This window comes from Lithobates pipiens, unplaced genomic scaffold (genome assembly GCF_037356315.1).
Source record: "Lithobates pipiens isolate NorthernLeopardFrog02 unplaced genomic scaffold, aLitPip1_a1.2 Scaffold_1, whole genome shotgun sequence".
NCBI classification, from domain to species: Eukaryota; Metazoa; Chordata; class Amphibia; order Anura; family Ranidae; genus Lithobates; species Lithobates pipiens.
In genome coordinates, this window is record NW_027507685.1 from 210232835 (window position 1) to 210296084 (window position 63250).

General features: G+C 43.4%; 1 protein-coding gene across 2 annotated transcripts; it reads left to right on the forward strand.

Annotated features, from left to right (window-relative positions):
- Positions 1 to 7632: 7632 nt before the first annotated feature.
- On the forward strand, positions 7633 to 46862 carry LOC143982570 (cytochrome P450 2B1-like). Of its 2 annotated transcripts, XM_077481421.1 has the most exons (9): positions 7633 to 7929; positions 8044 to 8206; positions 25889 to 26038; positions 31367 to 31527; positions 33745 to 33921; positions 37589 to 37730; positions 41913 to 42100; positions 44553 to 44694; positions 45938 to 46862. In XM_077481421.1, exons 1-9 carry the CDS (start codon positions 7750 to 7752, stop codon positions 46117 to 46119), a joined length of 1485 nt encoding a protein of 494 aa, XP_077337547.1. In that variant the 5' UTR covers positions 7633 to 7749; the 3' UTR covers positions 46120 to 46862. The 2 variants fall into 2 exon arrangements, with proteins under 2 accessions (XP_077337547.1, XP_077337556.1); XM_077481430.1 differs by lacking the exon at positions 8044 to 8206 and having other exon boundaries at positions 7784 to 7929.
- The last annotated feature ends 16388 nt before the right edge of the window (positions 46863 to 63250 follow it).

Below are 63250 nucleotides of genomic sequence, written 5' to 3' on the forward strand. Positions count from 1 at the left end.
ATCACGCTGAAGGGCAGTCAAATAGGGTGGGACAGAGATGAATACTACTGGCTTATCCCCTATAATGGTCGCATAACATTGGTTTCCAAGAAGTTGATTTACTATGGTAAACAAATTCGATTAAGACACAGCCAAGGGGCGGCCACTGTAGATGATTGAACAGTGACGCATAGACAGAAAGTGTAGTGATGAAAAGACCCAATTACTTTGCGTCATCTTGTGGATATAAACCAATACGATTATAAACTGCATCTCACATGGAATCATTCCAAAGGCACGCGCACCCATCTCAAAGCAAGCACCCAGAAGACAAAACACATTTTGGCATTGGTAGCCACGTTGCTTGATGTATAAACATGCAATATATAATGTATATTCAAAATATGCTCATCTAGGTGCATGGTGGTATAGAGGATCCGACTATAAACATCGCCGACACAGATAGAACTCATGAATATCACACAAACCACTAGATAATTATAAAAAGGGAAGAAAAGAAACAGAAAAATACTCCTAACAAATACCAGATGAATAAAAAAAAGAGAATAGGTTATATGTATACCGAGGTTCGCAAACGATCTGTATAGATCATAGAAAGGAGAGGCACCCTCTGAAGCTTTTGTTTTAATGATTTTGACTGGGTAAAACCCATTCCCGCGTTTCATTTAACCCAAACCTTCCCATGTGCCAGATGTATAGCCTTCTAGGAATGGCTGGTAGCTGATGCAGTCATTGAAGCCAGGTGGAAAAGTGGTTTGTAATCCATCTGGTCTCTCTTTGCAACAAAATTTTGTCCAGTACCAAAAATCTAATTTTTGGGAAATTACCCCTATGTATATCCCGGGCATGCCTACCCAATGGTAAGTCTGGGTTGCAGGTACGCATGCTGTTTACATGTCTACTCATCCTTTTATGCAGTTCCAGTTTTGTTTTACTCACATAAAAACAACACAGGGTCAGAAGATAGACTACCCCATGTGTGCGGCAGTTTGCAAAGTAACTAGGTTTGAATCGCAGTCCATTTGGTAGTATGCCATTCTTGTCTGTGTTCATAAATTGACACTGGGGGCACCCCCCACATTTTAAAGTGCCCAGCACCTACAGGGGTCCCCTCTAAATTCACCAGTAAACTCACTGTTGACTAGTTTATCCTTTAAAGACCTTATCCATTTATATGTAATAAGAGGATCCTTCAATATGAATTGATTCAATATCGGATTGATCTGAAATATATGCCAATGTCTTTGTAGGATATTTCTAAAGGCTTTATGTTACTTACTAAAAGTAGGATTATCAAAAAGTTAGCTGTGTCTCTAGTTTTTTCTTTTGCCCGTTTTAACGCCTTCTTAAGACCCATAGGGGAATATCCCTGTTGGATCAATCTTGTTTGTAATTTTTTAGATTCAATGAGAAACATATTCTCATTCAAGCAATTCCTCTGAATGTGGAGGTATTGTGTATACGGGATGGACCTGATGAGTGGTACTGGGTGGAAACTGTTGCACGCAAGATGGTACTTCCAGCCGTGTACAGGACAGATGACAATCTGGGTTTTTGAAAATGGTAACATCAAGGAATGTCATTCTTTGAGGGTCACATACCATAGTAAATTTGAGATTGAAGTCGTTTTGACCCATAGATGTAATACAGTGGTTCAGGTTGTCAAATGACCCCTTCCACACAAGGAAGATATCGTCTATGAATCAATACCAGACTAGTATCTGGTCTGTGAAGGGGTTGTCTGTTGAAAAGAACATGTTCTCCCATTTCCCCAGATACAAGTTGGAGTAGAACGGAGCACAGCAAGTCCCCATAGCTACCCCCTGTATCTGGAGGAGATGGAAATGGGAGCCATGGAATGAAATGCGTTGTGTAATAGACTAAAGTCCAAGGCACACAAGATGAATTGTTGTAGCGGCTTATCATATTTGTGTGACTGGGAAATGAAACGTTCTACAACTTCAATTCCCTTCTTGTGTGGAATGGAGCAATAGAGCGCCTCCACATCCACTGTGACCAGGAATGACTCCTGTGGGACACAGAGATCTTCAAGATTTTGTAACAGCTGGGTCGTATCCCTAATATAGGAAGGTAGATTGGTAACGATGGAATGTAGTTGTTCATCAATGTATTTACTGAGGTGTTAAGTGATGCTACCCCTCCCGGAGACAATCGGTCTACCCGGAGGGTTGTTCAGATCTTTATGAACTTTTGAAAGACTATAGAATGTTGGGATTTTTGAATACGAAGAACTCCTCATCAAATTTCTCTATTGTAGCCTTCGATATCGGTAGATACCATTCTTTGTTAGAGAGTATTTTGTTGCCCATGGACTGATATTGGGAGTTGTCCCCCCCCCCCCCTTATTTTTAAAATGACCTGTTTTCATGTGCCATTGTACAAATACTATGTACTATATTTATGTTGCAGATAAAGATAATGTCACCCAAAAAAATCGTCCCTGATTTGTACCAATACAAATTTCCAAAACATGTCGGGATACATGACTCTGGCTTTGGGTTTGATATATATATATATATATATATATATATATATATATATATATATATATATATATATATATATGATTGAAGCCCTATGGTTGGAGTCCTATGGCCAATATGGATATGGATAACATTCAGAGTTAACATAAAACTTACCATACAAAATGGACCTGAAAGTGTACCTTGGTCTAATGTACGGTATACCAAAATAAGGGGGCATACCCTAGATAAGAAATGAGGAATGAAATTAAATAAAATATGAAATAAGATAAAATGAGTAATCCCTGAGTAGTATGAATACTTTGAGAAATGCCCTAAAAAGGGGATGGGAGGGTGGGTATCGCGCACAGGAAACCGACAAAGACCACAGGTGAATGGGCTGGTTAAATACCCCCCCGGGCTCTTCCCATAAATTCAGGCCACCATACTGGCCTTCTTATTTATAGTTGGATCCCTATGGTCTATACGGATATGATAACATTCATAGTTAACATAAAACTTACCACATGAAATTAACCTGAAAGTGTGCCTTGGTCTAATGTACTGTATACCAAAATAAGGGAGCAAAAACATTCAGGTAGGGGATAGTTCTTTATTCATTTTAGTTTGATTATTGAGTGAGTTTAGTAAATGCCTGAGCCATTTCCACTTGCGGATTGGGGATGTAGACTTCCACCAGCCTAGTCTTTTATTAACATGGTCTGGGACCCCGTGATGGGATGCTGCTGAGGCTGCCCCAATGCGGAAGGAGTGACCGAAGTACTGGCTAGGGTTCAGGTGAAAGTTGCAGAGAAGTACCCTCATGTGTTTCATGAACTGACAGGTACTCAAGGGCTTGACGGGAAAGGAAGAAGGGGACTGGAGTCCGGCTGTTTGGGCAGTAGTGACAAAAGTTGGTTGAGTGTGGCAACTGGACACCCGCTATTATTGGTTCTGTAAAGGTGGATGTCTATCCCAGAGCCTACTTGCTGGGTTTTTCGAAACCGCTAGGTGAACGACGAAGTGATCTTTGTAGCGGACTAAGTGGTGTCTACGTAGCACTTGGCCTGCTGAATTGCTGCAGGTGAACTTTCCAGGTTGCAAGAACCTGTAGTAGGCCAAATACCTGTCTTCTTGTAGGACCATACTGGGGGGGAGACCAAATGGAGAGGTAGTCAGGATGGTCGACATACCCCTAAGGATATCACCCGTTTGGGTAAGCGTTTGGTGCTGACCACCAGTTGGAGTTTGTGGACGTCACGTAGCATTGCTCGAATTGCATGGTACGTGAATAAGGAAGGTTTGCAGGGCCCCGTAAGGACAAGAAATGTTGGATGGCAGCTAGGTATAGCCGAATAGTGTTGTGGGATAGGGCCAGCTGGGTATGACAGTATGAGATAAAGGCCAGTATCTGCTTGATGTTTGAAGTTTCCTAGGAGTGGTGTGTCAGTAATTTGTTGAAGGCCCTCCAGGTCGCCTGGTAGGCTTTGAGGGTGTTGCGAGAGACTGAGACGTTGATGAGCTGGGTCGCTGTTTGCAGATGTTGTGTCAATCAAGGGTCAACTGAGAACAAGCAAGGATAGTGGCTGATACTGGATCGGCTCCGGGCACCTTTATCAAAAGGAGGTGTAGTTAAAACGTGACAGCGCATCTGCTGCAAGGTTGAGCTTGCCCGGGAACAAATGTACAGTAAACGTTGAACTGAAATTGTAATGACAGTTGTACCAGCCTATGCAGGAAGGACACGACTGCAAGGGATTTGGACCTGCCTTTATTAATGATCTCTTTTGTGGCTTGGTTGTCAGTGGTGAAAGCCACAGTTTGCTCTGTCCAGCAATGACCCCAGAGCTGTGTGGCTGCCAGTATTGGATAGAGCTGCCATGACGGGGTATAGCTCAAAGAGGGAGGTATAGTCCTGTAAACCAATGGTGGCCAAAAATTGCAGCAAAGCCTGTGATGGCTGCGGCATCTGTCACTACCTGGGGTAATAGAGGTGACATAAACGGTGTAAACATTCATATACCGATCCACGTAGTACAGAACCTTCTGACATGTGCTTGCGAAGACTGAAGAAGTTATGCTAGGATGCGTGCTTGCAACGATTGCAAGAAGTTATGCTAGGATGCATAGTTAGCTAGGTCGAAAAAGTCCATCCAGTCCAGCCACAACAAATCAAGAAATAAACAAACAAAATATTGCACAATCCAACACACTCAATTCCACACCCATAGCTGATCCAGTGGAAGGCAAAAAACCCAGCAGAGCATGCTCCAATTTGCTACAGCAAGGGAAAAGGTTCCTTCCTGATCCCCCAAGAGGCAATCAGATTTTTCCCTGGATCAACTTACCTATAATATTAGTACCCCGTTATATTATGTACAATTAGGAAAGTATCCAGGCCTTACCTAAAGCAATGTACTGAGCTAGCCAGAACTGCGTGTCAGCAATGAGTGCAATAAGTTTGTGCCTGGGGTTTTGCTTTTTCGATAATGGCAGGAAGCTTATGCTTGGATGTGTGCTTGCAACAATTGCAACAAGTTATGCTTGGATGCAAGCTTGCAACCATTACAGGGGGTTATGCTTGGGTGCGTCCGTGCAGTGATTGCAAGAAGTTTGTGATTGGATGCCTGCTTGCAACGATTGCAAGAAGTTGTACTTGGATGTGTCTGAAATGAATCCGATATGAATCGGACGTAAGTGTGAAATGAATCCTATATAAATTGGTTGTATGAAATAAATCAACAACGAGTTAGACTGTGGAGCACAGAATGAAATGAGGCCAAGACAACTGGGCCATGCAGGGACGAATCGGTGCATCACGGACGCTACTAGATATGAATCTGGATGCTGTACGCGATAGTGAAATGAGTGAAATTAATGAAATGAATAAAATGATTGCCATGACAGAGGCACGAATCGATGAGCCGCAAACTGCGACTGACAATGAACCGGACTCTGGGGCATGTACTGAAATGAGGCCAAATAACCTGGGGCACAACGAGACAAATTAGTGCGTAGATGTGACTAGATTCGTGTCGGAGCGTGACACGTGACAAAGAAATGATACGCCATGACAGAGACAAGAATCAATGACCAAATCCACAACTGACAAGTGAATCCGTCTCTGGAGCATGTACTGATATGAGGCCGAGAACAACTGGGCACACCAGAGCAAATCGGTGCATCTTAGATGGGAGAGAGCTCGATACGTGATAAGAAATGATACGCCATGACAGAAACAAGAATCAGTGACTGAACCTACAACTGACAAGTGAATCTGTCTCTGGAGCATGTACTGAAATGATGCCGAAAACATCTGGGCACACCGGAGCGAATCGGTGCATCTTAGATGCGACTAGATTCGTATCAGAGCGTGATACGTGACAAGAAATGATATGCCATGACAGAGACAAGAATCAGTGACCGAACCCACAACTGACAAATTAATCCGTCTCTGGAGCATGTACTGAAATGAGGCCGAGATCAACTGGGGCACACCGGAACCAATTGGTGCATCGAAGACGTGACTGGATTCGAATCGGAGCCCGGTATGTGACAGAAATGAATGAAATGATTCGAAATGCTCTGAAATGATTCGAAATTATTCAAAATGCTTTGAAATTATTAGAAATGATTCAAAATGTTTAGAAATGATTAGAAATGCTTTGAAATGGTTAGAAACGATTTGAAACAACTTAAATTATTGAAATGATTGAAATGTTTACGAACGAATGCCTGATGTGGCATCAACTGGTGTGTCACAAGTGAGCGATAGCGAATCGTCTTGTGACGCATGGCAAGAATGCTGTTTGGATATGCAAACACAACGGTGCAAAATGAAAGTATAAATACGGATTGCGTGAAATGTTGTGAGTAAGTCGTGAGTTGAGATATCACAGTTTAGTGACATGGTAATTTGCAAGCGTGAAATGAAAAAACACGAGCCGAAGCCCTACCTGCGATAGCCGAACCAGATATGTTGTACGACAACTGTGACTCGACAACAACTGCTACGAAGACCTCGTAAGATGGCAACTTACGAACGCGGAAGCTCACGGACGCAAAGCTCATGGAGACATCGGACTCGGAAACAAAACTACGAAGATGGGACTGACACATGCGGAATCTCACGAACACTTGTTTCGAACAGTCGGCCTAGTGACGTAATAGGTATCGTGCACAGGAAAGCGACAAAGACCACAGGTGAACGGGCTGGTTAAATACCCCCCCCCCCCCCCCGGGCTCCTTCCATAAATTCAGGCCACCATACTGGCCTTCTTACATATACTTCATATATATACATATACTTCATATATATATATATATATATATATATATATATATATATATATGTATAACTAATTCATTGGTGTACTTTGTATATTTTAAAGTGACTGTTTTTTGACGATACAATTCATCTATTGTACTTAATAAAGGTGACACTTGGTTGCATTTTACATACTTTATTACTCCCATTTCTGCATTAAAAGTCCAAGGGGGTGGCTCCTATTGCACCAGTTGCATGTTCTCTCTTTCTAGATTCAGAACCTGGGCTTCCAGGGACACAACATGCTTACATTTTGTACAGCATTATTCGCCCTCCATTGGATGATCAAGGAACGCATACAAACCGCAAGATGTATACAGAGTCTCATCTCCACACCCACTGGGCATCATACCTACTAATTTGATGGGGATTGGGGGTTATATCCTATCCAAATTAACTAACAACTACTGTAGCTTCCTGACACTAATACTCAACAATACACAGGTACTCAACAATAAAATACACAGGTACTCAACAATACAATACATGAGTTCTCAACAAGACACTACACAGGTACTCAACAATACAATACAAAGGTACTCACAGAACTCGTGTATACACAGTCCACGTGCACTCACAGCACTTGTGTACAGACAGTCCATGAGCACTCACGGCACTTGTGTTACCACAGTCTATTAGTTACAGTGACAGTCCATGTTGTCATTAGTTATATGATTAATGACAGCAGGATCCCAAATACATGTTCCGTGTATCTGGCAGTCAGTGTTCTAGAATCAAGACAATCTTGCACACAACCTCCCTAGTGAGGCCCCTTTGGCTCCAGGCCATAAATAAATAGTAAACAGCACCAATCCCTTACATACTTCCTTGTTTTATATCATACGCATTTTTATCAGAAAGGGTGCTGGAGTTCAAAGCTCATAATACAAACAGGCAGGCGAGGACAGGACGCAGACATTTGAATTTGTCACCATCAGCATGGCGCTGGGAGTAGGGACAACACTTCTGCTGGCTACTGGAGTCACTCTACTAATTTACCTTGTGTCGTGGTGGAGAAGGATAAAACACAGTAATCTCCCCCCAGGGCCCACACCTCTGCCTCTGCTGGGAAATGTAATGCAGCTAAGCATCTCAGAAGTGCCCAAAGCTTTTGTAAAGGTAATATTTTTTTGTATGCTCATTATCTCTGGTGATGGGAGGAATATTTAACAGCAGTCTTTTCACTTGCTATTCTTTTGTTCTGGGTGCAACATATCCTCTCCTGGCATACAGATAAGTGAGACCTATGGACCTGTGTACACCTGCTACATAGCCAACATTCCTGTGGTTGTGCTGGTTGGATATGACGCAGTGAAGGAGGCATTGGTAGATAACAGTGATGTGTTCAGCAACAGGGGAGAATTTGAGGTGCTCACTATGCTATTTAAAAATTATGGTGAGTAAAGAATTATGATAAACTGTTTTCTTAAATATCTCACAGTGTATGCTTCATGGAGGGTACCTCAGCGCTCATGCATTTTATGTAGTCTTTGATTGACGTAAGCTTGCATAGGGTCAATGTGGTGCCTATATTTTAAAAGGGAACAACGTTTTTTACCAACTATCTATAGACCTGTAATGCTGCGTACACACGACCAGACTTTCCGGCAGATTAGGTCCGACGGTCTTCCTGATGGACTTTCGGCGGATTTCTGAAGAACCTTCCGAACGAACACACTTGCCCACCATGAAGTACGTTCAAAAGTCTGATTTTTTTTTAATGTGATGACGTAAGACGGGACTAAAAAATGAAATTCAATAGCCAGTAGCTAATAGCTTCCCTTGCGTTGTATTTGGTCCGTTGGACCAGCATACAGACGAACGGTTTTCCCGATAGAAGTTCCCCACACATGAAGTCCATTCAAAAGTCCGATTTTTTTTTAACGTGATGACGTAAGACGGGACTAAAATATGAAGATCAATAGCCAGTAGACAATAGCTTCCCTTGTGTCGTATTTGGTCCGTCAGACCAGCATACAGACGAACGTTTTTCCCAATAGGAGTTGCCCACACATGAATTCTGTTCAAAAGTCCGTTTTTTTTTTTAATGTGATGACGTAAGACGGGACTAAAAAGGGATGTTCAATAGCCAGTAGCCAATAGCTTCCCTTGCGTCGTATCTGGTCCAACAGACCAGCATACAGACAAGCTGTTTTCCCGATAGGAATTGAGTCCATCGGACAGATTTGAAACAGGTTCTATTTCTAGATCCATCTGATTTTTTTTATGAAAAACAATCAGATTAGCCCACACACAGTCAGATTGTTCGACGTACTGATTCCTTCGGACATAGTCTGCTGGAAAGTCCAGTCGTGTGTACGCGGTATTAGTTTAACTTCTATAGTTAGGAAGATACTGGAGAGTTTAATAAAAGTACACACAGATGAGTTCTTGCTGGAAAAAAATATATTTTAAGCAACAGACAGCATGGATTCCTGAAAGACAGAGGTTGTCAAACAAATCTGATTTCTTTTTATAAAGGGGTAAGTGAAGCCTTGTGGTGGCTGTGGATGTGGATTTTGCAAAAGCGTTCAATACAGTTCCCCATACACAGCTCATGTGTAAGGTAAAGTCTATAGGCTTGGAAATATCAGTTTGTAAATGGATAGAAAACTGGCTAATAGACAGAATTCAGAGAGTAATGTTTAATGATTCATACTCTGAATGTTCTAAAGCCCCGCACACACGAGAGGACTTATGTCCGACAGACTTCCGAAGGAGTTCTGCCGGAGTTCTGCCGGAGTTCCGACAGAGTTCTGATGGACTTTTCGACTGAGCGGACTTGGCCACACACAATCACACTAAACTCCGACGGATTCGAACGTGATGACGTACGACTCGACTCGAATATGGAAGTTCATAGCCAGTAGCCAATAGCTGCCCTAGCGTCGGTTTTAGTCCGTCGGAATAGCATACACACGAGCGAATTTTTCGAAGGGACCGGGTCCGGCGGAGTTCCTTCGGAAAAATTTGAAGCATGTTCCATATTCTAAAGTCCGTCAGACTTTGGCGAGTGAAAAGTCCGTTGCAGCCCACACACGATCGAATAGTCTGACGGAATCAGTCCGTCGGACTTTGGATGTTGAAAAGTCCGCTCGTGTGTACGCGGCATAAGGTTATTAGTGGTGAATGGAGAAAAGGTTGGGACTTTGAGTAAGGCTCACATAACCATGCGCCTCCATCTCTATGGCATCGCCATGATAAGGAAAAACTTTGTATGAGGTGTGTTCCCAACAGTTGATGCAATGATCATGTCCTAGGTGTGAATACATTGATCCATAAACCAAGGGTAAATGCACATTTTAAAAGAACACTTTATTAAGGCATCAAATCACGGTTATAACCATGTTAAAAATAGATCAAAGCATTACATTGAAACAATTGGTTCAGCAAAATTACAACAATAAAGTATACAGCAATCAAAACAAAAACAGTGGAGTACATGGTATTAAAATATAAAAAAATCAGTCATTGGGGTTGCCGCACAGCATGCTCGCCGTGTTTTGTGAACTATCACTCATCAGGAGAAAGCGCCAACTATCCATCTATAAATAACACATGAGTATGCATAAGTACCACTGTATTCACTGCAATCCTGAAGTAAAAGATTAAGCCCAAAAGAAGGCAAGAGTCAAGAAATGGTTAGAGTTACTCACATAACTGGCTACCACCGTGAGCACTAAGCGCCGACAGCCCACAGGCCATCCAAAAAGTGTCCACCACGGGAGCTGAGGGGGCCACACTAATGCACACCGGATTGCAGGTTCTAGACTAAACAGGGGAAACGAGGTATCCATAACGAGATCACCAGTGGTCAATTGACCATCCGGGAAATTCTGTAAGGCAAATATGATATATTATATTTTATGTGTATGTATTATATTCCATTATGTTATTGGGTATAGATTTTTAATGTATTAAATCCAATGTGAATTTAAACCCAGTTTCTTGATCATACATCACGGGACACAGGAGCTTCATTACATAGTGGGTTATATAGGCACCTCTGGTGATTGGACACTGGTTGACCCTAATTAAGGAGAATTCCTCCCCTATATAACCCCTCCCATCCGGGAGGCACCTCAGTTTTTTCGCCAGTGTCTGGTCGATGGTCACGTAAAACTTAGCTATATGCGGGTCCCGGCGAGGGCCGAAGGGCTACAACAAACCGGATCCATACCTCGGGCCGATATTTGACTCCCAAGATGGTATGGTACCCGGGCCTCGTCTGCCGAAGACACGAGGTTTTGCCTGTAAGTCATCTCCATTGGAAGACTGGACTCTGGGACAACCAGACTTGGGGTACTGTTTACTCAGGGCGCCCGTAAGTTTCTGGCAGAGTTTTTTACAAGGCCCAGGTAGGAGGATCTTTTCGTAAGAACCCCAGATACGCCTGAAGGTTGGCTAACAATACCCGCCGTGATGGGTGAAGGCTGGAATTGGTCTGAACACAGCAATTCCTGCGGCGGGGATCAGGTATGGGAAGTCATCCTATATATTTAATATATGAATGGATTTCTTCATTGTGAGTAGTTGTATGTCTTACCTGGTTTCCACCACTTGAGGGAGTAAGAGCAGCCTGATGCATACTTACATGCCTTTCAATACAAACACGCTCAGTGAATGCCTGGTTCTCCCAGCTACTCACGTCTCCTTGCAGTCCCTGCCACAATAAAGGTAAAAGAGGGGTGTGGTTGCCAGCTGTGCACAATCAGGTGCTCAATGCTGCAGTGCAGGCGCCAAAACGGCCGTTTTAAAAGCCCAGAGCGTCAGGGGACTGTAAGGTGAGACACAGGAGCTGTGGGCTGTAAGCATCCGTGGGATTGGATCCAGGCGAACCTTAAGACACCTACTCGGCATCATATTGTGCAGTTAAGCTTATATTGATTTATTGTGAGACTTTAAGCACAACAAAGTGATTGCATTTTACACTAGTAACTCTGCTTTGTAGCTCAGTACTATGTCAGTACTATGTCTCCTCGTAAGAGGGTTTCAGGGGCAGGTAACAAAAGCACTGGCAAATCACCGCCTAGGTCCAGGGGTTCCAAAAGTGCATGCAGATTACCATCCCCCTCTGCAAGAGTGGAGCCTGCATCTCAAGACGAGTCAGTGCCCCTTTCAGGCTTTGCAGCCTCTCCTAATGTCGCAGCCCCGGTCTATGTCACTGAGGACTCTCTTAGGGCTTCATTGGAGAGTTTTGAAGGGAGGATAATGAATTTTATTTCTGCTTCCCTAAAAGATAGCAGAAAAAGGGGTAGATCCCCTCCCTCTGCTGAAATCCCTCTCTCAGACAGTTGCTCTGAAAATGAGGAGAGATCCCTATCTTTAGAAAGGGATCATGAGCAGTCGGATCAGTCAGATGATGAGGATTAGTCCCCTCCTCCCAGGCACTCAGAAAGCAGGTGCAGTATTATACTGAATTGGTGCGTACCACGTTCAGAATGCCGGCTGCTGAAGTCGCTACATCCTCTGTCTCTTCCCTGGGAGTCAGGAAAGCCCCACAGACTGCTTGTTCCTTCCCAATTCATCCTTTAATGGCTGACTTGATGTATGAGGACTGGGGACATCCCGATAAACTGTTTACTCCTCCCAAGAGGTTTTCTGTGAATTATCCCGTGGAGGAAAGTTTCACCAAGAAATGGGGGGCCCCATCTGTTGATGCGGCTATCTCTTGTGTGAATAAAAACCTAACTTGTCCTTTGGATAATGCGCAGGTATTTAAGGATCCAGCTGACAAAAGGCTGGAAACCTTGTTAAAAGCCTCCTTTTCCATGGCCGGCGCTGTGGTGCAACCTACAGTCGCAGCCGTGGGGTTGTGCCAGTTCCTTAAGGAACAGGTCAAACAAATGTTTGAACTCCTCCCCAGCGAGGAAGTAGAGAAATATGCAGAGATGCCTCACATCCTATGTTTCATAATTGATGCGATTTTGGATTCTGTCCAACAAGCATCACGTTTGTCCCTCATGTTGGTACACATGCGTAGGGCTCTATGGCTAAAAAATTGGGCCGCTGAGATGTCATGCAAGAAGCATTTGGCTGGGTTCCCATTTAAAGGGGAGCGTTTGTTTGGAGAAGAATTAGATAAATTCGTCCAAAATATTTCAGGAGGTAAATCTACACTCCTTCCAGTCAAGAAGAGTAAACGTCCTTCATTCAGGCGTACTCCTTCTCCCGAAGCGTCAAGCTCTAAACAGTGGCGACGGCCTTCCCAGCCCTCCGCTGCTAGAAAGCCTCAGGGCCGAGCCCAGGGACAGAAGAGGACTTGGGGGCGGAAGCCTGCCAAGCAAACCTCCAAGACCTCCCTGTGAAGGGGCGCCCCCGCTCGGCCGAGTGGGGGGAAGGCTCCTGCGGTTTGCAGGCACCTGGCGGGAGGAGATTCAGGACAAATGGGTGATCTCTTCGGTATCTCTGGGCTACAGGCTAGAATTTCAGAAGATTCCACCCTCTCGTTTTCTAAGGTCAAGGATCCCCAAGGATCCGATAGAGCGGAAACCGCTACTCCTGGCCTTAGATCAGTTACTATCCCAAGGTGTGATAGTAGAGGTGAGCCCGAAGAATCAGGGTTCAGGTTTTTATTCGAATCTCTTCACCGTTCCAAAACCAAACGGAAGTGTCAGACCTATCTTGGATCTGAGAGACTTAAACCGGTTTCTACACATCCAGACCTTCCGGATGCAGTCTATACGCACTGTGGTTTCCTCCCTGCAGGGAGGAGAATTCATGGCATCAATAGATATCAGAGATGCATATCTCCATGTGCCAATATTTCCCGCACACCAGAAGTTTCTAAGGTTTGCGGTAGAGCAGCGCCATTTTCAATTTGTGGCCCTGCCGTTCGGCCTAGCTACGGCCCCCCGAGTCTTCACGAAGATTCTAGACCCTCTCTTAGCAACTTTAAGAGTTCAGGGCATAGCCGTCATGGCTTACCTAGACGACTTGCTTCTCGTAGAGAGAACTACAACGAGCCTAAGTCGCAGCGTCACCAAAACGCTAGAACATCTGGGCCGCCTAGGTTGGATTATAAACCTAGAAAAGTCGTCTCTGCAACCGACCACCAGGTTGGATTACCTGGGTCTCATTATCGACACCGCTCAGGGCAGGGTGTTCTTTCCAAGGCCAAAGGCCTTGGCCATTGGAGATCTGGTGCGCCTAGTTCTGGGCAGAAGATCTCCCTCTATTCGCCTATGTATGAGGCTGTTGGGAAAGATGGTCGCCTCATTCGAGGCTGTCCCATTTGCCCAGTTCCACTCAAGGCCCCTGCAAAGATGCATCCTTGCGATTTGGAACAGGAAGCCCCAATCTCTGGATCTTCCTATGCGTTTATCCCCCCGGGCACGCAAGAGTCTTGTTTGGTGGTTACAAACCAGAAATTTGCTAAAAGGCAAAACTTTTCTTCCCCTCTCATGGAGGATTGTCACAACGGATGCCAGCCTGACAGGCTGGGGAGCCGTATTAGAGGGAACATGCTTGCAGGGAAAATGGTCTGCGACCGAAAGTCTGCTGCCCATAAATATCCTAGAGGTTCGGGCAGTTTACATGGCACTCAGAGAGTGGTCTCACAGACTGCGAGGCTTCCCGGTTCGGATTCAGTCCGACAATGCCACCGCGGTGGCTTATATCAATCACCAGGGCGGTACCAGAAGTCTGGTGGCCCAAAAGGAGGTGAATCGCATACTTGTCTGGGCAGAAGAGCATGTTCCGTGCCTCTCTGCAGTCTTCATCCCAGAAGTGGAGAATTGGCAGGCGGATTATCTCAGCCGCCAGCAGTTGTGCCCAGGAGAATGGGCTCTGCACCCCGATGTGTTTCGAGACATATGTTACAAGTGGGGCACTCCAGACGTGGATCTTTTTGCGTCCAGATTCAACAGGAAACTGGACAACTTTGTGTCAAGGACAAGAGATGCACTTGCTCAGGGGTCAGATGCTCTGACGGTTCCCTGGAATCAGTACAATCTGATCTATGCCTTCCCCCCGAACCCGCTACTGTCACGGTTCCTGGGAAGGGTCAAGAGGGAGGCAAAGTCGGTCCTTCTAGTGGCCTCGGCTTGGCCCAGGCGACCATGGTTCGCAGAAATCATGAAGCTAGCAGTGGGCAGGCCATGGACCCTCCCTCTCCGGCCAGATCTGCTCTCGCAGGGCCCAATTTACCATCCTGCTTTACGCAGTCTGAATTTGACGGTCTGGCTGCTGAGACCCACATTTTAAAAGGCCGTGGTCTTTCGGGGCCAGTCCTTTCCACTCTGGTCAATGCCAGAAAGCCGGCCTCCAGGCGTATCTATTACAAAATCTGGAGGGCATATGTTTCCTGGTGTGAACCCAGGAGATGGCATCCCAGAAGGTATGTCATTAGCAGAATCTTGGCCTTTCTCCAATCAGGCCTTGAATTGAATTTGGCCATAAGCACCATCAAGGTGCAGATTTCGGCCCTGTCGGTCTTTTTTCAAAGACCGCTTGCATCACATTCCCTGGTACGGGCCTTTATCCAGGGGGCTATGCGGATAAGACCGCCAGTCAGACCTCCGGTATGCCCATGGGATCTGAATTTGGTTCTCTCGGCCTTAGAAGCCCAACCATTTGAACCTTTGCATCTTGCTTCGTTAGTCCTCTTGACAAAGAAGCTAGTCTTCCTAGTAGCCATATCCACGGCTAGAAGGGTATCAGAATTGGCAGCTCTTTCTTGTAAAGAGCCCTATTTAATTATCCATAAGGATCGGGTGGTTATGCGTCCCAATAGGTCCTTTCTACCTAAGGTGGTTTCAGGTTTTCATCTGAATCAAGATATAATCCTACCATCCTTTTTTCCGAACCCTCAGTCCATAGAGGAAGACTCTTTACACACTTTAGATGTGGTTAGAGCAATCAGTCTTTATCTTCAAGCAACTGCTCAGATAAGAAAAACTGACTGCTTATTTATTCTGCCGGAAGGCCCTAGAAAGGGTCAGGCAGCGTCAAAGTCCACTCTCTCGAGGTGGATCAGACAGGTTATTTCTCAGGTCTATAGCTTAAAGGGGAAGATTCCTCCTTTTCAGGTGAAAGCGCACTCTACTAGGGCTGTCAGTGCTTCTTGGGCAGTGCATCACCAGGCCTCCCTGGCTCAGATCTGTAAGGCTGCGACTTGGTCATCAATCCACACATTCACCAGATTCTATCAGGTGGATGTCAGAGGGCAAGAGGATATCGCCTTCGGGCGCAGTGTACTGCAGGCTGCAGTTTAGGTCCTCAGGTCCCTGGCGGTCTATGTTTATGATCTGTGTCTCCCTCCCCTCAACCTGAGCATTGCTATGGGACATCCCACTATGTAATGAAGCTCCTGTGTCCCGTGATGTATGATCAAGAAAATGGGATTTTTATATACAGCTTACCTGTAAAATCCTTTTCTTGAGAGTACATCACGGGACACAGGGCTCCCGCCCCTCTTGGGTTTTACGTGGTTCTTATTGCTTTGCTACAAAACTGAGGTGCCTCCCGGATGGGAGGGGTTATATAGGGGAGGAATTCTCCTTAATTAGGGTCAACCAGTGTCCAATCACCAGAGGTGCCTATATAACCCACTATGTAATGAAGCTCCTGTGTCCCGTGATGTACTCTCAAGAAAAGGATTTTACAGGTAAGCTGTATATAAAAATCCCATTATATCAAATTCTATAAGTCTGGGACCTATACATCATATAATGCATGGTAATTCCTCTATGGATAGTGTATATAATTATATTATAACAATGTAAATTTAGATGACTTATATCAATGAATGGTTACACCTATACATAATTAAACTAATGATGGCAAATCCACCCAAAGGGGAGATGGTAAGTGAGTTTGTGAGAAAGAAAATAGATGAAGTGTTAGTGTGCAAAGTGTAGGAATTATTAAATCAAGTGAGATGAGAGTGTGAAGTGAGTGTTAAAATAACCATAAAACAAATTATATGAAATCAATATGATACAATAAAATGAGGGTAAAATAACAAAAGGGGAACAAGGTTATTAGTGAAATACCCCAAGGTTCAGTGTTGAGACCCTTACTTTTTAATACCTTTATAAATTATATTGGATATGGGATTAAAAGTACCATTTCAGTTTTTGCAGATGACACCAAGCTATGCAATGGAATAACGTCCTTACAGGATGCCTCCAATTTACAAGCCAACCTCAATGCACTAATTGGGCGACTATGTGGCAGATGAGGTTTAATGTTGATAAATGTTATGCACCTGGGGTCTAAGAATATGCATCATACATACTAGGGGGAGTACAACTAGGGTTATCCAGAGTGGAGGAGGATCTGGGGGTTTTGGTAGATCATAAGCTCAATAATAGCATGCAATGCCAAGCTTCTTCAAGAAAGGTCTGGATTCTTTCCTAAATGTACATAATATAATTGTGTACTAACATTTATATGTAAAGTTGTTCCAGAGAAAATCTGATTGCCTCTCGGGCGGTCAGGAAGGAATTTTTTCTCCTGCTGTAGCAAATTAGATCATGCTTTGCTTTGGTTTTACGCCTTACTCTGGATCAACTGTGGGTATAGGATTGGGTATATGGGATTGTATGATATTATTTTTTATTTACCCATTTGGTTGAACTAGATGGACTTGTGTCTTTTTTCAATCTGACTAACTATGTAACTATGTAACTAACAAGCAACTTGTTGGAAATGCAAGTTAATGTAGCCAGGAGCTGGCTAATATTGCCTGCATTATTAGGAGATACTCTGCAGCATTGAGTGAGACTGTTCACTCCTAGTGCTCAGCCTGAACTCTATGTCATCACATCCTGAAGGCAGAGTGACTGAGACCTTGGAGTGGAGCAAAGCATCTTGGGGCATGTAGTCCAGGGAGCCAAGTTTTACATTCAGTCTGACTGTTATGGACTACAAATCTCAGCTGGCTTGTGAGTAGAACAGGATGCTGGGAGAGCAAATAAAAAGCCTGTGTAGGACAGAATCACTGTCTTGGGACCACAACCTGAATCTGCAAGCAGTGACTCGGTACTAGACTATGCTGCAGCAGAGTCACAGCCTGTACTACAGGAAAAGTCATCAGGAGTGGGTGCAGGAGCATCCACTGCCAGCCACTTCTGATCATTCGGTGGCAGGCTGGAGGCTGCTTTCATCACATCCACGCCTGATCCAGCTGGATGATAGTGCAGTGCAACACGGGGTCAAGCGCTGTCCCTTGAGACAGACTGTGCAGAGGCCTGCTATGGAGACCTCATGCCATTCTTCAACACAGAAGTTTGCTGGGATTGGTGAGCGGGAACTTGCCCATTCTTTGTACACCAAAGGACACTGCATGCAGACATCATTGCTTTTGTCATTCCACTAAGTTTGCAAGGAAACCTTTGTTGCACTTCAATCCACACAGAGAAAGAACTTCATGTACATCTTGTTTGCCAAGACACACTGCACATATTAAAGAGATAGTTGGAGACTTAAGCCTTCAAAGGTATCCCCCTCCCCAAGAGATAAGAACATAGTTACATCCTTACATAGTAGGTGAGATTGAAAAAAGACACAAGTCCATCATATCCAACCTATGTGTATGATTATATGTCAGTATTACATTGTATATCCCTGTATGTTGTGGTTGTTCAAGTGCTTATCTAATAGTTTCTTAAACTACCAATGCTCCCTGCCGAGACCACCGCCTGTGAGGTCACCAGTATGGTATTTGTAAATTTAAATCATATCCCCTCTCAAGCGTCTCTTCTCCAGTGAGAATAAGCACAATGATATGTGTGCTTGAGTTGGTCTACCTAGGGGACAGGAACCACACTGGGGCAGAGATTCTGTCAGCTCTGCAGGGGCCGCCAGGAATGGTTGCGACAATGGCACCAACATTCTCTCCGCCCTCCAACAGGGAAACTTGACCCATGTTCCATGTTTGCCACACATCCTGCATTTAGTGGTGCAGTGTTTCTTGACCAGGTACCCAGGCTTACAAGATCTCCTGAGGCAGGCCAGAAAAATCTGTTGTCATTTCTGCCGGTCATAGAATGCAAGTGCTCAGCTGGCTGACATTCAATGGGAATGCAACCTGTCCACCAACTTCCTCATTTGTGACATGCCCACCAGGTGGAAAGTAACATTGGCAATGCTGCAGCAGCTTCACACACAGCAGAAGGACATCAATGAGTATCTGTGCAAGTATGGCACCAGGACAGGGTCAGGGGAGCTTGGCTTCTTTTCGCCATGCCAATGGCTACTGATCAAGAATGCATCTAATGTCCTGTCACCATTTGAGGAGGCCACGTGGATGGTAAGCATGGACAATGCATGCATCAGTGTCTCTCTCGTCTTCCTACTGGGGCACACGCTTCATGGAATCATGGACAGGATACTTGAGGCAGAACAGTGAGATGAAGAGGAGAACCCCCGTTCCACTCAAGGCCCCCTTTATGCAGAGCATTCCTACGGGGCCGCTAAACACACAGGAAGAAGAATAGGAGGAGAAGGATTGTGTCAGCTTGGATGTAGAGTATAACACGAAGCAATCTTCAAGGGATGGTATTCAGTTGCCAGAAACCCAAGGACTTGTATGTGGCTGGGAGGAAGTAGTTTCGGATAATGTGATCCTTAGTGACCCAGAGGACTCAGATTCTAATGCCTCTGCAAACTAATGCTGCATGGGTCCCTGATTGTCCAAAGTCTGCAAAAGGACCCTAGGATTCATGGTATCAAGGAGGGGGATCATTACTGGCTAGCAAAGCTTCTTGATCCACGTTACAAGGGTAAAGTTGCAGAACTAATCCTGACTTTGCAGAGGGAGTAGAGGATAAAGCATCTTCAGTGTTTGTGTAACACATTTCCAAAGCCTAGGAGGCTACTATTTCCTGGTGCTGGACAACATGTTTCTGAGGCTTCGCTCAGTCAGAGGAACAGCGTTGGAGGTGACCGGCTGATCCACGCCTTTAAACAATTTTTCAGTCCTCAGCGCCAAGGTCTGATAGGTTCAAGCAACCATCGGCAGCATCTACATTATATGGTTCAGGAATATCTAGGGGCAAGAGCAGACTTGGAGACCTTTCCAATGGAGCATCCACTGGGTTACTGGGTCTTGAGGATGGACCACTGGCCATAATTAGCTCAAAATGCAATCGAGCTACTGGCCTGTCCTGCATCCAGCGTACTTTCTGGATGCACATTCAGTGCTTCTGGAGGGTCTGTAATGGATCAAAGAGTGTGCCTGTCCACAGACTCCGTTGATAGGCTCACATTTATAAAAAATTAATCGGTCACAAGTCAGCAGCTATTAAGCCCCTGATGCTGATGTAACTGATTGAATTTGCTATGGATCTAGGATCCCTTAAAGACTGCCTATGCTGCCTATCCTATTCCTTATGACATTTGATGATGCTACCTTCCAACAATATTTTTGGTTTAAGGCTTTACCAACACTTTTAGATGTTAATTGGTTTAGGCGCTAATGGCTGTGTGTTGAATTATTTTGAGGGGATGGCAACATGTACCTGTTATACAAGCTGTGCACTCACTACTTTACATTGTAGCAAAGTGTAGGCTTGTGCAATTCGTTTCGTAATGAATCGAAATTCGGGCCGAATTTTGCATTTGAATAACAACAAATACGAAAGAAATATAACGAATAGATTCGAATGAATTTGACATGATTCTGTACTTATTTAAAGATCTAATGAAACAAAAGGTCAGCTCAAAGTAAATCTTATAGTCCAATCAGCTAATTCATTTTGTGCCGGAGGATGGATTACTGGCAAAGTGCATTCCTGAGAACTGAGTTAGAAGGCTGTTGTATTGTATTTGAGCCGAGGAGAAGTTGTCATTGTGTGTGTTAAAAGATTCAATAAACAAACGACTTTCCAAACTACGAATCATTATCACGAATGTATATACATACATAAATAACGAATACAAACTAATGAATTCGACACTCTACGAATAATAACGAATTATCCAAAACGTATTAACGTAACATAACGAATATAAAAGAACAAAATTATGTATTTTACGAATGACAACGAACCAAAACTAAACAAAATTTTCCGTTGTGCACAAGTCTAGCAAAGTGTCATCCTTAAAAAGTTATAGCTCCTCCTTAACGAGTTAAATTTTTTGCCCCTGAGTCACTGCAGCCCTAAATAGGCACTGAGAGTTCTTATCCCTTGTAATGGGGAATATTCAGTAGTCCTTGAAGATGAAGCCTTGAGTCTTCAGCTAGCTCTTTAAAAAAGGTCCAGTATTGGCAAGTGTACTAAATGCAATGTTGCAACAGGATGAAACAGCTGGCACAAAGTGTCTCCTCACAAGGCTGGACAAAGTGAGTAAAGCAACAGTGTCTGCATGCAGTTTCCTCTCAATACTGCCACACCAAGGCCCAAATGGAAAGGAAATCCTGGGACAGGCTCTTTGGGTATGCATTATTGGCAACAGGAAGGTCCAGCGATGTCTGTACAAGTGCTTCTCAAGACAGATAGGGTGCCTGAGGCGGTGGGTCTGTGTCCAACCGTGGAGCTGCTAGTGGGAAAAAGATCACACCACCCTGGAAGAAGAGTTCCTTTTTCCTTCATCTAGTCCCTCTCCCTCATGGTTTTCCTCAACATCCTTTGAGCTTAACCCTCCAGCTCCCCCCTGGGTATGTGGGAATCTGCAATCTGCCTCTAGGGGATTTGCATGGGGCTACCTGACTTCGGGCCTACATATCCCAAGATCCTTTGTTCCTGCTGCCCTTCCACTGTATTGGCTCTCTCCCCCTGCCAACGAGGAAGCAGGGGAGGGATCAGAGAGGGCTGCTGTCCATGCGAGCGGCGTTCGCCTTTTGCTAGTAGCTCTGGGAGGAGACAAAGGGAGGAGAAATCCATCTTTATGTACCAACAGTGCAAATGCTTTACATATGTGTGTAATCTGTCTTAAAGATCCTTAAGACCTGCATCACTTGAATACCCTATTCTCCTTTGCAGTCTAATGGTGATTCAGGTGAATGGCCTCATGACAAACAAAACCAAAGAAAATTTCCAGCACAACTTAAAAACCAGCCTGCAAACAACTTTGGAAGTATTAGAGGCTTTCAAAAATGTGTAGAATTAGGACTGCAGATTAGACATGTGCATTAGTTTTCATCCGAATGGATTTTCATCCGAATTTCGGGTATTTTCGTTATCGTTTTAACAAACGATAACGAACGTGCAGAATCCGAAAACAGAAATATCCAACATAAACAAATGCTTTATTTTCATTTTCCTTGAGACAACAGTTCAATATAGATAGGAGATTCAACATGATGCTGACAATAGCAACCTGTATCCATCAAACCTGTGGTTGAATGTGCCTAACCTTAGCTCTATTAGTTCAAGATTATTCTACATAGAGAGAAAAGATTTGACATAGAGGTAAAAGATTCCACATTATAGAGACAATAGCAAAAAGGTTGAATGTGCCTAACCTAACTCTATTAGTCCAAGATTAATCGACAGAGAGAAAAGATTTGACATGAAGATTCGACAAAGCAGTCGCCGCGAGCGGACATTCATGGTCAAATGCTCCGCCCATAGGCTATAGAAGAATTCTAATGTTGCTTGACTTGTAATAATAATTAATAAATATAATTATTACTAGTGTCATACAACATTAGAATTCTACTATAGCTTGTAGGTGGAATATTTGACCGGAAATGTACGATTGCGGCGTCGTACAGTTTAGCTGCTCCGTCGAATCTTCTTAGAACATTTGACAGACACCATAAGCCTTCAATGACAGATTCAACCTAAATTATTTCAGATTTTCGAACAAATGCATTTTTTAATGAAACAAAATAAATAAAAACGAATTTCGGAAGTAACTAAATAAATGTATTTTTCGTACGAAAACAAAATTCCGAAACAAAATATTTCAGTGTGCACATGTCTACTGCAGATAATACTAGGGTTCCGTGAAGTGGCTTTGCAGCTTACACATGTATTTGCAAATGTGTGCAAACTAAACCCATGGTTTTAATGATGTCATTGGCTGCATGCACTCTGAAGGTTCAGCATATCATGCTGGACCTTCAGAGCTCATGCCATAAATAAGTAGCATCATCATGACCCTGGCCATTGATGTAGCTGGAGGCAGCAAACCGGAAGGAAGACCAGGTTAAGATGGAAGCCTTGTCAGCAGTAACAGCACGCTGCTGGGGGGCTTCGTTTTAAGGTAAGTCTTGCGTAATGTGCTAGTATGCATTGCATACTAGCACATTATGACATTGCCTTGCAGGGGATTTTTTTTTTTTTAAGATTTGGTTTACTACCACTTGAATATCCAGAAAAGCCTCTTCTCTGCTCCAGCCGGATCCTAGTTTCACTTTAGTACTAAAAGCCCCCAATCTCCAACTTTAAAGCCAACTTTTCTGTGCCCACAGCTAGGATCCACACCATCTACCTGGGAGCATCTGTATTGGCCACTAAAAGCAATGCTGTTGAGCAAATGGGGTGGTGGTGCTTTCTTTAAGTGAGGGGTTGGGGCTAGAACTGAACCCTGGAAACTTGAGCCCTCAGTAAACGTCAAATGGAGATTAGAGGCATTAAAAAGAGGTTTGAGAATGCCAACTCCTTTAAAACACTATTAGATCCCAATTGAGAGGTCAGGGCTCCCTACCTATGCCCTTCTCCCTCCCAAGAGTCCCACAGTTTGTCTTTTTTGTTTCTTCTTCAATGGTGGGAGACCCTTAATAATGCTGACATGATGATGTTAGCATCTATCTTTGCATCAGCATATTGTGATTATAGAGAACACCTTTAAGGAGCAGGTCCATGTTCCTTAAACACTCACAGCACTTGTCCTTCTGAAGGACATTATTCAACCTGGAGGATGACACATTGTGGTGAAATAGATTTACTGCAGGGGACAATGCCAGAGGAGAAATAAATTAGTATTGCAGTCATTACTAATTTTTTTTTTTTTTATTTACAGATAGAATGGGGCACGCACTGATGACATCCTGGAACTCCAGTCAAGTGAGCAAACAAAGTTGACAAACAGCACACATTGCACTGCACTTCTCCCACTGCAAGCCATTCCACTAACTCTAGTGTCATAGGTGAAACATGTTCAATGTGTGGCTTAGGCTAAGAGGTATGCAGTGCAGTGTGTGCTGTTTGTCATTTTTTTTCCAAATAAGATTAATTGAAAAATACAGTTTTTGAACATACAGTACAGAGATATGTCAAGCATAATTTTATACATTCAATATGTTTCAAAAATCAGTTTATTAAATGTAACAGGTACAACAGTTTGCCTGCTATGGGCTACCAGTGCCCGAAGTCAGGGAAGGCTGTATGTATCAAGAGACTGATAATGTACATCAAATAACTGGGTTAAAGTGGTTGTAAACCCTTACAGACCACTTTGACCTACAGGTAAGCCTAGATCAAGGCTTACCTGTAGGTCCAATAAATTTCTCCTTAACCTACACGGTTAAGGAGATATTTTCCAAAAACTGGGCACGATGTCTAAGGCACATGCATGCCGTAGACAACGGCACAGGTGCACTGGGCGCGCCGCAAGTGAAGCCGAACATGCCGTCAATGATGGCTCCCTCGAACATGCGCCGGAGTGACGTCATCACGGCTCCAGCCAGTCACAGCGCCAGAGCCACGATACCCGGAAGTCACTCCGGGTATCATGGCGGCGACAGAGGAGGTGGCCAAGGACTGCTGTGGGGGGTTCGATCTCAGGTATGTAATTCATAATGAGCTAGTATGCTATGCTATGCCTTGCAAAGGGTGTAATTTTTAATTTTTTTATTTGACTTTACTTCCTCTTTAAGCCCAAACCAATAGGTAATAAAGAGGGTATTTGAAGGATTAAAAAAAAAGAGGGGGGGGGGGGTGTGAAGGAGGTTATAAAATAAGCACAAAACATGCTTGGTTGGGTTAAGGGGCTTTATCACGGGAACAAAAAGTGTAAATAGGTTCGATACAATGGCCAATGAAACCCTCCCAACTAGGGCTAACTCTAAAAAGGGGGGGGGGGGGGTAGGTGGTAAGAGATATGGTGGTAAGAGATATGTTGACGGTAGGGAGAAATGATGGATAGTTTATCATGAGATCTCCTCAGTGGAGGGGGGCTGTTCTGATCTTCCCTCCTCATTAAAGGGGTGTTGCGTATGGAACAATCATATAGTCATGTATGGTGATTTCTCGCCTATTTGAAGTTTAAATCCAGGGGTTAACAAGGCTTTTTTATTATCAGTAGTGCGACGATTAAACCAATTAGCCCAAGTCGCTGTGACTTTGGATGGGGAATTTTCTGCCAAACTAACAAGTTCTTCCATATCTGCAAATTTTTTGGAGATGTGTGAACCATTCTGAAAGTGATGGAATGAGTCGTATTCCAATGAATTGGTATACACAATTTTGTTTGTCATTTTTATCAATAAACTTGACTGGAATTCTAGGATGTCATTGGTGTGAGCTTCGTTCTTCCTGTTTGCAAGCAGTGTGTGGAGCAAAAGTCGGCTCCTGTGGCTTTCTGCTGCAGAACTGAGGTGAAAAGCAGCGGGACATGTAGGGTCATGTAGGGGTTGATTTACTAAAGGCAAATAGACCCTTTGCACTTGCAAAGGGCAGTTGCCCTTTGCAAGTGCAGTCGCTCCGGAGCTTAGTAAATGAGGTAAAGCTTCACTTTGCAAAAATTATCCAATCACATGTAAGGAAAAATAAAAAGCATTTTTGCTTGCACATGATGGAAGTCAGCAGAGCTTTTGCTCATTTACTAAGCTCAGGAGCAACTGCACTTGAAGTGTGCAACTGCACTTTGCAAAATGCACAGTCTATTTTTCTTTAGTAAATCAACCCTGTCCACTTTGGTTAGCTGCATTTTTGGGACAGATCTGCTTTAATGGTGATTGGGTTGTAATAAATAACCACAAATATTCAATCTAGCCTTTTCTATTAAAATGGAAGAATGGAAATCCAGAATCTGGAGACCATAAATATGTTCTAATTCATATATTTTAAAAAGGGCACACTTGTCTAATCTCAGGAGCTGCATTTATAATATTCACTCAAACAGATTTCATAAGTTTCTGTCCAGTGCAATCTGTAGACAACACTCTCCTGCAATGTTCTAGGGATTGTCATGGTTAATGGAGAAAGATGGAAGATGATGAGACGCTTTGCTTTGATGACCTTGAGAAATTTTGGAATGGGGAAAAGAAGTATTGAGGAGAGGATTCAGGAAGAGGCTCAGAACCTGAGAGAGCAATTCATGAAAGAAAAAGGTAGGTGGCAGAAATTATGTCAATTTGAAATTATTCTCAGCTGTCATTCTTCAGATGTATGGTAGAAAATAAAAGTAAATTGATTGGTTTCCTTTCCTTTCTTTGTACCTTAAGGCCCCTTTCACATTGGGGCGTTTTTCAGGCGCTACAAAGCTAAAAATAGCGCCTGAAAAAATCTGGCCCCTTTCACTCCAGTGTGAAAGCCGGAGGGCTTTCCCACTGGAGCGGTGCGCTAGCAGGACAGTGAAAAAAGTCCTGCTAGCCGCATCTTTGGAGCGGTGAAGGAACGGTGTATTCACCGCTCCTAAACCACTCCTACCTATTGAAATCAATGGGGCAGCGCGGCTATACTGCCGGCAAAGAGCCGGCAAAGTGCTGCTGCAGCGGCGCTTTGTGGACGGTTTTAACCCTTTTTCTGCCGCTAGCGGGGGTTAAAACCACCCTGCTAGTGGCCGCATACCGCCACTAAAACAACGGTAAAGCGGCGTTAAAAATAGCGCCGCTTTACCACCGACGCCGCTCCCGCCCCAGTGTGAAAGGGGCCTAAGACATACATGTAGCAGAGTGCCCATTTCCCACAACTCTCTGGCTTCCTGGACATGCCAAGGGAGTGTCAATTCCTTCCATCCCTCTGCAGCTCAGAGAGGCCACATCTGATGAGACAGAGGTTGCTGGGTAAATGATCTGCAGCTAGATGAGAGGTATTCCACAGTCAAAACTGGTGTGTGAATAGCTAGGCCAGAACCTAATAACACCCAGCTTCTCCAGGAGACCCCTTCCTTATTTTTACCAGAGTACTCCAGTTACAGTGTGGCCATCGCTCTTTGGCATTGGATCCCTCCAACTGTTCACCTGTGCTTCCAGAGCTCCCTGGACTTCACTGTGAGGGATGCTGTTTATGAGGATAATCACAAGTAGCCATGTTCTCCTCTATTTTACTGAAGTGGTAATTCTCAGCTTGGCTTTCTGTTGTAAAAGATTCTTATAGAGACTATGCCATGCAGTGATTAACAGAGGCATGGCTGTTGAAGAGTCCATGTTTGTGTTTGTGCAGCTGTCATTATTCTGCAGTGTATGCATGTTCCTGAACCTGATTTTCATTATTGCTTCTGACTAGGGATGGGTGAACAGTTCGGCCCAAGCATGAGTTTGGGCCGAACATTGGCTGTTCGCCTGTTCACTGAAAAACCGAATTATCAGGGAGTTCGACTGCTTGTTCAGCCGGCTGAACGACCACAATGAATAGGGCTGCCGCACAATGCATTGAAAGCCCCGATTGGCTGAAGCAATGAAAGCTTTACCTTAACAGGGCACAGAGCACTGTCAGAGCCATGATTGGATACTGCCATGATGACTCTATCCAATCATGGCTCATTGCCGTTAATCCCATCCCACACTATAAAAGTATTCTTTCAATAGCGGCTATTTTCAGTGTGATATAGGCATGGAGAGAGCTAGAACAGGGCTAGAACAGAAATCACAGTATGTAAAAAAAAAAAATAATAATAATAAAAAAAAGATATATATATATATATTTTTTTTTTTCCAAGCTGTCAACAGTCAGTTTCCCTTATCACCCCCAACCTGGTTATATGATAACTCTGGACTGCATTTTTGACAGCATGCAACAAAATTGTCAAAAATAAATAACATTTCCTAATTGTCCATACAAGTGTGACAAAAAATTACAACTTTTAAAAAACTTACCATGCTTCTTACTAAATACATTGGGCTGTCTAATTCCTAAAAAGGGGTCATTTAGGGAATATTTGTACTGTCCTGCCATTTTGGGCCTCAAGAAATGCGATAGGCCATCAGTACATCAGGACTGATTGATTTTCAGATGCAGTATATACCATATTCTATTTTTCTACAGGCTAAATAATAAACACTGATTTGGGTTATTTTCACCAAAGATATGTAGCAGTATGCATTTTGCATTTTAGCCTAAATTTATGAAGAATTATTATTTATTTGCAAAATGTTATAACAGAAACAAAATAAATGCGTTTTTATTTTTCAGAAGTTTATCTGGCAAAATATAAAAAGCCAGTGGTTATTAAATACCACCAAAAGAAAGTTCTATTTGTGTGAAAAAAATGATAAAAAATTCATACAAGTACAGTGTTGCATGATCGCGCAATGGTATGACAGCGCTGAAAATTGGCCTGGGCAGGGAAGAGGTGAAAGTGGCCAGTACTGAAGTAGTTAAATACATTTTGTGAATGTTGTATGAGTTGACTTCTTTCTGTATATGATCCAGATTTGCCTTGTTACTAGATTTAAACTAAAAACAAAGATGGGTCCTCTTGCCGACTAGTAGAGCTGAGTGCTCATGACCCGTGTAGGCCAAATGACCCATTCTAATATACTGTTATGTCCTTATACTCCCATTCCCTTTAAAAAATCCCCTTCTAAAATAACCGAGACCACACATTGCTTATGGAGTAAAACTGGCCATAACAGCCTTTATTAAAACAATTCAACCAAATAACTCCATTATAAAATATATAACATGAATCAACATAACATTTTAACCCAGTTTGTTGGTCTCTGACGGCAACCAACCTTTGACCATATAATTATACCACCACACACTGCGGGACCATTTTACAACCTGTTAGGCTTCCAGGTGTCACCGCTTGGAGACACCCACCTTCCCGCAGTGCCACCATTACCGAATTCCAGCCCCCTTGCTGGAATACACCGGAGGGGCTCATACCGAGATGAGCCCCCCACCCCTTTTCCATCACGTACGTTTTACCGCCACTGTCAGAGACCAAAAAGCAACACCGCCACAGCCCGAAAGGGTGACTAACTTACACTGGAGGACGCCTCCCCAACCTCAGAGCCCTGTGAAGCCCTTCCTGTATACCCATTGTCCAGAGGTCAATCCCCACGTCCGAAAGATGAACCCCATCCTTCCTTAAATAAAGCCCAACATTTTTTTCCAGCTCTTGATGCCTGATCACCAAGCCTCCATTTTTTATCACAAACCGCCCCACCACCTTGTTCACTCGAATCCGTGTCTTCTGGATACTTGCCACTGACCTGGCCCATCTCCAAACTGTCCGTGCCACTATGTCTGACCACAGCAACACTGTATCAGGGAAAGTCACTCGCAACTGCAAGAAGTCAGACTTGATGCCAGCAATCAGATCCCTGACCGGGCGTGGCCCCAAGTCATTGCCCCCCACGTGTTATACCAAGACTTCCGAAGGTTTATCCAGACTGGCATAGTGCAACACATCCCTGACCACTCTCTCCCACAACATCCCCGGCGAACCAAACCAACTCACATACGCCTCTCTTCTAGAGATACCTAGCTGCCGTCCATCCGGCCTAGCATCTCCTATCCTGGCCCCCCAGCACACATAAGAATGCTTAAGAATCCAGACGAGTTGCGTGGAACCTCCATCTGATCCAGCCATCAGCGCAGTGACAACTCCGTCATAACACACACCCACCTCACCTCTGCTACTAACACCCCCATTTTTTCCTTTTTTTTATTCAGTCACCATATGGGGCCTAATATAGGAATGAAATCTCCTTGATTCCCATGTACCAATCCAACGCACAGCCACTTCATCCAACCAACACCTGGCAGCTTTGGTAGCTGCCCATATGCGGAAGGAGTGCGATGCATACTCTGACCCATCCAAACCTGCCCTCGTCAGGCATTTTCTGAACACTGCAATAAACAGGAACCTAGATAAGTAGGACCCATCCTCGTGCTTCAGAAATGACCCTCCCCCAACCGTCCTGACCTTCGCAGATTTCCTTACCGCCCCTACCCGGCAGACTTCAGAACCTGGCAGTGTAAACAGCCAAGTATCCACACCCTTGCCCTGTTGATCCGTCTTTGACTTATGCAACACACCCTAGCCTCTTCCAACATATTTCCCTCTCCAAAATCCCTCCAACTGCAACCCGTGACGGGCTCACTAATTCCCCTATCCGGAACACCCCGTAAAATACTAACAAAAAAGCAGCCTTAAACAGCAGCACCTCATATTGAGAGGTACACACCGCATCCAGCAACCCACAGATCGACCTGCCTTACCCAGAAATCCTTTGTTGCATCCTCACCCCCCATCAACTTAAACAGGAAGGACAGCCCTACCATCTTCCTCTCTAAGACAGCAACAGATAACCCCCTGTTCTATGTGCCGGGATACAAAGTACAACACGAGCAACCTTACCTCCGACCTGTCCTTCCCAATCCCGGTCTTGCACCAGTAATGACTATTCCTTCCACACCTTAAGGTAGTACGCCCACGTAGCTCCGCTTACAGACTGGTGAATCCATCCTGCGATAACTCCAATGCCAGCTCCCCAATCCACACCAGGCAAGGAATGCTGTCTCTCTCCGTGCCAGGGGCCAGCTCCCTGAACCTGTCCCACCGAAAGCGAGACAGAGCGTCAGCCAAATTATTGTCCACTCCCGGTATGTGAACAGCATCAATTAAAATGTTTAAACTCAAACACCTCAAAACCAACCCGCGCAACAGCCAAATCACAGGTGGCGATGACGCCGACATGAGGTTGATCACTTGGACCACCCCCATGTTGTCGCAATTCAGCCTCAACTTCAGGTTCCGGCAAGCCTCCCCCCATAGTTCCATGGCCAACACTACTGGAAACAGCTCCAATAGCACCATTCTGAGCAAAACCGGCATCCACCCAGGACTGAGGCCGTGGCTCCATGCTCCACTGCCCCCAAAAGAAAGTCCTGCTTGAGCACCGGATACTGACCGTTTTGCCGGCAGTAATGAACGTTCCTCCCTTGGGCTCCTTGTGTGCCTTACAGGCCACGCAGGTGGCCCAGGCGAAAAACGCACCAAAAGGCCGCAATCTCTGCATGCGAGGGGTCTCCGATGCTGTGCTGGATCCACCGTCCTCATCCTCCACCAAGATCCCCACTTGCCTGGCTAGCCAGTCCGCCCCACGAGTCGCTGCCCCTGCCCACAATTTCGCCAGTAGAGAATCCATGTCAGCCATGCTGCTAAGCGGAGGAGCAGTGAGAAAAACTGCCTCCTCCTGTGTCTTCCTTCTCCAGCTGCTCCCGTGGCTGTTCCCATCTCCAACAAAGTTCCTTAACCCATCCCCTTCTCACACACAGACTACCACCCATATTAACCCCTGGAATGACTCATTGTCCACACTGTCATGCCTGGCCCTCCATTATAATCCCTTTCAGTCCATTTTCACTCCGTGCCTCACTGGAATTTGTACAATTTTGCGCACTTGCTTTCATCTTCTTCAACTCAAGCTTATATGGTGGTATATACCTTCAAAGAATGACTAGCTGTTTCTCTTTTACAACAGACACTCCATTTGACCCAACATATCTGCTGGGATTAGCCGTTTCCAATGTGATCTGCTCTGTTGTGTTCGGAAAGAGATTTGACTATGAGGACAAGAAGTTTATGACCCTTCTGGAATATATTAGAGAGATCTTCAGTGGTATAAACTCCAGATCTGGTCAGGTGAATATATAAAGGCAAAGCAGGAATACGATCATGGACATCTCCAATGTGTTTGCCATTGAAGTTCATTTTATAAACCCATGATACCGTTTTTAATGTCTAAAGTCTACTGAGAAAAGTGAAATAATTGTCACTTGATCCATGTTATTTTGGTTAGAATCCATCTTCGTATCTATGGATAGCAGCAGAAACTGCTGGGTGACCATTGTTGCAAGAACTAGCAACTGGCTGTGCTTGATTTTTTTTAGATGAAACCAGTCCCCAGAGCCTCCCACCGCTAAGCGTCTCCCCATGTTGAGGGCATGTGGCCTGGTATGGTGCAGGGGAGGTGCAGGTGTTTGCTCACCCCCCCCTTTCCTGGTCTGCCAGGCTGCATGCTCGGATAAGAGCCTGGTATGGATTTTGGGGGGACCCAACACCATTATTTTTTAAATATGGATTTTAAGGGAAGGCACCCCCAAAATTCATACCAGACACTCATCCAAGCATGCAGCCTGGCAGGCCAGGTAAGGGGGGGACAACGAGCAAGCGCTACCCCTCTTGCACCATACCAGGCCACATGCCCTAAACATGAGGAGAACCTTGTGGTTAGGGGGCTCTGCTTATGTTGATGGGAACAAGGGCCTCTTCCCCACACAACTGGGCGGGGTTGTGGGGGTATGCAGGCAGGGGGCTTATTGGAATCTGGAAGCCCCCCTTTAACAAAGGGTTCCCAGATCCTGGTCCCCTATGTAAATGAGTATGGGATACAAAATACTCCTATCCATTCACCAAACAAGTGTAAAAAGTAGGTAAAGACACAACACGAGTTTTTGACAAGTTCTTTATTTTAAAAAAAAAAGTCCCCCCCTGTGTAGATCTATCATCATGGAGGAAGTGGGATCTGGGGGACCCCTTCTAAAGGGGGCTTCCAGATTTCGATAAACCCCCTGTCTGAAGACCCCCGCAACCACTGGTCAGGGTTGTGGGGAAGAGGCCCTTGTCCCCATCAACATGGGGACAAGGTGCTTTGGGGTGGAGGGGGCCCAAAGCATCTCCCATGTTGAGGGGTGGGGGGGCCCCAAAGCATCTCCCATGTTGAGGGTATGTTGCCTGATATGGTTTTGGGGGGGTTGTTCGCTCGCCCCCCCCCCTTTTCTTGGCCTGCCAGGAAGCATGCTCGGATAAGAGCCTGGTGAATTGATTTTTGGGGACCCAATGCTATTATTTTTTAAAATGTTGGTGTGGGGGTTCCCCTCAAAATGCATACCAGACCCAAAAGGGTTTTTTTTCACTATTTTTTTTTTGCCAGCAACGTTTTTTTTTACATAGAAAAATGAATGGTGTGCTGTTCAAACAATTACAAACATGAATACACAAATAGATACTGTTTCATATAACACAGTGCTCAGTGATACCATACATATTATACAGTGAAATGTGATAATAAACATCCAAAGGAAAATAAATTATTTTTTATAAATGATTTATTTTCAACATCTCACTGTATAGTATATATGGTATCACTGAGCACATTGTTATATGGAACAGTATAAGGTATCTATTTGTGTATTCATGATTTTATTTGTTTGAACAGCACACCATTCATTTTTCTATATAATCACTTGGAGTGGTAGGTGATTTACCATTGACAGTAGTGCAGCGGTCCCTCTCATTGCACAATTTTATTTACTATCTTACATGGCACATAAGTAATCATGCAATACATTCAGCTGTCAGTGGGGAACTCCGCTGACAGCTGATGAATCATCAGTTGTTAAGGACGTGGAGGCCAGCTTCCCAGTCCACTCCTTAACAACCAGCTTATGGTACACTGGTGGCCACCAGCTCCAAAAATGTCCATCTAAGCCACATTTAAATCGCAGTCGAACCACCGAATAGCTGCTCTGAAAATATCACAGTGAAAACAGAGGGGAAATTTGCAAAGAACATGTTTGAATCTAGCCTAAAAAATAGTTGGTGACATTAAAATGTCCTGTCTGTTTACCTAAACATGGAGTGCCGGTTATATCTTGGATTAATTTCTACCAAACACTTGGCCTAAAACTAGCCAAAAATCTATCAACTTTCCTAAATAGTATCTAATAATTCATCCAATCCAATGCCATGACACCCTACAGAGAGAGTGCCAACACTGGGACTTATTTAATGTTGTGAAATTAATTCAGAGCAGGTGGATTTATTTACATTCTAAATTAAAACCACATTTTGTTTTAGATCCTAGGCATGTTCCCAAAATTGATCAGAAGACTTCCTGGACCCCATCAGAAAATGTTTATAAATTTTGAAAAGCTGAGGGCATTTGTAAGGGAGACAGTGAAGTCCCACCGAGAGGTTCTGGATGAGAACGATCCACAGGACTTCATAGACTGTTTCCTCATAAAGATGGAAGAGGTGAGTCCAGGAATTGACTGAAACTGGTGATGGAATGATCAAGAAACATTTGTCTTTTATGTTGGGTCTAGAGAAAAATTGAAACTAGTAATATTTTTTTTTTTATTATTTTTTTTTTTTAGTAAATTTATTACATTTATTAAACAGACAAACAAAACAAAACAAAACAAGACATCATACACACTGAACCAAAAATATAATAATACAATTTCAAAATCCAATATAACAATTATTAATCCAATGGAGGAAAAAAAAACGAGCAAAAGATTTTTAAAGTAAACATTAGTTTTTTCTTTGCACAATGACCCCAAACATTTCTCATATGGGAACGCACATATTATAAACAATGGCCCCCATGGGCATTCAATCCTGTATACGGTTTGTCCAGCCACTTTGCCAACACTTTATCATACTTACTTGGACAACCCCCTGTTCATGTAAGTATCTCTATACAATGGAAGATTATTATTTATCAATTGTTTCCAATATGAGAGCGTAGGGGACTGAAATTTCTTCCAATGCAGCGCAATAGCTTTTCTTGTGTAAAATAATGCTATATTAGCAAACACTCACTCAGACACCATGGGAACAATAGTCTCTACCAGGCCCAGTAGACAGACAGACAGTGCAACTGGTAACAGAACAGAAGTGATAGAGTTCAATAGATCCACCACTTCCACCTAAAAGATAGCTATATATGGATAAGTCCAGAAAATATGTGTAAAATCCCCCTGATTTGCACCACATCGCCAACATTCCAAAGAGCACACAGGACTTATCTTTTTAAGTCCATGAGACGTAATATATGCTGTACCAATTTATATTGGATCATACGATCTCTCAAGGATATCAAAGATCGCAGAGGGAAATGCCACACACCCTTCCAATCCTTCATATCTAAATCTGGTGTATCTCGTACCCACCTAGCTCTAAGATCCTCTAATGGCAGGATAGAAATTAATCTAAGATGAAAATACAATCTCAAGGTGGGGCTTATCCAGACACTCAGACCTAAGCACTAGTTCTAAACTGGATTGTCTAATCGTTAAGCTATCCTGTGGAGACTGTGCATGAAAACTATGAAAAAGTTGGAAATATATAGATAAATGGGAGCTTGGGACATTAAAAGTCAAAGTAAATGTAGAAAAGGTACAGTAGATAGTTTCCGATCAGTAATCACTTGAGAAAGTAATTTAATATTATACTTGGTCCATGCAATAGGCTCTGGTGCTTTAAAAAATTGAGGAAGAGTAGGATTAAACCATAAAGGAGCATTTGGAGAAAAGGCACCCTTTGGGTAATGTGTGTTTTTTATGTGTTTTTAATGTGTTTTGTATTTTTTGTTTAGGCCAATGGCAAGCTATGTAATGCTGTTGTTAGGAGGACGTGTCTGTTGTCATGCAGGAAAACACATGATTAAGGCATACCAAATGTTGTAAATAACCTGCCTCCTTAGACCACTATGACCCAGTGAAACTCACCTGTCCCTTATAACTAAATAATAAGACCGGCACACTTTTGGAGTGAAAATTAGCCGTAGAAGCCATTTATTAAGAATTAACAACATATAAACATTCATTTGAACAGAAATATAATAATGATAATGACCAAGGTTGTCGATCCTCGGAAGCACTAATGAACCAACCACAAATTTGTGTCTGCAGAATCACTTAAAGGTCCTCAGCCAAAGTACACCGTGTCGAGGACAATCCCAAACTTCTGCAGACACCTTCATTTCCACAATTTCCCGGTTAATCCGCGGTTAATTGAAATTACACAGAGGATAGCATACCATACATGGGTCCTTACTCTGATGTTACACAAAAAATGTGGACGCCTCCAAAGACCCCAATCGCCATGCCATTGCAACCACCTACAAGTCTATCATCCACAGGGTGTGAGGGTGGGAGGTTCTCATAGTCATTACCTCTAAGAGATCGCTGCCCTTTACATCCCCACCTCAACACTGTTGCTATCCCACCACTAATCTTCCAGCCCACCAATCAAGGTATGTAATACTACCTACCACTTGACAATGCCATTTTAACTCTATAGCTCCTGTACTCCCCTGCTAGCCCAATCATGCCTGCCCCACACCTATTTTTTTTGCTTCGGGCCTATCTGCAAAAACAAGTAAAAAACGTATGTATATGTAGCGCTGGCTCCTTATGAGCATGCACTATATGTTTTTGAAAATGAATATTTCTGAAACCACAGTTGGGTTTTAGGGCTAATTTTACCAAATTATGATTTCAGTACCAGTCCAGCTGGATTGCACTTGGTTCTCCTTGAACACAGGTGTTGCTGTCGCCACCGTCAAGTGGTAGAACGAGTTTAGCTGGGTGTATTGAGTGCCACGTTTTCTCTGAACCAGCCCAGTGGGAGTGTTCTCCTGCTGTGCACTCTGGGAGGTGGTATTTAAGGTGCTGACATCACATGTTACGGGGTTCCGTGCCAGAGGATTTCCTGTCTGTTTGGTTCAGGTCCTCCTGACCAGCCCCCATGGCCCTCCTGTCCTGGGGTGCGGTTCCATGGATTTCCAAGTCTCGAGGCTGGATAGCCCATGATGAAGCAACTTCAGGGACAGGCCTGATGTCAAGTCCTGGTGATTCAAGGGTGGGCCGGTGCCTTCTCATCTAAGGAGAGGCCCAGCAACTGGAGAAGCATCCAGGGGAGGACTCTTCAGGAGAAGGCTATGCACAAGGCTGGCTTCTCTGAAGGAGCCTGGAGGCTCAGTTGAAGGACACTTCATGGATCCACACTCATACGGTATCGCTGGACCGGCTGAGAGATACTGGTACCGTATGATAGCTCTATAAATGTGTCTATGTCCCTCAGTTACACTCAAGTCTGTGACAGAGACTTGTCCTTAAGTATTCTACGCTCAAGTCTGTGGCAGAGACTTTTTCTCAAGTATTCTAAGCTCAAGTCTGTGGCAGAGACTTTTCTTTACTTAACACCCTACCGGCTGCTAGGTCTAGTGAGAGGGGGATCTATCCAGGGGGTGTGAAAATCCAGCTGTGAAACGGTTATTCTCTGGAGTCCTTCTATAAAGACTTTTAATTTTTGACAGTCCAAAGTTCCTGAACTTCCTCCTAACCCTCTACCTTAAACTGAGAGATCTTGTTTCTATTTCAAATAAATAACCCAAAAGAAGATCCAGCGTCAGTTTCTGCATTTCTTTGGGCCATCTACCACAGGAAACCCTAGACAGAGACGAGGTCAAGAAGGTAACGGTAAGCCCAATAAAACCAGCAGCTCCTTCAGGGGCCAGTGCTACATATATGTATTTTGATGCAGTTCTGTTGAAGTCTATTGAACAAAAAATGCACCTTGCTGTGTATTAACAAGTTCCTGCACCTCTCCAAAGAATGCATTGCAGATGTGAATGGGACCAATAGGAAATAACATTAAATGGACTGTAGTGTGTTTCTGCAGATCTAAAGGCGCACTCGAAAATGCATAGATTTGAACCTAGATTAATACACAGACACCCACTAGGGAGGACCTAAGGCAGTAAGCATATACCGTACTTATAATGTAGGTATCATGGCTGGCAGCCCTTCCCCCTGCTATTTTATTTATGTATACGTGTGTGTACCGTATATTATACAATGAATGCATACATATATAGACATCTACCTACAATTGTGTGTTTTTCTTTCAGGAGAAACATAACCCAAATACAGAATATCACGAGGAAAACCTATTGGGATCAGTACTCGACTTGTTCTTTGCTGGTACAGAGACTACAAGTAGTACTCTGAGATATGCTTTCTTAATAATGCTAAAACACCCAGAGATACAAGGTATTACTTTTGCTCTTTATACATTATTTGTTGCTTTATATCCACCTGTGGTGCTATTGTCCACATAACAGCTTTGTTAAAAAAATTTCTATATACTAAAAAAATGGATGAAATGAAGGTTAATTTAAATTGGAAACAAAAACTAAGCCAACATCAATGCTTGTCTTGACCTACTAATCACATGTCGTGTTTATAAATCAAAGTTACTGTATGTTAGACATGTGCGATTTGTTTCGTTCCGAATTGAAATTCGGCCAAATTTTCGGTATTCAGAAATCTGGATGTATCTGAACTTCCGAATTACAATAGTAACTAATTTAAACAAATCCAAAATAACAAATCAAAATTTTGAATGAAATTTTAAATTGAAAAATTTTCAAATCAAATTTAAATTTCCGAAGAGAATAAAATAGAATATAAAATAAAGGGATATGGTAGAAAAGAATATATTAGAATATCATAGAAAATAAAAGCATATAATATAAATAGAGTAAAACAGAACAGAATATAAAATAAAAGAATAAAAAAAGAGAATATAAATAAAAGGGGTAGAATAGAAAATAAAAGAATAGAGTAAACAGAAAAAAAATGAATATAAAATAAAGGAACAGAATAAAAAAAATTATAGAATAAAACAGAATATAGCCATCTTCTGAAATTCAAATTTCAAATAGAATAAATTTTAATTTGAATATAATAGAAAATATAAAAGAATAGAACAAACAATAGAAAGGAATAGAATAGAAAGCATATAACAATATAACCGTTTTCCAAAATTCTAAATTTATAATAGAATAAATTTGAATAGATTACAAAAGCATAGAATATAATAGAAAAGAACAGGATAGAAAATAAAAAAAATGAATAGAAAAAAAACAATAGAATAGAAAGAATATAACCATATTTTGAATAGAATAAATTAGAAATTGAATGGTATTCGAATTTGAATAAATAAAATTAATTCAAAAAACAAATTTAACAAATTGAACTAAATGAATTTATGTAAATAATGAATCGAAATGAAACAAAAACACATTTTTTCATTCTGCACATGTCTACTGTATGTTATATAGCCATCTGGTGTGACGTCTCTTTGTTATGTACACATAGGCGTTACCTCATCAACAAGTTTAAAAATTACATTCCCAGAATCTCTTATCTGAAGGAACCAGGTAGACTTATCTTATCTCTTATCTGCCTGCAGAGACTTTACAAGTCAAGCAATAAAATAGAAAAGGAGAGGGATCTGTAAGAAAAAAACTTCATAGTGTTGTTTCTTTCAGTGGAACTTGCATTTAAAGTGTGTTTAAAGCTCCATTTGAACCCCTTCATGCCTAAGGGTAAAATACATCTAAATACCCAAGCACAATTTTGCAGCTTTGACATGCTAGTAAAACTGTAAATATCACCACAACTACTTTGTGCATCTAGGTGGATTATACCTTGTTTTTTCTGAACAAATTGGGCTTTCATTTGGAGGTAAATGGATAATGGATATCTCCTGATTTTTTTATTTTGTTTTCATTATCAAACGAAAACTGTCCCAAAATAGTAAAATAAATAAATAAATAAATTCTCCTGCTCCTGATGCATCTCTCTCTTCCATTCACAGAGAAAAAAACACAGGGCCCAGTTTCAGATTGATTGATCACTGTGATAGCCAATCAGAGGCTATCACAGAGATCAGGTGACCTGGAATCGAGAGTTCCGGGTGCCAACCGTTAGTACGGGGCCCAGAGCTCTTCATGAGACTTCGGTGTCTGTGCTGGGAGATGCACAAATATGCGGCCCCCCTGAAAAAAGGCAAATCACTAAATCCTAAAACCACTCTTTAACCCATACACAAACCCTAAATGTAAGTCATAAATTTTAATATAAGCATGAATTACAACATTTATAATGGTAAAGGATATTATCACAAGGATATTATGTAGCATATACCATATAGCATATACCCCTGAAGGAGCTGCTGTTGGATAGGCCCCATGGTTCCAGATGATAACAATCCTTCTGGCAATGCCACACCCTCTGACACACTTGGGCTGAAGAAGGGGCATGTATTCAGGCTACACATCCAATGTGGCAAAAAAAAAAAAAAAAACAGAAATTAACAATCACAAAGTACAACAATATTGTACAATACAAAAATGGCAATGCAAGAGCCAAGTATTTCTGGACCCAATCCCCTCTGGGGTTACCTGAATGCTAAATCTGGGGGGGTGATGCTCACCTAGAGGCTGAAGGGTCCTATAGTCTCATAAAACTCCTCCCACTGGCCAGTGTGGTACTAAATGTTGGAGCCCAGAACCCTGCATTGGAGCACTCAAGATTTGCAATCACACAGTAAAGGGGGCGGGGGGGGGGGGGGTAAGTCACCAAACTAAGTTCCAAGTTAGGGTGGCACTGTCCTTTCAAGGAGGCCTCAGCAGCCTCTCACTACTCTACAGTCTGTTATGAAAGTTCATCCTGTTCTCTGGTGTTTGGAAACCTCAATGTTCAATGTGTGATTCCCATGGAACCTGTGGCGTTGGTGGCAACTCTGGACTCTGTAGCGACAATCTTCTTTGAAGCTAGTGATGCTCCTCTCCTCCAGCTCGCTGGGTCCCTCAGATAGCAGCAGCCTCTAAACAAGTGCACAGCCTCGCTCTAAAGCAGCACAAACTCTGGCAGCAAGCAGCATTTTTGACTCAGCAGCACACTCCAGCCACCACCTCTCATTCCTTTATCCTTTGCCCTTGTTCATATGCCTAATACAGTCTGTGTTCTATTTGTGAATCCTGGTTTCCTTGTTTGGCTGGGTTTCCATGTTTAATAGGTAAAATGGTAGGTAAAGTGAGCTTGGAAGGGTGACCCCCTGCAGGCTAATGGCTATTACCGGATTTGTAGCAAAGCGCCACATCCATTCTCTTACTCATGTATCTCTTTTTGTTTGTCTTGTCTCTGGCTGACTTTCTAGTTTTTAACCACCTACTTGTCTGACTATCCACTGAAGCTTTAAAACTCAGTTCTCCCATGGCTCTCAAATCATGTTTCTGTCATCTGCTTCCCATGCTACATCACACGCAATTTCTAAGGCAGTTTAGAAGTTTCCCCTGCAGCTGTTTTATTTTCTGACAGATCCCCTTGAAATATATGAGGCCATAGGTATGGAGCATATAATGTATACATGGCTCAAGTCTACTAGCACAGCCTTTTTCAACCAAGGTGCCTTGGTAAAATGCCTAAAAATTTCCCAAAATTTGTATACATGCCAGAGTGTGGATGAAGGCTGCCTTTTATTTACACTAATACTGCGTACACACGATCAGACTTTTCGACGGACTAGGTCCAACGGAACGAATCCGCTGGACAATTTAATTGTGTGTAGGCTTCATCTTACCTTTGCTGTCTAAAAATCAGACAGACTTTAGACTTTAGATTTAAAACATGTTTCAAATCTTTCCGACGGACTCGAGTCTGGTCGAAAAATCAGTTCGTCTGTATGGTAGACCGATGGAGGAAAACCGACGCTAGGGCAGCTATTGGCTACTGGCTACGAAATTCCTTATTCTAGTCCGGTCGTCATCATGTTCAAATCCGTTGGACTTTGAAGTGCTTGTGTGTGGCCAAGTCCATCGGAACTCCGCCAAAAGTCAGTCGGGAAGACCGTCGGACATAGTCCATTTAAAGGTCCGGTCGCATGTATGTGGCATTAGTCACAGGTTTTCATTCTGTACCATTACAACATTCTAGATGACCAATGACATCATCAGTTGATAAGCTGGATGTCAGTCGCCTGCATAGCATCCTTGTTTGACCTCCCCTGCCCCTCTCCGTCAGCGATGGGGTCCCATTAGCGGAGTGATGGAGAAACATCTGAATACTAGTCAGCACCAGTTTAGAAACCTCTAACATTGGGTGTCCTACTTGGACTTGTGGATGTTGCTGCACTTATATATAATAGAATATTAGAATCGTTTTTACATTTTAGAATGGATTACCTTGAGACTGTCCATCATTTTTAAAGGGTGCATTGACTGAAAAATAGTTTGAGAAACAGTGTTCTAGCACGTGTTCTGCCATTTAAACTATGTGAAAGTTTCCATACTTACAAATAGTCCAAAGTGCTGGTCATAATTATTGTTATTTTTGTATAAGGAAAGTTTCTCATAATTTATTTCATGATTTTTATACAATCTACAGAAAAGGTCCAGAGGGAAATTGACACTGTGATTGGACAAGATCGCCTTCTGTCTGTGGAAGACAGGAACAAGATGCCATATACAGATGCTGTTATACACGAGATCCAGAGATTTGCTGATATTTTCCCTGTAGGATTAGTACATGGTACCAGCAAAGACACAACCTTCCGGGGATACCACATTCCCAAGGTGATTTTAGAGATGTGGGACTAATGGTCCTAAAGAACATGTGCAAGTTAGTAATCATTTTTTAGAAAAACTACATAAAGAAGGGCTAGATGATTAGTTGGATGATGGAGTACTCTGTTTCGCCTATTGCTCTTTGCCAAAGGCTAAAGTATTTGCTCATACATTTTATCAGATAATACACAAATGGGCTTCTGGCAGCAGACCTTGTATGTGCTGAGTAGAGTTGGATGAACAGTTTGGCCCAAGCATCAGTTCGGGCTGAACATTGGCTGTTCACCCCGTTCCGGGAACACCTGAATTTGCAGGGTGTTCTGTGAGAGTTTGACCCGCCAAATGCCCTGCATTGCACTGCACAAAGCCTTGCCCAATCAGTGGGCAGAATAAGTTAGTTGTTAGGGAGTGGGGCCTGGGAAGCTATTATCAGCTGTCAATGGGCTTCCCCACTGACAGCTGAGTAAAAAAAAAAAAAAATACGTGGGGCCCTCCCTGCCCCAAAGCACCTACCCCTCCATGTTGAGGGCATGTGGCCTGTAATAGTTCAAGGGGAGGCCAACAATGTATGCCCAGAACCCACTAACATGTAACATGTGAGAGCTTTGTGTATGTAAACACAAAGCTCTCTTTTGACAGCAACAATGTGACGGTTTTTGTTTGTTTTCCTACAAAGCAGGGAATAAAAAACAGCACATTGCTAAGCAAAATCAGCACACATTATGCATAGTAAACATAGGCACACATTTAACCCACATGATTGCCCTAGATGTTAACTGCTTCCCAGCCAGTGTAATTAGTACAGTGACAGTGTATATTATTAACACTGATTACTGTATTAGTGTCACTGGAGATGTCAGTGGCAGTTAGGCAGTTCCCACAGTGTCAGTGTCAAATTGCCCGCTGTCCCACTATAAGTTGCTGATCGCCACCATTACTAGTAAAAAAAAAATCTCGTAGTTTGCAGATGCTATAACTTTTATGCAAACCAGTCAATATAAACTTACTGGGATTTTTCTTAACAAAGACATGTAGCAGAATACATTTTGGCCTAAATGTATGAAGAAATTAGATTTTTATTAATTTTATTTTTTTATTAGATATGTTTTATATTTAATTCTAATTTTATTTCACGTTATTGTAAAGCATTACACATACTTAAACAATTTCAAACATATACATTACTTACATACATAGTGAATACATATCTTAAATACTTTAACACAGAAAAAGAAAAATATTTTTTTTTATTAGATATGTTTTATAACAGAAAGTAAACTGATGAAGTTTACATCAGTTTTTCATCCGTTTTTTACATTTGCTAGCTAGAGTCCTTAAGCACTGTAGTCCCAGAGCCATGCAAAAATGGATTGTTTGTCCATTTACATCCATTTTTTGCTCAATCTTTTTTTTTTTTTTATGGAAGAAAAATAGGGCTTTGATCCATTCCAAAAAACAGATGTTTGTCAGAAACCATGAAAACAGACTGAGACAGAAGTACAGTTAAATCGCACTTGTTTAATAATAAAAGGAAAAGAACAAATGTAGTCAAAACATAGCCAAACTTCAGTAACTGGAATGGATAGTCAGCCAATCCAGAGGTCAGGGATCAATGTAGAGGAACAGCAAGCAGGATCTGGAGCCAGAAGGGATGTCAGCAAAACCAGTCTTTAAACAGGAAAGCAGGAGATGTTTCTTGTGATGTTGACCAAGGCGAAAGCAGAGTTCCTCTGGACTGGATGGCTAAGAGTCGGTTCACACTGTCATGTTACCTTCTGTACAATGGAACCGTTCTAATAGGAGCGACTCAAGTCACTTCGACTTAGAAAAAGGCTCCTGTACTACTTTGGGGGTGACTTGAGGTGACTTGCATTGACTGCTATATAGAAGTCGTTTTGCAAGTCGCCGCTGCTGTCTTGTTCAGGTCGCCTGAGGCAGTTGCGCTGCAAGTCATGCTGCCTCAGTGTAAACCGGCACTTAAGTAGGCAGGACTGATGAGCAGGATAGGATCAACAGCTGAGTAACTGTGGAGAGAGGTGGGAGCTGGCAATTAGCTGACAGCTGAGCGGCCAGTGCAGAGAAGGAAAGGCTGAGCCCAGCCCTGACAATGTTGATGAAAACGAATGTAAACTGATGCAAAAGGGTGGTCATCCATTTACATTCGTTTTCCCATAGAGATGCATTGATTTATGTTTTTCATCCATCAACAGGTAGTCAAATGGTCCGTATGTGTGAAAGGGGCCTAAAAGAAGAAACAATTTGAGGACAGGCTATTAAAGCAGTTTCAGTTATCTAACTATATGAAGAAAATAGCAAGGCTTGGGAGTAACCACAATTAGTTTATATAAACCTCTAAAGTACCTTTTTTATATTAAGAGGTATCTAAAAAAAATATACACAATTTAAAAGAATTCTAAGTAAAAAATCAAAGACAATAATTTAGTTCTTATTTTTATTTCAGAACACTATGGTGGCTCCCATACTAACATCGGTTTTGAAAGACCCTAAATGGTTTAAGAACCCAACTCAGTTTGACCCAGAGCACTTTCTTGATGAGAACGGGGCCTTTAAGAAGAATGATGCCTTCATGCCATTTTCTGCAGGTACCAGAGAACTTTGTAATGATTAAAGTGGCAATCCTTTCTATGAACACCAGAAGCTATCTAAGACTCGCACATAGTTATATAATTTTCTAAAGTTGAAAAAATACAAAGGTCCACCCAGATCAACCTGTGTGTGTGATTTTTATTGCACAGTGCCTCTAATCCATAAAAGCAATTCAATTCATGCCTCAGCAACATGCCCTCTCCTTCATAGCATGGTATGGATGTTGAAATTTAATATACATATGAATTTGAAGAATAAAAATATAAATATGTATGAAAATGAATCCCTCGGACAACATTTACTAGGGCAGTTATTCATTTGCTTTGATTTTTTTTTAAATCCTCCTCTTCAGTTCAACTGTGCCATGATATGAGAAAATATCTGGACAGGACTGTAGTCTCATGGCAATCATTTTTGTTGTGTAGATGCCCTACAGCCAGAAGGCTGCAGTGGGGTCAGATCGTGAGTGCCCTACAACCATGAAACCGGAAGGCTGCACATGGGTCAGATCAGGAATGATGCAGTGGGGTCAGGTCATGATCAAGAATGTGCTTTGTTAAGGCCCAACTCGAGGAAAACATTATTTCTCATACACCCCCCTCCCTTCCCCTCATCTAACCCATCCTGCCAACTGATATTTTTTCCTTACCTGGTGAAGTCAATTATACTCTCTTAGGTCCCCCATCTAAGTCCCTTGCTGACACTGTTTCCACCTGCAGGGACAGCTAGTTCAGTGGCCACGTGTTAACTATTGAAGGCTGGCCCCCTTCCCTCCTCTCTGTCCAACATCAGGCCTCTTTTGGATCCTAAGAGAAAGCCTTCATTTGCCATCTGGATTAAGGCCCCTTTAGGAGGCAAACAGTGAGAAAACCTACCAGTCGCTGGATCTTTATTTGACCATGGCGTAAGGTAATTAGAATATTTAGAGGTTTTTTTTTTTTTTGTTATCTTAACCCAGCAATCAGACAGAAGTAGGTGGAAGGGGGGTTTACATTTATCCTCAAGTTGGGTTTTAAGTTACCAAATTGTATAAAATGTTAAAAAAAACTGAATGAAACTAAATATGTAATTACATTGTCTGCAAAGAAACTGTTGAGTTGTTAAGCCCTAACCATCAGCATCGCAAGCCTAGAATCAGGCGTTCCTGGGCACTAGGTTGCTGACAAACATGATTTTGCACTGCAAGTTGGTCTTGTAATGGCATTAAAATGCAGATTTTTTTTTGTCCTTTCTCTCTAGGTAAACGCATTTGTGCAGGAGAAGGTCTGGCTCGTATGGAACTCTTCTTGTTTTTTACTACTATACTGCAAAGATTCACTTTAAAACCTACAGTGGACAAGAAGGACCTAGAGATCACCCCAGAACCCAACACCAATGCTTCAAGAGCTCGGAAATATAAAATGATTGCTGACCCTCGGTGAAATACTCATCATGCAACCTCAAACATGGGGGGGGGTTCACTAAAACTGAAGAGTGCAAAATCCGGTGCAGCTCTACATAGAAACCAATCAGCTTCGAGGATTTATTGTCACAGCTTAATTAAACACATTAAAGTTAGAAGCTGATTTGCTACCATGTATAGGTGCAATAGATTCTGAGTGCTCCAACTTTAGTAAATCTCCCCCATGGCGTCATACTTGGATTTATTACTAAAGCTGGAGAGTGCAAAATCAGGCTCACTTCTGCATAGAAATTATTCATTTTCCAGGTTTTATTGCCAAATAGTGAAAATTTGGGTGTTCAGTGAACACCCAAACGTGCAATGTTTGGCCCGAACTTATGCTCGGGCTGAATCGTTCCCCCACCCTTTAAGCCAAGAAAGGAGACAGGAATTAACTATTGCAGTGGTCAGATCTATCGTTTGAAGAGTTTTATATTCATACACTCACTTTTTGTAGTTATTAGCTGATTATCATGGTGATTGCACCCATCAATTGAAGGAAATTTCATCCATATTATCCATGCTTGATGGTCACTTGCTGGCTGAATTCATCTGGTGAACATTCTATAACTCACCTTAGGTAGAGCACTGCTTTTTCAGAATATTGAAGCACTTTAATTCACAGAATCACAGTGTTGGAGAATATATATTGGACTGATGAATTACAGAAATTAAGACTTTCATTAACTAAATTTTTTCATAAATTTTTATTATTTTTGTGCACATTTATATACATACCATTTTTTTGAGATTCTATATTTATATATTTTTTTTTATATATTTTTTTGATTACACAATGGTATTCATTTTGGTAATCACGTATCTTCACTTGTTTGATCAGTTAGCCCCCATTTGATTAATATTAAATTTTGTATTAGTATTTCACTAATTTCAGGAGCAGCACCGGCACATAATTATTTAATTAGATAATAGTTGGCGCAATTCCATTCTCGTTTATTCATCTAACTTTACTGTTGTCTTATTTTTTTATTAAAAAAAAGTGTATTTTCTCCCAAAAAATTACGCTTGTACAACTGCTGCGCAAATATGGTGTGAAATAAAGTATTGCAGCGATTCATCCATTTTATTCTCTAGGGCAGTGATGGTGAACCTTGGCACCCCAGATGTTTTGGAACTACATTTCCCATGATATAAATAAAAATGCGGCGCTACCTAAAAGTGCTTATACATATACAATGAGTAGTAATACCAAAATAGAGTGCAAATGAGATACTATCCCACTATATGATAAATACAGCATATATAGTGCAAAAAATGAATCTGCATAAATAATCCAAAATGCAAAAAAAACGTACAAAAAAAATTATATATAAAGTGAAAATACGTGAAAAAATCAATCCAGTGATTAAATATAAAATAATCAATATTAACAAGTGATTGTCCACAAAAACGTGCACTGATGGCTGAAAAACTTGCAAAAATAAAGTTCATGCAGAAAGTGTAGAAATCATTTCCAAAAGTGACAATCCACTGCAAACTTCAGTGCTTATTATGTGCACCACCTATTTCCCCCAGCCTCTCACCTCCAATATCTGGTAAATAGGCGCTGTGTATAATTAAAATAGCTGCTGGCTCCTTATTCATCCAGTCTCACTGCTCCACCGCTGTCAGTGTCTCACTGTATGGCTATGTAGTACATGCCCTCCCAATTACTCCAGGATGTCCAACAGGTATATGATGGAAGAAGACAGAGGGGCTTTCATGTGTAGTAATTAATAGCTATTTTTAGTGATGGACGAACGTTTCGCCCGGCGGTCGTTTCGCGGCGAATTTCCGACTTTCGCCGTCCGCGGGTTCGAACGCCTTTTTCCGTCGTTCGCCCCGGCGGACTTACGTGTTTAATGTATACAAGAACTTTAACCTTTCGTGACACGTTTATCATGTGTTACAGGACAACCAATTGAGACATGACAGCTCATGGACACTTGGACATTCCCCCTAACCTATAAATACACCCGATCCGGTGGCCATTTTACATTCTTTCTTCTGTCACTGTAGGGAAAGGATCCTGTGTGGAGTAGGGACAGAGAAAACGCTAGCTATTTGGTACACAAAAGTTCTTTTCAGGACTGGTATAGGTGTTAGGTCAGCAGCCTGAGTTTCTTTTGTCAGTTTAGATAAAGGGACAGAGCGCTGTATGCTGCTATTTTAGGGACAGCTCAGCCAGATTAGTCTTTCTTCATCATCATCATCATCATCATCATTAGCTGTTACTATCAGGTCCACAAAAGAGCTGTTCCAGCTAATCGTTCCAGCCTACTCTTTTTTGCCAATTTGTATAGGGACAGGCAGGAAGCAGTGTGTCAGGCAGTGAGGATAATTTTAAAGACTTGCTGTTACTATTAGTTCCACAAAGGTTCTTTTCAGGACTGGTATCAGTGGTACGGTAATAGGCTTGTACACGTATAATATTCTTTCTTCCAAATATAGAAAGAATATTATACTTGACTGCTGCCCTTCTGCTGCAGTCTGCTAATCATTCACAACTCACTTGTTCCACAAAGCTCTTTATCAGGACTGGTAACTTGGTCTGTCTAGGGTGCTACGGTACATAGGCTTGGGTGCGGTACAGTCTGCTGTTCTGTAAGGACCGCTATCGGTCCACAATACATAGGGTTGCCGTGCACTACTGCTGACCGCTGCCCTATACTGCAGCAGTCCTTCAGCGGTATAGGGACTGACGCACAGTCTGCTAAACACTAATACACAACCTGCTTGGTCCACAAAAGTTCTTATAAGGACTGGTAACTTGGTATAGGGTGCTACGGTACATAGGCCTGAGTGCGTTACAGTCTGCTGTTCTGTAAGGACCGCTATCGGTCCACAATACATAGGGTTGCCGTGCACTACTGCTGACCGCTGCCCTATACTGCAGCAGTCCTTCATTGGTATAGGGACTGACGTACAGTCTGCTAAACACTAACACACAACCTGCTTGGTCCACAAAAGTTCTTATAAGGACTGGTAACTTGGTATAGGGTGCTACGGTACACAGGCCTGAGTGCGTTACAGTCTGCTGTTCTGTAAGGACCGCTATCGGTCCACAATACATAGGGTTGCCGTGCACTACTGCTGACCGCTGCCCTATACTGCAGCAGTCCTTCAGCGGTATAGGGACTGACGCACAGTCTGCTAAACACTAACACACAACCTGCTTGGTCCACAAAAGTTTTTATAAGGACTGGTAACTTGGTATAGGGTGCTACGGTACATAGGCCTGAGTGCGTTACAGTCTGCTGTTCTGTAAGGACCGCTATCGGTCCACAATACATAGGGTTGCCGTGCACTACTGCTGACCGCTGCCCTATACTGCAGCAGTCCTTCATTGGTATAGGGACTGACGTACAGTCTGCTAAACACTAACACACAACCTGCTTGGTCCACAAAAGTTCTTATAAGGACTGGTAACTTGGTATAGGGTGCTACGGTACATAGGCCTGAGTGCGTTACAGTCTGCTGTTCTGTAAGGACCGCTATCGGTCCACAATACATAGGGTTGCCGTGCACTACTGCTGACCGCTGCCCTATACTGCAGCAGTCCTTCATTGGTATAGGGACTGACGTACAGTCTGCTAATCACTAACACACAACCTGCTTGGTCCACAAAAGTTCTTATAAGGACTGGTAACTTGGTATAGGGTGCTACGGTACATAGGCCTGAGTGCGTTACAGTCTGCTGTTCTGTAAGGACCGCTATCGGTCCACAATACATAGGGTTGCCGTGCACTACTGCTGACCGCTGCCCTATACTGCAGCAGTCCTTCAGCGGTATAGGGACTGACGCACAGTCTGCTAAACACTAACACACAACCTGCTTGGTCCACAAAAGTTTTTATAAGGACTGGTAACTTGGTATAGGGTGCTACGGTACATAGGCCTGAGTGCAGTACAGTCTGCTGTTCTGTAAGGACCGCTATCGGTCCACAATACATAGGGTTGCCGTGCACTACTGCTGACCGCTGCCCTATACTGCAGCAGTCCTTCATTGGTATAGGGACTGACGTACAGTCTGCTAATCACTAACACACAACCTGCTTGGTCCACAAAAGTTTTTATAAGGACTGGTAACTTGGTATAGGGTGCTACGGTACATAGGCCTGAGTGCAGTACAGTCTGCTGTTCTGTAAGGACCGCTATCGGTCCACAATACATAGGGTTGACGTGCACTACTGCTGACCGCTGCCCTATACTGCAGCAGTCCTTCAGCGGTATAGGGACTAAGAGTTTTGTCACAGGGTGATTTAAAAAATGACAGGCAGAGGAAGAGGCAGGCCCTTCCGCAGGGGTGGTAGGGGTAGGGCAGGAGCAACAGCCTTGAGCCAAAGTGGGAAGTTGCAGAAGGTGCGTTCAATTACTTTAAAGGACGCACCAGACTTGGTTGAGTGGCTCACTCAGCCTTATTCTTCTGCACCCTCCTCATCCTCTCGATCTGCACCCTCTTCTTCACTCTCTGCTATGTGCACCCCCAAAGACACTACCACCAACAACACCACCACCACCACATACCTTCCGCTTGAGTGCAAATGGGGGCCTTCATGCTCCAGTGTTTTAATAGGGACCCCCGTATAAAAAGCATGAGGGTCAAGGACCAGTACTGGGTGGCAACGTACTTAGATCCCCGGTACAAACACAAAATGGCGGAAATGTTACCGCCGTCGCAGAGGGCTGTCAGAATGCAGCACTTCCAGGCCTTGCTTCGAGAAATGCTGCATTCTGCTTTTGCGTGCGCTGGCAGAGGAGCAATTCCCACTCCCAGAGAAGGATTTGCGGGTACCAATCCAACAGCGCCTGCAAGAAGAGGCCGGTTTGAAGATGTGTTGGTGACTTCGGATATGAGGTCATTCTTTCAGCCGACCCATCGACAGGTGTCATCCGGATCCAGCATCAGGGAACGCCTAGACCGTCAGGTGTCCGACTACATTGGGTTAACGGCCGATGTGGACGCTCTGAGGAGTGATGAACCCCTAGACTACTGGGTGGGCAGGCTTGACCTCTGGCCAGAGCTTGCCCAATTTGCAATCGAACTGTTGGCTTGCCCCTCATCCAGTGTCCTGTCCGAAAGGACGTTCAGCGCAGCAGGGGGGATTGTGACCGATAAGCGTACTCGCCTAGCTCACGACAGTGTTAACTACCTCACATTTCTAAAAATGAATGAGGCATGGATCTCGGAGGAATTCAACACATGTGATCAGTAGACCATGTATATGTCTATAAACAATTTTTGGAATCAAGCACACAGACCTTCTTAATTCATTTGGCTCACTTCCCTGACCCAAAAAAGCACACCGTACTATATGCCCCTACCCTCCTCTTTGAAGAGGTTGAGCGGTGTCATATTTCTACTGGGGCTGCTTATTATGAGGGGTTCCCACCATCCCTGTGCTGTGCTGACTTCCTCCTGGGTGTTCTTATTATGAGGGGCTCCCACCATCCCTGTGCTGTGCTGACTTCCTCCTGGGGGTTCTTATTATGAGGGGATCACACCATCCCTGTGCTGTGCTGACTTCCTCCTGGGGCTGCTTACGGTGCTGCTGTCAGCGCTGTATGTCACGGAGCTGCTGTCAGCGCTGTATGTCACGGAGCTGCTGTCAGCGCTGTATGTCACGGAGCTGCTGTCAGCGCTGTATGTCACGGAGCTGCTGTCAGCGCTGTATGTCACGGAGCTGCTGTCAGCGCTGTATGTCACGGAGCTGCTGTCAGCGCTGTATGTCACGGAGCTGCTGTCAGCGCTGTATGTCACGGAGCTGCTGTCAGCGCTGTATGTCACGGTGCTGCTGTCAGCGCTGTATGTCACGGAGCTGCTGTCAGCGCTGTATGTCACGGAGCTGCTGTCAGTGCTGTATGTCACGGAGCTGCTGTCAGCGCTGTATGTCACGGAGCTGCTGTCAGCGCTGTATGTCACGGAGCTGCTGTCAGCGCTGTATGTCACGGTGCTGCTGTCAGCGCTGTATGTCACGGAGCTGCTGTCAGCGCTGTATGTCACGGAGCTGCTGTCAGCGCTGTATGTCACGGAGCTGCTGTCAGCGCTGTATGTCACGGAGCTGCTGTCAGCGCTGTATGTCACGGAGCTGCTGTCAGCGCTGTATGTCACGGTGCTGATGTCAGTGCTCTGTATTACGGTGCTGCTGTCAGTGCTCTGTATCTCCTGCACCCTCTTGTTTGCCTACCCTGGTCCCTGACCTTCCCTCTCCTCCATTGCCTTCATTAGCTCCATAGTCCTGAATTGTCAGAACAATTTCCCAAATAAAAAAAAAATGCTTGTAGTTATCGATCCCAAATTCACCTCATACATGTATTATGCTATTGTCCAGGTGGTGGGACTACGTGCTACCCCCTAATAATTACCCCGTGGCCGCAAATTCGACCTAAAGGTTTGCGAAATTCGCCTCCCATTGAAGTCAATGGAGCCCGCGGCGAACGGTCGTTTTCGCGAACGTTTGTGTCCGTTCGCGTTTCGCGTTCGCGAAACGTCCCGTCGGAAGTTCGTCCATCACTAGCTATTTTATTATATTTAGAAGGTAAAATCCACACTTACATAGAAACAAACAGCAGAGCATGCAGCAGACGCGGACTTCCGGTTTCGGCCGTAACCGGAAGTGGTAGGTCCGACACCAAATTCCTTCCCTGACGCGTTGCGTTACACCTCGTAACTTTTTCAAAGGGTGCTCATGCTCTCTGCAGTGTAGCTGAGCATCATGGGAAATGTAGTTCCAAAACATCCGGGGTGCCAAGTTTCGCCATCACTGCTCTAGGGTGTCTTAAAAAAAAAAAGATATATATATATATATATATATATATATATATATATATATATATATATTGTTCGGGGGTTCTAAGTAATTCGTTAGCAAAAAAAAAAAGATTTTAACTTTAAACCTTTTTGAAAAATAGGCCCGGTCCATAAGTGGTTAATATAAAAAACCAACATGTGTTTCTACGTTGTTAGAAACTGACTCTAGAGACGTTGTTGTGGTTTTGAGGATGAATAACTTCACAATAAAAGTAGCTAGAAACGCTAGGGGTGACTTATTTAAAAGCTCTTTTACAATTTGTTGAGAATATATGTAAACAGTTTAATGTGTCTAAGGCCTTTCAGAGCTTTTCTTTGTCAACAAAAAAGATATCCGGGTTCTAAATACAGAAGTTCATTCTTAGACGCCTTTCACACCAAGCCGCCCCGAGCGTCGGTGGTAAAACTGTGCTATTTTTACTGTTGTACTGTTGTTTTAGTGGCGCAGTTTTAACTAGCGGCTGAAAATGGGTTAAATCCACCTGCAAAATGCAGCCACAGCCTGTGCATAGTGCAGCGCAAATAGCAACAGATTAACAAGTGCTAAAGAAAGTTGTGTATAAATGTAAATAACAATGTAACAATCCAACAATCAGTCTTCAATAGCAAAAAATTGTGACAAACAAAAAATATTATAATAAACAGTGAAATTCAATCCAAAACAAACAAGAAATAATTAAGTGATAGCTCAGTAGTTCATTGTGCTATTAATCAGAACAGAATGACGTGATCTTCCACCTCTGTATAAATTTATATAGCAGTGCTGATAAAAAAAAAAAAATCATTACCAGTAATTGGTAGACACGTGTGATTAGTTTCGTACGAATCTCAAATTCATACGAATTTCCCTAAATTCGTACGTTCGGGAGGATCCGAAATACAAATTGCCATGCGTCCGAATTTTGTACAAAATACGAACTTTTGTTTAAGAGTCCCCAGGAGGAAGTCAGCACAGCACAGGAATGGTGGGAGCCCCTCATTTAACGAAAATTTATATTTCGGATAGGAAATTCTTCAATGGAATTTCGGATAAAAACTAAACTTTCATCAGCATCGACTGTCATATTGAGGTATATTTTTGCCTTTAAATTCATCGTAAAGAACGTTCTTACAAGTTAAAGAACCTAACGACAATTCGTAATTGAAATTGAATTTCGGACACGAAATACGAAGTATGAATTAATTTTAATACGAACCGCAAAGGAACAGAACGAAACAAATTTATTGACGGCGCCCATGTCTAGTAATTGGATGGTCGCTCACATTACACTTGAACCCCTGTTTCATCAGTTTGTCTAAGTAAGCAGCCCCCTAATAGGGGTGAATTCAGATGAATGCTTCCACTCCACTCCTAATCTCCAACACCACCCTTCAATGCTGCATGTTCTCATTCAGCGATATATGAAATTAAACAAAGGAGATCTAGTGCTCAATGTCAAAGTTTAATATCACTATCAATAAAATAGAGGTAGTGCACTCACATAAAAGGCACTCCAATATGCTTCAGCTTAGATGGCCGCAGGATGATAGCTGAGGTTCTGGCTCTTAAAGCGGAGGTCCACCCTAAAGTGGACCTTCTGCTCATTGGAATCCTCCCCCCCTCCGGCGCCACAATTGGCACCTTTCGGGGGGGGGGTGCAGGTACCTGTATCTGCACCCACTTCCGGCGTAGATTCTGCAGAAGGTACGCCTCTTTCCGCAGAATCGACGCCCCTTTCCAAAAGTCCCCCCGCTGCCTGCTGGGAAACACACGGATCCCAGAGACAGCGGGGACCCTCCTTATTGCGCAGCGCGACTCGCGCATGCGCAGTAGGGAACCGGGAAATGAAGCCGAAAGGCTCCACTTCCTGATTCCCATACCCAAGATGGCGGCGGCAGCACCCGAGAGACGATCGAGAGATCGGCTTCGGGTGCCGACATCACGGGCGCGCTGGGCGGGTAAGTGTCACTATTTTATTTCAAAAAGTTTTTATTAATGCAAGGTACATACAGCTCAGAGAAGTTTACAATTCGTCTTGCACAACGTTAAGAAAAAATAATAACAGATAGTACCAAAATTTGCATCAAATTGTAACAGTGGTGACATAAAAGTCCTGTAAAATAGAGTATAGCTTCTTGAGAACAAGTATTCTCATGGTCCGGCCTTTACAGTGTGTAATAAACGTGAACATCTCAAACAAAGGCCAGGATGCTAAGAATCAAAAGGAAAGCAGAATGTCTAGTTTCGTGTTTACAAACAAATACAACACATACAAATCATAACTGGTTAAACCCAGGAACACCACTAGGGTGAACCTTTATCACAGTTGGGTACTTCCTTTAAGACAGAAATTAAAGTGCAAGGCGAAAAGAGTAGATGAAGAAAGGGGGAAATGAGAGAAAGAAGGAAAATAGAAGGGAAGAAGTGAGAGAAGAAAAGTGGAAGAGGGGGAGAGAGATGGCAGAATGGGACCATAGAGGAAATAAAAAAAGAGGGATCAGAAGAGTGGGTAAGATGGCCGGCCGGTTCCTAAACAGCTACCAAGGACCAGGAAAAGGTTGTCATTCAGGGGGGGGCTGGGATTTATGGTGCTAATAACCGATGGTCAAAATGCGGGGGTAAGTAGTGATCGACCCACGGTTGCCATATCTTGGTATGTCTGGGGACAGTATCTTTAACAGTAGCTTCAATTTTACTGTGTATCATTGCTTGTGTAACTCTATTCTTAACTTCAGCCAAGCGAAGAGTAGAAGTCTTCCATGCTTTAGCTATTGTTTGTTTAGCAGCGGTGGTGACCTGCAGAGCAAGGCGTATCTGGGCCCTAGTGAAAGAATCTGGGTAAAAATTGAGAAGGGCTAGTGCTGGGTTAGGATCTAATATACTGGTGAACAGAGTGGATAGAACCAGAAATATTTCGGTCCAGAAGCACTGTGCCACTGGACAGGTCCACCAAATATGCAAGTGCGTGCCTCTCTCGCTACAGCCACGGAAACAGTTTGGAGAATATGAAGGTAAAAACTTTGCAATTCTATCTGGTACTAGGTACCAACGCATGAGAACCTTGTAGCTCGCCTCTAGGGCCACAATGTTCGATGATGATAGTTTAGTGTGTAGCCATACATCAGACCAATCGTTTTCCTCCAGATTTAAGTTCAGATCCCTGGACCAAGACTGCGCATATGTCGGGAGTGTTGACGGCTGGGAGGTAAGGTGTGAGTATAACTGTGATATTTGTCCCGGGGCATGTGGATCCGTATTGCATAATTTTTCAAATAACGTATATGTGTTCGTATCCCTATTCAAGCCAATAGTCTGTTGTACAAAGTGCGATATTTGGAGATAGCGAAAATATTCCTTATTTGGCAATTGTGATTGAGCTTGCAGGGAAGGGAACGATTTGACCGTATCCCTGGCCACTAGGTCACATATACGCGTTAGGTTTGCACATTCCCAAGCTTGGAATGAGGAAGGGGAGGTGTAGGCTGGATAGAACTTAGGGTGACCGATATAGGACAACAAAGGGGAGTGCGGGGAGATCAAATGAAACGGTTTACGAAGTTTATCCCAGAGTTTGACAAAGGTAGAGGTTATGGGGTTGGATATTGGGCCTCGGGAAGCAGGGGGGAGCCAGAGAAGATTAGTTAGGGATATAGGGTGAAGATCTACTGCTTCAAGGCTCACCCAGATGGGGATTTCCACTTTAGCATGATAAAGCGTGGCTTGAGCAAGTTGGGCCGCGTGGTAATAATGTTGGAAATTGGGTATGCCCAGCCCACCGGCCCTATGATGGCGAAGCAAAGTGGGTCTAGATATTCGTGGCTTCACAGGGCCCCATATGTAATTAAATACCCGGCCTTGGATTATGCGATGAAAATAAGGGGGAACCGAGATGGGAAGGACTCTGTATAAATAAAGAAGTTTAGGGAGTAGGGACATCTTGACCGCGGCAATACGTCCCATCCAGGATATGGAGAGGGGCCGCCACTCCTGGAGTAAGGAGGAGAGATGCCTCAACATTGGGAGGTAATTTGCTCGGAAGAGGTCCGCAGGATCTTCGGTTAGTTTAATACCCAGATATGGGATAGCCGAATCAGACCATTGAAATGGGAAATTAGTCTTGAGAAGCGCCAGGGTGTCATCTGACAGTGACACATTAAGGGCTTTGGATTTTTTCTGATTGACTTCTAAGCCAGAGATTTTAGAGAATTTATCAAGGAGATTTATTAAATTAGGGATGGATGTGTGTGGAGAGGTGACAAACAATAGTGCGTCATCAGCGAATAAGCATAGTTTATGAGTGACAGAAGCAACCTCCAGTCCCCTAATATCTGGGTGTGCTCTAATCAAAGCAGCCAGGGGTTCTATTGCTAAAGCAAAGAGTTGTGGCGACAGGGGGCATCCCTGCCGAGTCCCTCTTCGTATAGGAAAACTTTCGGAGTTAAACCCAGCGTATGTCACCAAAGCTTGCGGGTCAGCATACAAAGACGTGATCCACTGTAGGAAGTGGGGGCCAAAACCCCAACGTTTCAGAATGAAGTGGAGATAGGACCACGAGACTGTATCAAACGCTTTTCTGATGTCTAAGGATAGGAGGTGCATGGGGATGGATCGCGTTCTCGCTAGGTGTTGTAACAGGACTACTCGGCGAATGTTATCACTAGCTTGCCTACGGGGGATAAAACCTACTTGGTCTTTGTGGACCAGATTTCCTATGATCAGATTGAGACGCAATGCTAAGATTTTAGAATTTTTATGTCTACATTTAGCAGGGAAATTGGTCGATAATTGGACCATTGGGTGTCATCTGAGTTGGGTTTAGGGATCATAACTATCTTGGCCAATAGAGAGTCTCTACCAAGGGGTTGTTGTTTCAACAGGGCATTAAACGAATTTGCCAATAAGGGAGCCAGGATATCTGAGAATTTCTTATAATAACTGCCAGGTAAACCGTCCGGGCCTGGACGTTTGTGTGGCTTGAGCAATTTTATAGCTTCCAGTACTTCATCTGTAGTGATTAAAGCATCAATAGAGTTTCTGGCTGTGTGGGATAGTTCAGGTAAAGACAGGTTCTGAAGTAGGGATTCGGCATGCTGAGGAGAGAACTGAGTTTTATCTGAGTAAAGGTCAGCCAACTTCTCACGGAATTCGGCTAGAACTTTGATGGGGTTGCTTGTGTGGGAGTTCTTAGCAGTTTTAAGTCTAATCGGCTTACGGATTTTATCTGGTTGTCTGAGACGTAGGGCCATAAAGGTATCCGGTTTATTAGCTTTGGTGTATATCGTGTGCCTAGACTTACGAAGAACCTTGTCCGCTGATTCAGCTAACAAAAGATCCAATTCCAATTTAGTTTTTTCAAGGATAAGCTTATGGGACTCTGTCGGTGAACTTTGGAACTGGAGGAAATGTGAGTGATATTCTTCTTCTAATTTTTGCTGTCTGATCTGTCGGTCTTTCTTAATATGTGTGGCTAGGGATATGCAGCTGCCTCGAATTACCGGTTTATGGGCTTCCCAAAGTAGTACCGGGGAAATATCTGGGTTAGAATTATGTTGCAGGTAGTCAGTGAGAGCAAAACGAATATCAAAGCAGTATGATTGATCAGTAAGGTGCGATTCGTTCATGCTCCACGACCTTTCCTTGGTTTTAGGGATCAATGAGGCGATAGTAGTGACTACAGCGCAGTGGTCGGTCCAGGGAATCGGACATATGGTGGACTGGAGAACAACTGGGAAGGATGCTACGGGTGTCAGAATATGATCAATCCTAGAAAACGAATTGTGAGGATATGAATAAAATGTGTAATTCTTTCTCAAAGGATTACACTCCCTCCAGGTATCTATGAGGGAAGCCGAAAGGAACTGTTTCCGTAGCTGAGTCGAAAGGGAATGACCCTCAGGCGTATACGGCGATTTATCTATATGTGGTTGCAGAGTCAGGTTGGAGTCCCCACAAATAAAGAGTGTACCCCTACTGTGGGTCTTAATAACCTGTAATAGGTGCGAAAAAAAAGGGTTAGGGTTACCGTTCGGGGCATAATAGGAAACCAAAGTGGTTTCAGTATCTTGGAGTAGGCCTACCAAGATGATATACCTCCCCTCTGGGTCTTTAATTTCTATTGTGGGTGTAAAAGGCAGAGAATGATGGAATGCTATCAGGACACCCCTCTGTTTAGAGTCTGCAGAGGCCGTAAAGACCTGAGGGTAATGGGAGCTAAAAAACTTTGGTGTTTGGGAACCTGAAAAGTGCGTTTCCTGTAAAGCAACTATACCTGCTTTCAGAGAGTGAAAGTTTCGGAAGGCCTTAACCCTCTTACTGGGGGAGTTAAGGCCTTTGACATTAAGAGATAAAATATTCAGAGGGGCCATCAAAAGACAGGGTGAGAAGAGCTATAAAATATTATGTAAGGAGTAGGAACCGACCGGCCAAGAAGAACCAAGAGATGTGGAAAGGAGGGGGGAAGGAGAGAGCAGAGAGAGGAGAGAGAGGAGAGAAGAAGAAATTTGTCTGCAGGGCAAACCATGAGATGACATAAACAGTCAGATACCAAGATAGGTTGCTCGGCCAAACAATGCTCAGTCTCCGGGGTCCAACACAGGCAGCCCAGGAGAGCGCGCATTCTGAGGGAGGGGAGCAGTGGCTATTCTCCACCACCGTCGGGACAGCAACTATACATAAACACTGCAATTTACAGAACCAGTAAAAACCAAAACGAAAAAGAAAATAATATTAAAAAAAATGAACATTAGGACTTGTCTTAATGGGCAAGACACCCAGAGGTGTCGGATAGAACAATAAAGTGATATATAACACCCCACCAGGGCGGAAATTCAGGGGTCTTTGGGTGTGCAGGTGTATGGAGATGGGGAAGAGGGGGATGGGGAGAGGGTTAGTCGGGAAGGGGAAGGATAGGCTAGGGAGGGGGGGAAGGGAAAAGAAAAAAAAAAAAATAAAAAAAAAGGGGGGGGGGGGGACAGAGGTCATCAGGTAAATTGGGGAGGGATAGGGATAGAAACCAGAGGAGGCGAAAGCCAAGGAGGGAGGGCAAATGAGGAGCTGGTGGGTATATAGTAGATAATTAACTAAAAAAAGCTAACATCATCTACAAATGCAATTATTAGATCATATAAAAAAAAATAATTGCGGATATAACCTGACCTCACTGGACCAATATAGTGTGGGTGTGAGGCTCTTTTAGCATAGCAATAAAAGGTGATTCACAATACAATGGAACAATATGAAAGTTAGGCTCCATGTAGGCAAGGAGCCTCAGGTCAAAAGAAAAAACGGATAGATAGCAAAAAATTTGAATTAAGAAGTCGTCGGTGCTGAAGAACTTGAAAAAGAAAAAACGAAAAGAAGAACAAACAAGAACAAGTACGTGCGAAACAGCAGGTCGAAAAGATTCGGCGGAAGAGGTCCTCCGGAGTAGGGGACACCATCCATCTTCCGTTCGGATATCCGAATCCTAGAGGTCTCACAGGGAAATGTAGAAAATTTAGCAATAGAAACCTGAAAAAGAAAGAAGTGACATTTTCCGAACAGTTAGTTCAGCGCGGTGGGCGAGATTTGGGAGTGGAAGCTCTGTCATCCGACAATCTGGCGGGGGTTCCCTTGCGGACAGACAACGGGCCAGGCTGGTTACGATGCGGCGTAGCTGAGTAAGGGTGCGCTGCCGAGCGTGCCGGAGTGCGGGGTAAGCTGGTCTCCGAGTGTAGGTCCGGACGGACTAGGTGAAGGCTCTCCAACAGGCGTTGCAACGATTCCGGGGACGAGCAAGTGTGTTGCTGACCCTGATAGGAGAATTGTATGGCAAACGGGAACCTCCAGGTGTACTTCAATTGGTGATGGAGTAAGATCTGTAATTGTGGTTTCATGGCCCGGCGCTTGATGATGGTGAGGGGAGCCAAGTCCGAAAACAGCTGATAAGTGTGGCCCTGAAATTGCAACGACTCTTTTTTGCGTGCTGCAGTGAGTAGTTGTTCTTTCGTGCGAAAAAAATGCAGCTTAACGATGATATCCCTGGGAGGACCGTCCGCCATGGCCGTTACGAAGGACTGAACATCGTCAACAGTCTCAGGGATTCCTCTTATTCTCAGGTTGGCTCTTCGAGAACGATTCTCGGCGTCCTCCCATCTTGAGAGGAGGGTGACATTCTCCTCTCGGAGGGCAATTTGCTCTTGGGCCTGTTCCTGTAAGGTAAGTTCAATATCGTCCATTCTGGACTCCAAGGCGGCTGTGCGTTGGCCGAAGTCACGTTTCTCCCGCGAGAGTCTGTCGGTGATCTGTTCTGAGGTAACCTTCAAGGCTTTCTGTAACATGGTTTCCATGTGTTTAAGAAAGTCACTAGGGATCATACTCGGTGGTAAAGAGGAAGCTTCCGCGGGATCATGTATGTTATCCTCATGATCAGTATCGCTGTCTGAAGTTTCGCGGCTGGGGGCAGAGGAGGCCTGCTGGATAGCAAGGGCCTTAGCCGCCATTTTAGACGAAGCACGGGCGAGGGCCTCCTTGATGGGTTTGGGTTTGTTCTTACCTCTGTGACCTGTGAGCACCATACCGTGTGATGCCAGGGTTTGCGAGGTAGAGGTACAGTCCAATAACGCAAGTATTGCGGGTCCGGTTCTGTAGTTAGGTCCCGATACAGTGGTGGAGAGTGCGGAGCCTTAGCAGGATGCGACCGCCATGCTAGACTTCGCGCATGCGCCCCCCAAGTGTCACTATTTTAAAAGTCAGCAGGTGCAGTATTTGTAGCTGCTGGCTTTTAAAAAAAAAAAACGGCGGACTCCCGGCGGACTCCCGCTTTAATCCTAGATGTGTGTCTTCATAATTATGGACTTCATCAGTGTGTACGAGGCATATTTGCTAAGAGGCAAGGTGAGTATTTTGCAACTCTCGTTTGTTTTGGAAAATGAAGAAAGAAAAAGGAAAAAAATATATATTTTTTTTCTACCTTCAATTTTGAAAACTTTGTGACAAAAAACAAGATCTGCAAAATACTTAAGATGCCTCTTAGCAAATACCTTGGGGTGTCGACTTTACAAAATGGGGTAATTTGGTGCTATCTTGACATTTCAGGGCCTCAAAAGGTGATAGGTAGTGAGGAGTAAAATAAAAAAAATGTACGCCCTTAGAAAGCCTGAAGGCGGTGATTGGTTTTCGGGGTTCTGTACATGGCTAGGCTTCCAAAAAGTCTCACATATGTGGAAAGCCCATACTCAGCAGCAGAATGTACTTTAGGGTGTAATTCCACATACACCCATGGCATGTGTGAGCAATATATCATTTAGTGACAACTTTTGTCATATCAAAAATATTCAATGGTCTCAACATGCCTCTCAGCAAATTCCTTGGGGTGTCTACTTTCCAAAAAAAGGCTAATTTGGGGGGGAGGTGTACTGCCCTTCCATTATAGCACATCAAGAAATTAGATAGGCCGTCATAAACTAAAAGCTGCTTAAATTCCAGCAAATGTGCTTTTGCGCAAATCAATAAATATACGCTTATTGACATTTTTACCCAAGACATGTGGCTGAATACATTTTGGTCTATATGTATGACAAAAATTGAGTTTACTGGATTTTTTTATAAAAAAAAAGTAGAAAATATAATTTTGTGTAAATATTTTTTCGGTTTATATCGCAAAAGTTAAAAATCTCAGCGGTGATCAAATACCACCAAAATAAAGTTCTATTTGTGGGGAAAAAAGGATGCAAATTTGTTTGTGTAGAGCATTGCATGAGCGCGCGATTACCAGTTAAAGCAGCGCAGTGCCAAATGCAAACAGTGTTCTGGTCACTAAGGGGGTAAAACCTTCCGGAGCTGAAGTGGTTAAAGGGATCAAACCCAAATAATGGGGAGACATATCTCCCATTAAGGACCCATCCCTGGTGCCCTGTACTATATATATATATATATATATATATATATATATATATATATATATATATATATATATATATATACTGTATATTGTAACCACTTTAATACTGTTGTACGGTTATGTACCACCTCGTATTAAGGTGGTTGGTTGTACCAGGAGCTGCTACAATCATTTGAAATTGAGTTAATTAGTATCACCACAGGATGGTACTGTATATACCAAGGTAGAAATGTGCCATGGCCTGATTAACTGAGGAACTTTCACAAAACATTGAAGATTGGACTTTATGACCCCTTTCACACGACAAGCACACTCGGATCTACCCGTCTGTTTTTCAGGCGGATACGAGTGGGCCATCCATTGACTCCTATGGGGAGACGGATGTCAGCGGAGATGTGTTCACTGACAACCGTCTGCCATCCAATCTGCTAAAAACAGAC

Bases quoted from the DNA above. Each gene is read 5' to 3' on its own strand.
- LOC143982570 (XM_077481421.1), top strand. From the start codon at position 7,750: ATGGCGCTGGGAGTAGGGACAACACTTCTGCTGGCTACTGGAGTCACT. The intron at 26,039-31,366 runs GTAGGTGGCAGA...CTTTTACAACAG, and splicing joins GCAATTCATGAAAGAAAAAG to ACACTCCATTTGACCCAACA. The intron at 42,101-44,552 runs GTGATTTTAGAG...TTTTTATTTCAG, and splicing joins GGGGATACCACATTCCCAAG to AACACTATGGTGGCTCCCAT.